The sequence below is a fragment of the Benincasa hispida genome, chromosome 5 (assembly GCF_009727055.1).
Source record: "Benincasa hispida cultivar B227 chromosome 5, ASM972705v1, whole genome shotgun sequence".
NCBI classification, from domain to species: Eukaryota; Viridiplantae; Streptophyta; class Magnoliopsida; order Cucurbitales; family Cucurbitaceae; genus Benincasa; species Benincasa hispida.
In genome coordinates, this window is record NC_052353.1 from 43,183,847 (window position 1) to 43,255,935 (window position 72,089).

The window sequence follows — 72,089 nt, forward strand, 5'->3', positions numbered from 1 at the left end:
TGTTTCCCTACTTCAACATGCATCATTTCAAATCATTAGATATTGATGTTTAAGTTTGATCTCCTTTATTCTCTCAGAACAGTTTTTTTCAAATAATCTTTTATATTATTTACTTGTTAACTTTTTTGTAACATTCATTTGTGGGGAATTTTTGGAAATGACTTTTGCATTTAGGCCCATAGAAAGTTAAGGAGAGTGAGAATTTTTGTCCCACATGGATAGATTTAGATTTGCCTAGAGGGTATAAATATCTAGATGAGAATACATATGCATGCCTATGCCTCAGTCGTTCGATTGGATGGACAGGTGAGTTTGTGTAACTACGCTTGCTAAAAAAAAAACTAAATTTTTATTACTTATCTTTTTAATTATTTTTAATAAAATTATTGTTAAATCTATTTATTAATGTTTTGTTAACTATTAATTTTTTTTTACCATTAGCGGGTTGTTCTTTTATGACCATTTGGTTTATAACTGTTGAATTTGTGACTATTCATTTCAGATCGTTCAAGTCTGTTGGGTTTGTGACCGTTTGTTTCAGACCGGACGAGTCTGTTGGTGTCCTCCTCTCCTCTGCTATTTAACACAGATCAGATATGAGAGAGGGGACACAATAACTTGATTTCCATCTTTATTTCCTTCTAAATTCTTCTTCTGTTCTAAGCAATCTTCTCATCGATTCTAGTCCATTATCCGACGAGTGCACGTCTGAATTTGGAGGCTACATTAACCTTGAGGAGCAATCGGCATAGCGATTAGTAACAAGATCACGCCACAATTGTTTTCAGGACAATAGTTTCTCCATGACGCAACAACCCCTCATAACATCTGTTCTAACAAAGTTCAACTAAGATTTATCATCTTTATTTAAGTCATCATAACTTCATAATCTTAACCTCTCCTAAACCAAATTTTGATGTGGCTATGGATTCACTTTGAGTAAAATACTAAGAAGATAACCAAACATGCATGATAAAGACAAGTAAACTAATAATTGAATGGAAAATGTTAGTTTAGCCAATTCATCTCATCCTACAAAGAATTAAACTCTAGGCTTTATTGGGACCAAGAACTTGTCTACTGCAAAGATCAAACTTATCCAAAACAGTCACAAATAAAATACCACATCTTTAAAAAAATTTCCAAGCTTATTATAGTAGGGACTACCTGTTTTACAAAGGAGCCAAATGGAGTTGTTGTACTACCCATGAAAAACTATATTACCATTTTTTCTATTTTTTATGGAATTACTATAAGAACGTTCGAAAACTATCCCTAAATTCTTAAGCTTAACTTCGAGTTTAGGGATTTAGTAAAAAGATTCTCAATTCTTTATCTTCTTTCTTCTCTATATAGATGAGGCAGGTGTACATCATTCACATAAAAATGTACAATAAGTATTTCTCCGCAAATAAAGAAACTAAAACACATTAAATCTAAAAAAATAAACTCATGTTCTTGAGTTCAGAAATTAGCTTGTTAAGTTCCTAAATTAAGTTGTTCAAAAATCAATTAACTTGTTAAGTTTCTCGAAAATTGATGGAAAATTGAGTGGCTAAAGATATTAACAACATTTGTACTAGTTGAAAATTCATAGAAAAGTCACCTGAAAATGAATAGATTCTCTAAATACAAATCGCTTGTGGTTTACCAAAGGTAGAATCGTCGAAGAGCTACATGAGTTTGGAAATCATGGTTAAATATGCAATCATCAGCATGAGTTTGGTTCGCATGCAGTAGTCGGTGTTCGTCGACCTTCATTCTATTCGCTGATCGATTCGCGTTCAACCTTCATTCTATTCGTCGATTTTCGATATCGCAGTAGTCGTCATCGTTAGTGTGCACACTTAAATTGTTCATTGCCACAGTAGTCGTCGTCGTTAGTGTGCATACTTAATTTGTTCGTCGTCGGCAGTTGAGGGTTCATGTGAAGTAAACAGTTGTTGGTTTCACCATACCCTAAATGCACACAAAGGGAGAGAGGAAAGAGTGAAGGAAGATGGAAACCAATGGGGAAAGATGGAAGATGGAAAACAAATTGGAGGAAAGAGGGAGGGAAAACGAAATGGCTAAAATTTTTTCTATCTTTTTAGAATATATTATATATTTAGTCACACCTCAATACATTGTTAAAAGTATTTAATGTTTAGTGGCGCTAGTTGATAAATTATTTATTCTTTTAGTGATTTAATTTAAAGATTCATTGCTAATAATGATATTTTGTGATATATTTTTAAAATATTGCTATAAATTAACTTTTAGTGACAAAAATTGTCCATGTTAATTCTTGTAATGCATACTCCAGTAACAATAAATAAATAAATATATATATATATATATAATAAAGGTAATAAAAAAATGATCATAATTTATTATAGAATTAAACATAAAAAATCATTTCTAACCATTGTAATTATTTCTATTTTCATTTTTAGTTTTCTATATATTTTTTAATTTATACTTGTTTTTTACTAATTTTTACTTTCTTAAAATCTTTAGTCAAATTCTAAAAATAATTTGGATATATATGTATATACATTCGACAAAAGTTTATTGAGGATAGTATTTATATACTTAATTAATTTTAAAAAATCAAAAATCAAAAATTCAAGATTATCAAGGGAGATTAAAAAATTGGAACTAAATGTATGTTGTAAAGTTAATAATATATCTCGATTCTTATCATGTTAGTTTGGAATTTTGTAGGGTAAGAGCTCCATTATATAGGCCAAAAGAAAAAGGGAATGTAAGCGTATTAACCAGTCATTTGAGATGATATGTCAGTTCATTTGTATATGATATTATATAGATGTTGAAAATTTTATTTCATAAGAACATGAAGAAACAAAAATCTCTATTTTAAAAATTCAACCTTACATATAAATGATGGTATTAAACAAGCACAAATATATCTTAGTTTATGTTTAGTTAAGATTCCATCTTCAAAATTTCTATTCATATGGTCTCTTACAAATGACTTTTTAAGTATTTGAAAACTTGCTTTCAGTACTTAAAAATCTTTTTTAAGCAAGCACTTCAAAGGATAACTTTAATGTTACTACAAAATATATATATACTTAAAAAAATTTTATCTTTATTTATAGTAGTCATCTTCAATTTTATAATCCTCTACAAGAAAACGGAAATCTCCCGACGTCTAAAACGATTGTCGAGATTGTTGAAAAACTCTCGACACCATAAGTGATGTGTTGGGAGTTGGTAAGAATATGTGTCAAGTCTATCAAATATATAATCTCAAATCAATATAAATATAGCTTAGAGATATTGACATGCATTATTCCTTTTAAAGTCGAAGATTTAAATCCGTTCTTATACCCTAACCCTAATACACTATTTGTACTGAAAAATCTAATCTCAAATGTTGAGATATTCTTGGCCAATGGCCATTTAAAATTTAAGGAAAAATTAATCACCAAAATTAAATTAAAGTATTTAACATCCCAAAAGAGAAGTAGTATAGGTAAAAGGTTGCGATACAAAAAATATTTAAACCATTATTGGAAAGACACGAGCACTTTGTCGCATTGAATTTTCCACATACTTGGCCTTTTAATTCTGTGTATCAAGATTATAGCTTGTTTGCGATATGTCAACATTATCACACTTTTAGTTTCTCTCTCCAATATCTAACCTAAAGAAATCATCCATAGATACTAAGAATATTCATTTACATCCTTAAATTTTAAATTATGTCGATTTAAATCTTAAATTAAATGCTACAAGTAAATGTTATTAGTCGATATGATTATAAATTTATTTTTTCATCAATAAATCAAAGGTTCAAAACTCTCATCTCTTTTTATATTCGAAAAGAAAAAAGGAAATTAATGCTATAATTTTGAGCACAGTAGAAGAAATTCACATAGTAACTTTTAACAAGTCAATAGAGAAATACAAGATTTATCAAATTTTTAAAATTTTAATGAAGTATATAAAAAATAAACTTCAAACGTCAAGTGAATCATTATCTCCTTATTCATGTATTTTATCCACCTCCAAATATAAATTACAAACTGTACTCATTAGAAGAGACTTGCAGTATCATATTACTTCTTATTAATTTAGACCCTCCATTTGGCCAAATTATTAGATAATTTATTTAATATAAATCAAAAGAATCCAACAAAAATATTTATAAACAATTGTCGAAATTGTTATATGAATTGATATCATTATTAATTTGCAATTTCAATTTGATATTAAACTCTTGAAGTATAAGCCAACATAAGAATTAATACTATCAACCTCAATACTAGAGGTTGGATTTCATATCCACATATTAATATAAATAAAATTAGAACTTGGAATATAAATTATTTTTTTCCCTAAAAATAAATATTTAGTCAAATTTTTTTAGTGGACGTCTTTATCTCAATGGAAATAATTACTCGGTGAGTGCTCTTCTTTCCCCAAGCATCTCCTTCGTCTTCACTCTGACACAGCAACCCTTACACCGCCGCCGCACTGGTTCCGACTAGCCGCCGAAGATGAATGAACAAAAGGATGAAAGTTCCGATCAAACCAGGCCGTCGGATTTTGGTCCTGTGCCGAAGCCGAAATCCAAAACGAACAAATTCGCTTTTCTCTGCGCAATTTTGGCTTCCATGTCTTCAATCTTACTAGGTTACGGTAAGAAAAAAATCTGATTTGAAAAATTAAGTTCATCCTCTATGTGTTTCAATCGATTTTGGTAAAATTTCTTCCATCTGAAAAAACAGATACCGGCGTAATGAGCGGAGCGGCGATTTACATAAAAGAGGATTTCAAGCTATCGGATGTGGAGGTTGAAATTCTGGTCGGAATAATCAACCTCTACTCGTTGATTGGCGCCGCCGCCGCCGGAAGAACTTCGGATTTGATTGGGCGTCGTTACACCATGGTTTTGGCTGGAGTTATCTTCTTCGTCGCCGCCGTACTGATGGGATTAGCCACTAACTACGCGTTTCTTATGTTCGGAAGATTCGTGGCCGGAATCGGTGTCGGATATGCTCTGATGATAGCTCCGGTGTATACGACGGAGGTTGCTCCCACTTCTTCTCGGGGATTTCTCACCTCATTTCCGGAGGTTCGTTTTGCATTTGCTGCCTTCAATTATACATATTTCAAATCATTGCCATTCAAGTTAAAATAGCATTTTAGTCCTCTATTTTTAAATATTTAATTTTTGTCTCTTTATTCACCATAAATCTCAAACATAATTTTTTTTTAAGTGATTTATTCTTTATCGTGGATTTTTTAAATAACATTTTAGTTTATGAAGTTTGTTCAACTTCAATTTCTATACTTTCAATTTTATAATTTTAATTTATGTACTTTCAATAAATCTTAATTTAGTTTTTAATGTAAAATTAATATTGATTTTTTTATAAAAAGTATATATTCACATGTTATATTTTTTTAATAAAAATTATCATTACTATTATTTAATCGACTTGGTAAAACTAACTTTCAGAGATTAAATTTAAGATTTATTAAAAGTGTGGAAGTTAAAATTGGACAATTGAAAAATTATGGACAAAATAAAATGAAATCCAAACCCAAAATACATTAATCAAAATGATATTTTAACCTAATTATTATTATTTTAAATAAATTTGATTTTATGGTGCCAATCTAACGTAGTCCACCAAACTCTTTTATAAAAAAGTGAGATTCACGTCCTCCGCCTCTGGCTATATAAGTGAGAATTCTAATTATTCTTCATTTTTGTTTTTTAAAATCTCAATTTAAATCCTTTGAAAAAAAGCTCTATTAAATCAATCTTGAAGAAAATTTTCAATTATATCCTGAAGCTTTACAAGAATCTCTATTTAAATACTTAGGCTCATCGATAGAGAATCTTGATTTTATTTGATACTTTCCGACTTACTATGCCCAACAAATATGTAGTTAGTAGATAAGTTAGATTTTGTTTCTAAAAAATGTTTTCAAATTTTGTAATTAGTACAAATTTTGAAAACAATATTTTTGTATTTTCATTGTATCTGAATTTTGAATTTTAAATTTTAAAATGCAAAGTTATATTAAATAAAGTTTAAAACATTTAGAAATATAATACATCATGTCATAGAGTCAAATCACAATTTAAAAAATATAATATGTATTATATAATATATTATAAGTTATATAATAATTATATAATTTATTTTACATAAATCGTATTCATTAATAAATTAATAGTAGTTCATTCATCCGATAACTGCAATTAGATTTATGATTTATAGATATATGGTATCAAACACTTTTTGTTTATATTAAAATTCAATTTTTGAATCTGTTAATAAAAATATATTTGAAACCATAAAATACAACTCTATTTTCATTAAATTCTTTGTTTTTCAAATTTATGTTTTCATATTCTCTACTAAATAAATCCTTATTTTTTTTATTCAAAAATTCTTTATAATAAATAAATTTAAATGTTGAACCATATAATTTAAACCTATCAAATTATTTAAATTATTGAGTTATAAAACCTTAAACCTTTTTTTTAAGGGGTAAAACCTTAAACTTAAAAGAGCTTTGGTTAATAATCACCTATTGTCTAAGGGCATGTTTAAATTGACATGAGAAAAATTATTTTTAAAAAAACTCGTTTTTATTTACATATTTTTTGACAAAAAATACAAAGTATTTTTAAAAAATTCATTTTTATTTAAACATTTTTTGACAAAAAATACTAAAAATACACTTCAAGTTCTCATTACTCTAATTATAAGTTAAAAATCACTTTTGGTCTCTAAATTTTCGTGGAAATAACAATTTAATATCTCAAATTTAATTTGTTATGATTTAGTTCATATACTTCTGGATTTATAAAAATTTATGTTGGTTTGGATTGATTAATGAAAAAATATTTTTAAAAAAGTCATTTTTACTTAAACTCTTTTGATAAAAAAAATGTTTAAAAATATGGTTGTCAAACATTTCAATTTTTTCCAAAATGACTTATTTTCAAAATTAAACACTTGAAAAATTAAATCAAATGCACCCTTAGTCATCAAACTTTAATAATTATCAATTTAGTTTTTTTATTTTATAATTTGTAACAAGTCTCTGTCGTGAAAAATACTATTAAGATTCTACGAAATTTTTTACAAACGTAGATAGATAAGCGGATTAATACCCAAGTTTGTTTATAAGTAATAAAGTCTAAATCATTACGACTCTATTTGATAATCATTTCGTATTTTGTTTTTTATTTTTGAAAATTAAGCCTATTTTTCCACATTTTCTTACGATGATTTGCATCTTTGTTAAATACAAAATAGTTTAATTGTTACCCAAATTTCAAAAAAAAAAAAAAAGTTTTTAAAAACTGCTTGCTTGTTTTTTGAAAACATTGGTAAAAAGTAGAACCCAAAGAAAGAATTCTATAGGTAGAGTTGTTTGTAGTCTTATTTCCAAAAACTAAAAATAAAAAGTCAAATGGTTAACCATGCGCCTTATATAATGAAAATTGACAATTATGTTGGATGAGATTTTCCATGATGGAAACTAAATTATTAGAAATTTAAAAATACAAAAACTAAGGCCCCTTTTGATTTTTTTTAAAATTAAATCTAGAAATATTACTTTCACCTCCAAATTTCTTTTATCTACTTTTTACCAATGATTTAAAAAATTAAGCTAAATTTTGAAGAAAAAAATTCGTTTGTTAATCATTTCGTTTTTCGTTTTTGATTTTTTGTTTTTGAAAATTGAGCCTATAGACACTAGTTTCTTATCCAAATTTCTTCCTTTGTTATCTATTTTTTACCAATAATTTAAAAAACCAAACCAAAGTTTGAAAACTAAAAAAAAAAAAAAAGTAGTTTTTAAAATTTAGCTAATAATTCAAGCATTGTACTTAAAAGAAATATGCAAATCATAGTAAGATATTTTGAGAAAATAGACTTACTTTTCAAAAATAAAAAAGTAAAAACAAAATGATTACCATACATGGTCGTAGTTCTTAAGAACTTTTTTGTTTTTGAAATTTGATTAAGAATTCAAATACAAATCAAGAAAGAAATAGACTTAGTTTTCAATATCTAAAAACAAAAAACAAAAAACAAAATAATTATCAAACGGTGATTTTTAAATTAACATTATTACATTTCTAGATTTAAAAACTAACTTGTTATTTCTGAAGAGATTAGGGGCTAAAGAATAATTAATATTTGAAAATACTTGAATGATCATTGATCAGGTGTTCATAAATTCTGGAGTACTGCTAGGCTACGTTTCAAATTACGCCTTCTTCAAACTCCCAACTCACTTAGGATGGCGTTTCATGCTCGGAATCGGAATCTTCCCCTCCGTCTTCTTAATTCTCATCGTCCTAATCATGCCAGAATCTCCCCGTTGGCTCGTCCTCCAAGGTCGTCTCGCCGATGCCACCGTCGTCCTCCACCGCACCTCCGATTCCCTCCACGACGCCCAACTCCGCCTCATCGACATCAAACAAGCCGCCGGAATCCCATCCGACTGCACAGACCCCATCATCCATCTCCCCAAACGCCGTCGCGGCGGCCAAGACGTCTGGAAATACCTTTTCCTCCACCCGACGCCGGCCGTCCGTCACATTCTGATCTCCGTCATCGGCATCCATTTCTTCCAACAAGCCTCCGGCATCGACGCTGTCGTCCTCTACAGTCCAAGAATCTTCGAACAAGTCGGAATCACTTCCTCAAATCACAAGCTTCTAGCAACCATGGCCGTCGGATTCTCCAAAACGATTTTCATATTAATTGCGACGTTCCTCCTCGATAAGATCGGACGGCGGAGATTGCTTCTCACTAGCGTGAGCGGCAAGATCCTGTCGTTGATTAGCTTAGGGTTTGGGCTTTTGTTTGTGAATCGTAGCCAGTGGGCCGTTGGATTTTGTATTGCGATGGTGTTATCTGACGTGGCATTTTTCTCAATGGGAATGGGTCCCATCGCGTGGGTCTATAGTTCGGAGATATTTCCGTTGAAGTTACGCGCTCAAGGGGCGAGTATCGGAGTGATAGTGAATAGAGTTACGAGTGGAGTTGTGGGAATGACGTTTATATCCCTATACAAGGCAATTACTATTAGTGGGGCTTTTTTTCTTTTTGGTGGCGTCGCCGTCGTGTCGTGGTTGTTCTTTTACTTTGTTTTGCCGGAGACACGAGGTCGGACTCTTGAGGAAATAGAGGGGCTTTTCGGTAATTTTCTTTGGAAGTTTGAGAAAAATAATAATGTGGAGAAAGATGACGGTGGGAATGGGATTCAGTTGAGATCTTCTAATCTGAATTCGACGGTCTAGATTTGATAATTGTTGTTGGGGGAGGGGAGGAAAGGGTAAAAGCAAAGGAAGGTTTCAATTATGATTTGTTTTTTTTTTTTAGGGTTAAAATGTCTTTTTATTTAGTACCGGGATTGAATCTCCAACCTTTTAGATTGAAGTTGCATGTCAATTCCATTAAGTTAAGTTCACCTTGACTGATTAAAATATCATTTTAGTATTTGTAATTTTGACATTTGTTTTATTTTAAGTCGGTGTACTATGTATAATGTTGGATTTTAGTACTTATTGTTTTAATAAATCTTAAATTCAGTCTTTAAAAAATAATGAGGATAGAAAACGGTTAAATAATAATAATTTTCATGCGAGAAATATAATATGTGAATATGTTTTCAAAATTTATAGACAAAATGCTAATTGATAATAAAATATTGGTTAAAATATTATTTTGGTCCCTAATCTTTGAAGTTTGTTCAATTTTAGTCGAAAATCTTTAATTGTCTAAATTTAGTTAACACTTCTAATAAATCTTAAATTTAGTTCCAATGCTACTTTTATTGTTGATTGTTTAAAAACTTTTTATTATATATTAATATTTTTACTATAAAGTTTGAAAATATATTAACATGTTATATTACTTTGCATGAAACTATTATTATTATTATTATTTAATCAATTTCGATAAAAATTAACTTTAAGAGGCTGTGTTAAAATTTATTGAAAGTATAGAGATTAAAATTAAACAATTGTAAGTATATGGATTAAAATTGAACAAACTTCAAAATATCGAGACCAAATTGGTATTTTAACCTAAACAGTTTTTGAAAAAAAAATCAACAATAAAAGACCAAAATGGTATTTTAATAACTCTCAAAATATATTGACCAAATTGATAATTTGACTTTTTTTATTGTATAACAAATGTAAAGATGAAGATTCAAACTCAAGACGTTAAGAGGAATTAATGCTAATATATAATAAAAAGTTATGCTCATATTGGTAGTTTAAACTTCTAATTTGCAAATAAATTAGTGTTCATGGGGTGGATGCTCCTATAGAATCTTTCAATGAGGTACAAAGAATGACTTGATCTGTTATTTTAATGCATACAATCGTCTAAGGCAAAAGATTTAGAGAATAATTTGATGTGCATTATTATTTACTATATTGTGCTATCTTGCTTACTCCAGGAGTGATTTATCAAGCTATTTGATTTGTTGTATTTCTTTGTTGCTCTAAGTGGTGTGGCTTTCCATTATGGGGATTCATCCATGACTTCCTTGGGATCTGTTTCCTTGAGGTGTGTTACTGAGATCCTTTAGGTGAGTTTATTATATTCTCTTTGTCTTCTATTATAACTCTTGAAGTATCTATATTGGCTACTATACCTACAAGATAGCCATATAACAATGTAACAAGTTTCTAAATCCACTAAAACATACATATTCAAAGAGTTAACATAAATCTACACATATATAACGTAATATACGTACATATGCATCTTTGGCGGCTTTGCTTACCCACCCATCATTCTCTAAGAAATGACTTTCGTGAAACAATTACATTAGACCAACATCTTCACCATTTTTTGTTGTCTATAGTTCAATACAAAATTATTAATCAGATATAATGAGATAATGAACAAAAAAATAATGTGGCATCATACTAAAAATTTCCTAAGTTTCACTTTCACTCTCCAACCCAAACTAAAAAGCTCATAAGTGACACTTTGACTCACGAAAAACTTAAAAAGTTTATAAAAGTCACTTTGACTCTCGAAACCAATTAAAAACACTTTTAAAGAGTGTTTAAGTGACACTTTCCTGAAGTGTCTAAGTGATAACTTTCACTCTCAAAATACCTAAAAAGTGTCTAAGTGATATTTTGACTCTTAAAACAACTTAAAATGTTCCAAAATGTAACTTTCACTCTCAAACTCAAAGTAAAAAGCTCAAGTCTAAGTGATACTTTGACTCTCAAAACAACCTAAAAAGTTTCTAAGTGTCACTTTTACTCTTCAACCCAAACTAAAAAGTTCCTAAAACGTGTTTAAAAGTCACTTTAACTCTCAAAAGTTCAAACCAACTAAAAAGCTTCCAAGGAGTGTCTAAGAGGCACTTTCACTCTCAAAACAATCTAAAAATGGCTAAATGTCACTTTGATTCTCAAACCCAAATTAAAAAGTTCCCAAGTGTCACTTTCACTCTCCAACTCAAACTAAAAAAGTCCTAAAAATTGTTTAAGTGACACTTTGACTCTAAAAAAAAGTTCTTGTTAAGTCACTTTGACCCTCAAAACTAACTTAAAAGCTTCTAAATAGTATTTAAGAGGCACTTTCACTCTCAAAGGCAAACTAAAAAACTCTTAAAAAGTGTTCAAATGACACTTCGACTCTTCAAGCAACCTAAAAAGTTCCTAAAAAATATGAATAACAAACATATTATCCAAAGAAACTAGATAACAATTGAAACTTATCTTGTACCTCCATGTCCACTAAAATAGTTTTTGACATGCTTTCTATACACAACATTTTTTATAAGTTTTTTAAACTCTAGGAAATGCTCGTGAAATCCCTCTAGCCACATTCTATAAACAAATTAAGTTCCAACACACCCTTTTACATTTAGTTAAATAAGTAATTAAGTTTCTCTCTCTAACTTTCTAAATTTTACTTTTTATTTTTCCATCAACATAAATCACATACTAATGGAATGTCAAAATTCTAATCATCATCCATATAGTTCAAATCTTTTCACCCCATTTTTTTCAACTATTTGTAAAAGAAAAAACAATAATGAAAAAATAAGTATTTAAAATTGATGCTACAAATACAAGATAGAGAAAAAAGAGTATATTCAACTACAAGTTACAACCTTTAGTTAAACACACTAATATAATGTAAAAAGTGTATTCTTTTTTTCATTTCTTTTCTAATGCATTCATTTTAATAATATGAGGAGAAAAAAGTTGTTGGAAATGAGCTAATGTACCATTTAGAAGTTTCAATTAGGTCTTTATTTTAGTCAATGACACTCTAATGCCCCACCATTGAACTTGTTTTTTTTAAAGAAAAATCAATGTTAATCAACAAAAAAATATATATATTAACACAATTGGTAAACTTATAAAAAAAGTGAATGAGGAAGATGGAAGAAAAAAACGGGGGGAAATGGGGGGAAAGAAAAATAGATTTTTTTAAAAAAAACTTTGGCCGACACGTTGTGCATCGGAATAAGTGTCTAGTTGTGCCGACATAAATATATAAAAAAAAAAAAAAAAAAACATAGATGTTGCTTCATTTTAACCGACGAATTAAAATTATGTCTGGAGAAACCAATCTATGCCGATGAAAAATGATGCTTTAGGAAAAAAACGTCGGAACAGGTAAAAATTCTTGTAGTGAAAGTTGATGTGTTTAACAAGTTAAGAACTTTGCTTGGAATTTTCAGAAAACATGTTTAAGAGGGAAGTTGAAAATTAAACATGTTTTAATTAGATAAGTTATAGATGAATTAATTTATATGAGAGTTGGAAAAATTAAAAGATGAGAGTTAATTAAGTATGCTAACATAAGAGTTAATTTAGTAGAGTTTCACATGAATTAAGTGTAGGATTTTAATTGTTCAATGTATATTTAATTAAGGTGTGAGTTATGTATTTAAATTTACCCATGACAATCCTATAAATAGGATTGACATTAACATTGTCGATACAACCAAATGTGTAGAGAAGAATACACAAAGAGAGTTCAATTAGAAGTGTGAACCAAGTTTGAAAAGTCTTTTCAATTAAAAATGTTTTTGTTTCCTCTCAAATAATCTTTTGTTGGTTATTTATTTGTGAGTGTCCTATCACATGCTTCCAAAAATCGAGCATAGTTCATTGATATTCGAGTGTGTTATAGGTACCACGAGATTCGTGGTTTGAATTTTCCTACCCCTAATTGTACTAAAAAACCATAATCAAAATAAAATTATACAATATTGCCATCTGTGTAACCTAATCTATCTCATTCTTTACATTCTTGGTGGTGTCAATTTGAGTAACATTAGTTTTTAGCTAAGTTATAGAATGAATAACTCCAAAGTAAAGAGCATATTGTTAAACAAAATTCATAGTGTCCAAACATGGATTTGGAATTGCAAAGAGAAAGAATATAACTAACAAAGCAAAGACCTAAACAAATATTACAAATAAAAGCAATGGTTTACATAAAATAGATTCTAACTTGTAATTTAATCTAAATTAAAAATAAAATAAAATATTATTAGGGACCAATGTTATAACTTACCCTAGAAATTTATGTTTATAATTTTTTTGGACATATCCATCCATGTCGATATTTTGTCCATGTTTTTATGGATATTTCCATAAAATTGAGAAATTGATATTTCTATCGACATCGACATCAATACTTAAAATTAATAAAGAAAATAAGATGAAAAGTAATATTTTTCCAAACTAGATGGATGGTAGGATAGCCATAATTTTCTCTTTTGTAATATATGTATATGTCTTTGTTTCTCAATATACATAATTTGAACTATTGAAGTACTAATATGAAGAAAAAGAGCTAATGCGTTTCTTTACTTTCATTATCTGTAATTATAGCGATGAATGGCAATTTCAACATGCAATTTTGCAAGTGTGTCTTTTATGTTTTGGATTTTGCAGATATAGCAAAATCATGAATTTTGACATTTCCATTATTTCCCATTCCAAAACTACCTTGCTAACCAACAACCTTCTAGTACCATTTTTTATCTCTTTTACTGAGTTATGAAAAGGCCGTCAACGAGGCATTCATCGGCACAACCTTGGTCATCGGCGAGATAGACGGTCAAGTTGGTAGGCTGTGGAGAGGAGGCGTAGGAAGGAAAAGAGAGACATAAGATGTTGAAACGTTGGTGGAGGGTAAATGATGGCAGGGGCTGCCGGAGAGTGACTCATCAATGAGGCCAGTGGCACTTGAATGGAAACCCCACGATGGCGGTAGTGGGGCAAAGGTGGAAATGCAGTGGGCAATATCAGTGGCGGTGGTGATTTTCGAAAATGTGGGTTTGAAGGGTGTTTGGTTTTTTTTAAAAAAATTTTAATGCTTTGATGTTTAAATAATATTTATAGTGATAAATATACTTGTTGACAAAGTATATTAAGTGCAAAAGGTTATGATGCTGGATGTTTGGATTGCCAAAATATACCATGCTAGAATAGTTGTAAGTTTTAATGCCCATAAAATGTTTGATAAAAGTTCTACCAAGTATACTCGTTGTACTTCACTCACCTACATAATTTTAGGTTTATCAATGTATTCAGCTACTTAGTATCAAATACAAATTAAACACCAATCAAATAAAAATCATATAACAATCAAATAGCAATTATAAACTACTTAGTATATCGAATAACAAATTAGAAGACAGAAACTACTTAATTTCAAATGAGAATCAAATAACAATTGGTATTAATAGCAATCAAATAACAATCAATATCTTTAGTAATCATCAACAAATACTAATTAGATAATAATCGGTATCATTGACAATCAATATCATATGGTAATTAGACAACGATAAAATAATTGACAACCAGTATCGATTTTCTCTTTTTATATTATATTTATTTTCTATTAATATTGAAATTTCTTATATTTATTTTATATTTATATAATATAATGGGTTATAGAATAATTGGTTAATGGCTATTCTATTAATATTATAATTCTATACTATATTAAATAATTTTTCTATACTATATTAAATAATTTATCGAATAATAAAGTGATTTTTAGTTATGTTATAGAGGATCTGCCCTAAGGGTAGGGTAAGAATTACTAATTGAGGTTACTAAAAATCGGAGCCAGAACGGATATATTTTGCTTTCAGACGAAAAATTAGATCAAAGTTGACTATGTAAAATTGATTTTGTATCGTCCAAATTCCTTTTGTGTATGTGCTTCCCGGAAATGTATAGTACTCTATTTCATTAGAAAAATCGGGTGTAATCAACTAGACCCAGTACAGTATTCCTTCGAATCCTGACTATGATGCTACCAATAATTGTGGTAATTCACATATGGCACATATGTCTTTCTCCCATCAATTAGTACTCGTTGAAGAAATAAAAATTCCCATAACTTTTTTTATTGGATTTGGATCCCGACAATACAATAATAGCAATTGACAATGAATATCATAGAGTAATCAAACAATAATACAATAGCAATTGAGAGGTATTGTTATCCATCTTTATGAATAAATTAGTAGTGTGCTTTTGAGAAGTTTATTTTAAGTGAAAAACTTTCTTTGGAGATGCTCTTTCGTTAGAAAACATAAAGAAATAAAAAAAAATTAAGATGAGATTTCAGTTTGAATAAGAAAAGAAATAAAAGAATTTGGATGAGATTTCTTTTTGAATGAGAAAATAAAAACAAAATAAAAGAATTAAGATGAAATTTAAGTTTGAAGGGGAAACAAATTGGATATACTGTTTCACTGTCTCATGAGTCACATGGTTACCATTTTTCTATCCTCACTTCAGCCAACACTCACAAGATAAATAAATAAGAAAGACAAAAGGAAGAGTAACATGCAAATACTAAAGAAAAGAGAGTATTAAATTAACCTATGATTGGTGCAAAACCGATAATCGAAACTTTAGAATAAATTTGATTTTGATCGAACAACAACTTCATTGCAATTCGTTTATTCTTTCTTACTTAGAAAAAAAAAATAGCGTAATATTATGACTGTTTTGTTTTAGCCACGTTACAGAGGTTAGGAGCATAGAGAGAGGAGTTAAAAAAAATTAGGAAATCTTTTGTAGAAAATAATTTAATCTTTTTTTAATTTTATTCTCAATTTGAAATTCCAACCATTTACTCTTTTTCCTTCATTTTCCATAATCTCATTATATGTATGCTTAATTTATAATATTCTTTTGGTGAATGATATATTTGTTTGTTTTTTTAATTAAATACTTATTTAATTCTTTACTAAAATTTCAATATATGTACTTTTTTATATAAAACACTTATTCATTTATTTTTTTCCTTCATAAATCCACCCATTCAAAAAATCACACAATTACTCATGAGATAAATAATATATTTTATTATGTCAAATAATGATAATTTAAGCTTAATGAAATGTATATTTATTCATATTTATATTTCACTATACAATTTATGTTACAAAGATTTTCAACTACGTCAATGCATTTTATGTTTGTATTTTTAATACTACGTCAACACATTTTATATTTGTGATTTAATCACTTGTGAGGTAGAAGAATTGATCCTCCAACCTCGAGGCAAATAATACAACTTATTCTACATTTATATTAAAATTGTATTTATTACACTGAACAGACACACAGACGTATATGTTGTAATCATTTATAGTAAAATGGTACTGATTTATAACCATTTATGCTATGATTATTTTGGTCATTTTTTATATATGTTGTAAATTAACCTAGAAGAACACATATATATTATATATAGTTTTATCCACTATTTCTTTCATTATTTTGTAAAATCATGTTAAATGTTTACTATTTAAAATAAATGAAAAATATTCTATTGAATATTCAAATTTCATCCTCAATTTATGTTTAAAATTTTTTTACCACATGCATCGCACGTATTTTTAACAAACATAAATGGAAGGTGAAAGATTCGAAGTTGATAAGCACATACTATATGTAGCCCACTTTAGCCTTAGAAGAAGATATTGAACAAATTTTGCCCGTTGAGATAAAAAGGTTATGAGGAGCGAAAATAAAGGCCATGTCAATGGAAAATTATTGAACATGAAGATAAACACTCATATTAGGGACCAACAACTATCTCGAGAAAGTAGAATCATTAGAAAAGGCCTTCTATAGATAATTCATTCACGTTCAATTCGATAAACAATGAAGAATTTACAAAATGATCACTCACCCCAATTGAAACCGCCTCCACTTAATTTATAATTTAGCCGTTTATACAGTCGCGAAGAATCACTCAATAAATAGGAAGAAGAAACTATACATTTGAAAGTCTCGAGTTCCGAAAAAAATTACCTTACTTCTCAATGCCTTGCTGCAAGTACTGTATCAAATCATAGCCTGCAGTTGTCCATTTGTTATATGCATCGGTGCAGACACGGATCATGAAATTCGCTGCTTCCCGGTCGTTCATTTCCGGATGAAATCTCTTCCGAAGATTTCCAATTGGATCGCCACGACTGAAGCATGGTAATCCACTGTCTAGCATTAGTAATACGGTGTTGATGATCCCGTCCATATGGCGGCGAGCAGCGAGGTATCCCTTCACACACAAGCTGTGGACAGACACACGAATTAATGCAATTGATCTCTGAGCACAAAGACTTTTAATTTTGAATAATCTGAAACTGAGAGAGTATAAATATACGGCAGAGGAAGAAACTTTTCTACCTTACAAATAAGTTCCAGGTCTCACTCTTCATAACCCCAGAGGGATCAAGAAGTTGAGTCATCTCATGGCTTAGCTTGAAGTGTGCACTTTCAAAGCGCATATTTCCCCCAGGTGATGTCTCCAGTATGAAACCAAAATCAATATGGACAAGCCTCCCAACACTGCATTCACATGCACGTGTTAACACTCGGAACATACTATCCCGCCACGGTATTTTGACTCCCATGGTGCATAGGACAGACATATTTGAATAACAAGCTAATAATTTATTTTACCGAAGAGATGAAACAATTTTATGTCGTGTAGAGATGAAAATAAAATCAGCCCTCTTAAATATAAGCAGATTGTTTGAGGTGTTTTTTCTTTTCTTTTAAGATTTTAAAGACCCATTGATCTTGAGGTCTCATTTCCCTCTCACAAGGGCGTTTTAAGAGTTTTTCTGGTCTTTTGCGATGCAATCTTGTCAGTTTCTTGGTTCGAATTTTCTCTGTCTGGCTTGATTTGTTTTGGTTCAGTGTCTCTTTAGTTTCTTACGGGACTCTCTCTAAGTTTTCTGTACTTCTGAAGTTCGAAGGTTTTCTTCTTTTTGGCCCACACATCATTAGTTGTGTTCGTCTTTTCTTTGTCTTCTATTTGGAGATCTTGTATTTAGGGCAGTAATCTCTTTTCATTATATCAATGAAATCTTTGTAGTTGAAAGTAATATTTGGGTGAAGAATAGGAAAGGATAACATACTTGTCAAATAGAAGATTGCCATTGTGTCTGTCCTTTGGTTGAAGTAACAAGCTGGCGACGGCATAACCAGCACTACTAATGATGAAGTTCTCACGTGCTGCTTCAAAACTAGGAGAGCCTACCGGCCCATAGTCCTGTTGGAAGATCTCATACAAACCCCCATCAGTGGTTTCACCCATCTGACTTCTGCTTCGTGTATTAGGAACGACCTGAGAATGGTCAATCATCAGATGAGCAATAATTTAACAAGATCTCAACGCAAGAAGCATTCATGAATCGGCTATACAAGTATAGCTCTGATTAATAAACAAAAACAGAATGTGAAGTATAGGTGATGGTGTTTAATCCAATCACGCAACTAATTTCATTATGCCAGTTTGTCTCAAGTGCAAACAAATAAACATGGAAAATAAATAGTGAAAGTGCAGGATATGAAATTAATAACTTGGCTTAATGAAGTAAAAACTAAATCCAACTTCGTTCTTTGTAAGCTCGCACTTTCGGGTCATTATTTTAACAGGAAATAACAAGTAAAGAACAATATCGTGGGATTATACCTAGTAGTTGCAACTAGTACTTTGAAATTGATCTTTATCCTATATACTTAAAAATGCTTTCAACCAAAAAGTTGAATGATATTTTTCTCACTGATGTGAAGTCATCCATAACTTCACTATCCTTTTTAGAAGGCTTCGAAATTTTTCATTAAAATAATGAAAAGAGATTAATGCTCAAAATACAAAGAAATAAAAGTAGTAAACACAAATACATAGAGCAAAAGAACTAGGCTGTAAAGACAAACGTCTTTCTAAAAGAACATAAATCTTGGAAGAAAAGGCCAACAAAGAACCTTATAGAGAGAACACCAAATGGAGGCACTAGTGAACATAAAATTCTATTATACATTGCAAACATAAAATTCTATGAAAAAGAAATTTACTGTCAGCACAGATGCTAGCGGATAGCAAGCGCCGAGAAAAGCATGCCTAATCATACAGTTGCCAAAAGTTACCTCGATTATGCCTCTACCGGGGCCAGTAGGGAGGACACCATATGGAAACAAATAGAGATTAAGCCCAACTGCTTGAAAGATGTCCCTAAGAAGTGATATCACTTGCAGAGCAAGAACATCTTGTCGGCAGTCATCTCCAACCTAAAACAAAGAAAAGATGAAGCAATCCACAGGCGGAAACAATTCAGTTCTCCAGAATATGATTAAGTTATTTCTCTAAAATCAGGATGTAGATGTCATATAATTCAACTCAGGCTTAAGTACCACAATTTTTTCTCTGAAGGTCAACATAATAAAAACAAAAAGGTACCTTGTTAATATCCATGCATATAAGAGTTTTTCCTTAACATCTATATGCATAATCAGTTAATTACTTTCCAATATAGAAATCCTCCAAAGTCAGCAAATGTAAAACTCTCGAAAAACTTAGGGTATGCTCTTTTGTAAATGTAACGAGATTCATATAAGTCCCCTCAGAGGCTAATAAAGCACTCAGACATTTTAATCCAAATTTGAAAAATTGTCGGGGTATTATTATATGATGGTTATCAGCATGCTAACGTAGAAAATAATAAAAAGGTTGCTATAAATTGATGATTGACAAGTAAAATTATATTGGAATGATGTCAACTTCGTTGTTAACTCACCTTGAAAATGCAAGCTTGGGGTTTTATATTATTTGGGTCCCCATCCCGATCAACCACATTGAATGTAACCATGATAGGAACTTTTGCAGCTGACTGCAAGGGTATTCCACTATCTACTTGAATACCACGGACAAGCTTGTTTGTGGCAGTTGGTAGATATAGGTCTTCACCCTCCATTTCAATTTTCTCCAACTCCCTGGGAAAATGGTTTTAATATCTTTTCAGTTAACAAGCAATGTAGGAAATGTTAACCAAGCAATTGAGTCGAAAACACACCTCCTGATGCCAGCTCGCCGTTCATCCTTGGGAAGCGGGAAGAGAACACCAGATATAGACGTAACTTTGTCAAAGAAATCAAACTCTCTTTTAAATAAGTCAAGAGCCTTTGGAGTGAAACCATCAATAATATGCTGCCTTACAACTGGCAATAGCGCCAGAAATGAACCATTCTGAAAATAGCACAATACAGGATTGTTGAGCATTAAATCAGAAACAATCAAACTATCAATATAAATTAAGACAGAATGCAAAGAGCAGCTCGAGGTTATATTATACCCAACCAGGTGGAAAATAAAATATAATCACTGTGCTTGGGAAACATAGTGTACACTAAGCAAAATGAATTTGTTATGAAATTTTGAGATCGAATGGATTATGACAATCAGTATATTTCTCCAAATATACCTAAAAAATCTATTAGATTTAATATCTGTGTGAGCCTCTATTTCTTAATTGTTTTGTTATTACAAATCAGGTTTTAGTCTCTGACGCTCTTATTATGGTTGGTGGGACTACTTCTGTTGGGCTATTTTTTTTTTTTTTTTGTATGCCCTTTTTTTTTTTTTTTTTTTTTTGTATGCCCTTGAATATTCTTTTATTTCCTCAAAGAAAGCTCGGTTTCTCACAAAAACCAATCTCACAAAGTAAGCATTATTGAGGAAAAAGGCATTCATCACTAACGTTTAACAAAGATAATAGACATTCTTCCAGGTTTTATGCTCATTGGAGAAATTTCATATTTGGCATCTATAACTTTCCTACATAAAGCCCTTTTTTTCCCTTGACGGCGTCAAATCCATTTGGCAAAAAGAACCTTGTTTTTTCTCTTTCAAGCTGTGTATGATGAGGCCACCTTGATCAATAGGGAGGACTTTTTCCCCTTTGACAAGGTGAATACATGTGTTGTCTTTGTTTTTTCCCCTTCTTTTTGACAAGGTGAATATACATGTTGTCAATGCTGCCTTTCCACAGAGTTTCTATTAAGTTTTTCTATACAGCGCACCACCTTGATGTGTATTTTGAGGGACATGTTTGGTCAACGTGGTTTGTATGAGAGTGAGCCTCCCCTTTCAAGGATGTGTAAATTTTTCCAATGGAGCCTCCATTAAATCTTCTCGACAATTGGAGTCCAAAAAGCCATGGTGCTTTGATTACCATTCAAAAGAAGAACAAGGACTTGCACAAACGTATTAGAAATGGATTCAATCAATTAGGACTCCATATTGAGGCCAATAATTTTAGATTTGTGGTGATTGATATTGAGCCCCCCTACTTCTTAAAATGTTTTTACAAACTGAACATAATATGTAAGTTCCAATCCTCATAAAAAGAGAAAAGAATAGTATCATTTGCGAATTGTAGTCAACTAAAACAATCAACCACAATGATTAAAGGAAAGAGTTAAAGACGGTTTCGACGCCCTCTTTAAGTAAAATTAATGTTAACTCTAGGGCAACTATTGATGATAATAGAGAAGTTGGTATATGAAATACACCCTCTAATCCTCCCCCATTTTAAGATCTCCTTAAAGAAGTTCCAATCCACTTTGTCGAAAGTCTTTTCAATGTCGAGCTTTTAGAGAAAGAACCTTTTTCATACAGATCACCGTCCATAGTTACAGAAGGGTTATTTGGCTTCACATTTTCTTACTAATCCCTTATTGTGTCAGTACCCCACATGTTTGTCTTTCTTTAGGACAATCCATAATATTTTTATATAATTATGTAGCGTATCCTTAAGAACCAGGAGACTTGTCAGTACCTTAAGTCATTTACAATGAGCCAAACTTTCGCTTCCATAAATGGAGATTCAAGTTGTATTCTTTATTGAGCATTGATGTGATCCCATTGAATAGATGCCTAGATGGTAGCAATGAGAGTAAGTGAAGGTCCCTAAAGTTAGAGCCATCTGATCAGTGAAGGAATTGAATTTGTGCATACTGCGTGTGGAAGGGCCACCATTAGATTTCTCATGTGAACATCAAGACCTGTTGGAATCAACCCATATCCAACCTCCCGAGCAAAGATATTATAAATTTGTTAATTGAACTCTTGCCAAAAATGTGGTCTATCTAGATGGGGACGAGCCTTAAATCTTTGTCAACCAAAAACTGAGACCATCAAGAAAAGAGATGAGCAAAGAGGAGAAAGGCACTTTTAGTGATTTTTGGTATGATAAGGCAGATCATTCCACATTATGAGGATCCTTCCTGAGGTGTCGATAGCCTCAAATGTAGGATGAGGATCCCTCCCAATGTCCTAATAGCCTCCAATGTAGTCCAGAACCAAAGTTGTGTTTAGCCCAAGGAATTGTGAAGGAGGAGTTGTGAACTCCACTCCTTGTTTGGCCCAAGGAGTTAGTGGGTCCCACTACTAAAAAACATCAAATTTTATATCTTATCAATTCCTTACACTATGGGCTCCAGGAGTTCACAACTGTCCAGAGTTCATAATGAACTCCTTAATCCTCACTATTCCACTTCTTACCGTAAACACCCCTAGAAGAATGATGACAATGGGATTTTGTTCAACAATTGTGCTCGATGAGGGCAATTTCATCAAAGAATGTTTTGTTTACTATCACCTTAGAGGGTAAATAAAAAAGTGGGTCAGGTTGTGGATTGCCCATAGCATCAGCTGAAACCAGTTTGTTGGGAAGCAATGAAGGGTTAGACCACCTTTCGATAAGAAGGGATGGGATTGGTGAAGGAAGAACGGTGTTTGACGAAGGGATGTTTAATGATGAGCTAGGAAAGTCAATGGGAGGACCAAGACATTGGACACAAAGCAATAAAAGGCAGACAATGGGGCCCATCGATTGGAAGACAAGCGATGCCAGGTTCAGAACAAAAAGCAGCAGGTGAAGGACGGTGCGGTGTGGGGTTATGTATTATCTCTTCTTCTTATGACTATTTTTTAAAGTAATAAAACAATATTTTGTTCGTATTTCAGAGTGTACTTAAACAAAAAAACACTAACATACTTCATTTCAGAAACACCGATAGAGACATACCTTCCCAGAGTTCACATCTTTCCCAGAGTCTGGTAAAGAAGTCTCACCCTGCAAGTCATTAATTCAACTTATTATATGTAGAGCAGAACATATCATCGCCGAATCCCTAATGCAGTCACACCCGATATGCATCATGAAAATAAAAAATTAAAAGAAAATATAACTTCAAAACCATAAAATATGTAAAGAAAACTCCCAAGAAAACTCAAACCACGTGTGAAATTTCACAAACCTGCAGGTGCCAGATCAGAATATGTGCAAATATATCGCTTCTCTGAGCTGCTCTAAGTAAATATCCTTCAACCAACCTCTGAAAGCAAGTAATCAGATAACATGTAAGAAGCTAAGAAATTTAGTATGCAAAAGAGTTAATACGTCAATCAGCGTTGATAAGGTTCAAGTCATCAAATTTTGAAGCTTGCTTAAATCCAGTAAAAGTGAAATTGTGTGCTTGGCGTAATAGCATCAGTTGATTAACTTCACTTGATTTCTCAATAATTAAAAGAAGTAGCAAGATGAGAGATCATCTCATGATTTGCCAAGAACCAAATTTGAACTGGTGTCACGAGGAATGAAATAATAATAATTATAATTATAATAATTGCAAGTAAAGTGATATTGAGGCAAGAGTGAACCAAAATCCAAAGGATTATATATTTAGTCATATCAATTAGTGCAAACAAATCTGAACCTATCCTTATAGAAAAAGCTATACCTCAATAAGAAGTGCCACTAAATTAGGCTAGGCATAAAAATATCACCCAAGATTTAGTAGTGATTGAATTGAATGATTTATTGACAGAAACCGAAATCAACAAAATGAATGGAAAGAGTGCTTCATCCAAGTCCTAATAACTAACTGAAAAAAATCTAAAAGGATCTGAGAAAGAATAATAGCAAGAGAGTTCATTAAGAACATGTACCCCTTCATCATATCGCAAAGCTTGCACCAGTTGTGGCATGAAAAATGTAACCTTTTCGGGAGGATAAGATTCCAATACCCTAAGAACATATGCCATAACACGTGGATGCCCCTTGTAAGCAGGAGTGAGGAACTCAAGAGCTTGTGTAATTGAACAAGCAGCCCAATGTGGCAACTGTCGCAGAAGTTCAGAATTTTCATCAACAGCTTTTGGTGTGACGAAATACGGCAATGCTTCAGGAATAGTGCGAATATCCAATATGTGCAACTGCGATAAGAAACCACATCAGGAAGATGAAAAGTCAAGCAAAGGCTCATTAAGCAATAGTAGAAGATAAGACAAAAATTGCTCATGCAAGTGTTGATATAATTAAATTTATCATAACCCATCACAGCTTAAGCTTTTGAGTCAATCGGTGATTCAACAAGGTATTAGAGCAGGAAGTCTTGTGTTAAAACCTCTATAATGTCATTTACTCTCTAATTAATATTGATTTCCACTTCTTGGGTTTTCTACAAATTTTCAAACCCACAAGTGAGGAAGAGTGTTAAAGTGTTAAACTTTTGAGTCAATCGATCCTTTAACATTAACAAAGATTTTCTTTTAGAAGAGAAATAGATTCCATTGATGAATGAAATAAAAGAAGTTATAAACTCCAAACATGGTGGGATACATGAAAATTTTCCAATTGGAAATCAAATAAGAACTATAATCAGAGAAAGGTGTTGATCCAATTCAAAACATGAAAAAGAATAAACTCCTTAAACATAAGGAATCTCTGAAAAATCTTCCATTCCTCTCCCCCAAGAAACCAAAGGAAGACTCTGTTGAGAGCAAGCCAAAAAATCTCCTCTCCATGAAAAAGATTAACAGAGATTTTTGTCCATGGGTCAATTTTAGAAACAAAAGAATAAGCAAAAAAATTCTAAATGAAAGTTGGTTATCGATTAAGTCTGTTGTCTCTAAAATTCTTGAAATGGATATTCTGCCCACAAAATGCTAGTCCAAGAAAGTCAGTCTAGTAATACCCTACCATGGCTATTTATCATAGTGAAGAATATAATAAAAGATAACAGAAAAAAGGCATTGCATGTCCTGGTCTCATTTAGCTATTTGGAAGTGAGGTGTACACAAGTTTGAAAGAAGCCCTGCTGAGGCTCGGTGCATTCCTAATTATCTACTACGTTAAATTGTCTCTGGATGTCAGAGTGACTGTAGAGAAAATAAAAACCTCCTACTAAGTGCATTGATCAAAATAAAAATAAAATCAAGTAAAGGTTCTCTCGAAGTTCAAGATTCTCGACAAATTTCACTCGTCGTGTTAGTATATCGAATCCCAACTTTGCCAACAAACAGGTGTTGAATAAATAAATACTTGGAAAACCAACATGCTGGCCATTGAAGGGCACATATTAAAGAGCTTGACAGGCAGTAGACGACAAAATGGTAAGTGCAGATTCTGCAGAATAATAGATGATCATGGTTTTTCACATCTTCATAACGAAGACAACACCATATTTCACAATTTCATCAAGCTATAGCCTATAGTATTAAGACAGAAAGAATCAAAACCATATTTCACAATTTCCATACCCAAAATCATTTCACCTCTTCCAGAATCAACCGTCTCAAAAAATAAATTATAAGCACTAAAATGTGCTGTACACTTCTTGTTCTCACCTTACATAATTAACCATGAGGACAAGGACGCTTATATGCTTATACAACAGCTTCATAATATTTAACCAAAACAATAGTGTCTAATGCACAGGAAGCTCAAGTTCATGAATTTTAGCTTAGAGAAAAAATTAGGAAACAAAAACCTGTACTAGTTGATTCATTTCAACTCTAAGGGATGCATTTGTTGGAAACCTTGAAACCATAGAAAAGGCAATTCGCGGATCCACAGAAAAGGCAGTCCGAGCATGTTCAATCCATTTTTCAGCACTTAGCTTGGGTCGAGAAGGTGTACTCTCCCTATGTATAGAAGAGGCGAAACAATTGATATATTCCATGAAAGATTTTTAGTTTATGTAAATTCTGTATATGAGAAGAATGAATATATTCAATGGCAAGTATGTTACTTAATATTTGGCTGTGCCCAGACTTCAAGTCTATCGGCCTCATGTTGGCATAACATCAAAAGTAGTTGCCTCCTTTTTTCTCTTCCCACAGCATAATTTTCCAAATGGCCCCAGACAGGGTGATATTGATCATTCTGTTAAAATTTCAATCACTCGATTAAAAAGTTGAAGAACTCATACAATACCAGAAACTCGGCAATATGTAAAAAGAAGCACACTAGACACTATTCTCTTTTGCAGGACATATCTTCATAGAGGCTCGTTTATTAAGACAGGATCAGGGGCGGAAGATACAATCATCTTACCGAGTCAACCAAAGAAATACTATTTTCACGCCCACGTATTTTTGCATCAGACTGCAGACTATTTCCACGTTCACTTGAAAGGTAATGAAGAAATATGGAAACAGATTGAGCCTGACTTTGGGCAAAGTTCACATGTTTTACATCGTACCACTCTGGCTCATGTGCAAACCATCCTAGGGATGCTCTGAAAGAAGTAGCAAACACATATTTCAATTTCAAATAAAGATTGGGATGGTTTCACAAAACAAGACTGCAACTACAACCGGTGGGAAGAATAAATTATAACAAAATATGTGGCACTGTATTATGGTTATGGAAAAAAAAAAACAGAAAAGCGGAACACCAAAACTTTACTAATAAATCTTACCAATATGATTATATCAACCACTGTCAACTAGAAATTTTGAAATTCAGACATTACAAAGGATGTGAGTAAATAATCGTTACTAAATCAAACTTTAGATAAATTGGTGGACTAGGATAACAAAAACTAAGTAAACAAGATCACTTTGGCCGAAGAATGAGGCAACCAAGAGAAATAACAAAGACGAAATGTGTTTGTGCAGTGATCTACTGTAAATTACCAAGTAAAAGATACCTAATTGATGGATTTGGTGATTTCTCTATATCATAAAAGCTGAAGACTAACAAAAAAATTGTCCTAAATAGTTATAAATAATGTTACTTATGCAAAAAACTTGGGAAAAATAGAAGGAAGATAGTGCTTAGCTAATTGATTATAAATCAATTTTTTACTTTTTAAAGTGCATGTATTATTATATACATATCACAGAGCATCAGTAGTCCCACGGAGATATCAAGATCAAGTCTCATATAAATTAAAACAGATCGTTGAATCAAAGCATCTTAGACATATTATAGTATACTATCACCAATGCTAATGAATACTTAATCTGGTTGTAAAGAAAATATGACGAATATAATAATGAGAACCTATATAATCGGTCCTCCAGCAGCTCCAGTCCAGTTTTAAAATTTTGTAGGTTGCCTTGAGATTGGCATGAACAAAACTTAAGCCCTAGAAGCATAAGAGTGAAAAAGGAACCAGTTGCTGCAGGATGACGTGAAAAGTTCCATGGGGGCTTAGTGGACCCCTGTAGCAAACGACCAAAGAGCAAGAGTTGCTCAACACTGTTGTGTCGAACTACCTAGCGAACCAACAAAAACTTGAATAGTCTAGTTATATACTAAAAACAAAATCAAGGATCAATTTATCAGACAAGCCAATAAGATGAAAGATTTTAAAATATATCTCAATCTCAAGTAGTGGCATAATCTTAGAATCTATAAGAGCTTAAAACAAAGTTTAAACCACTCAAGCAGATCCAAGATGATATATCATTTAGTGTAATCAAATTTTTCTTCAGGAAAGCGATTCAGTGAAAACGTGTGTGCAGAAGACAAACATTTCATTGCTGATATGAAAGAATAAATAAACGGGAGGAGAAAGTGAGCTCAGAAAGGAAGGATGCTAAATCCTGAAGAGCTTTAGTTCCCATATCCCAATGAGGAATCAAGGAGCAAGATACCCAAAAAACATGATGGCAGCAGGACTCAACAAGTGAACTACCCAAAATTATGCACAGCGCCCAAGATGCATCCATAATAACCAAAAAAAATGATAAAGGACATGAAAATGAAAGATATTGTACCTACCAAAAGAAATAAAATATTAGTCACACCAAAGAAACACATAAAAAAGTCCTTCTAGCAGTTGTCTCCCAAAGGAAATCCTAGTAGCAGATAGGATAATAATATTGATTCCTATCATAACTTTCCTTTTAAATATGTTTTGCCTTTTGGTAACAGACAATATGTTAAAACTCACGGGTAAACACTGACTTTTGGTACCAGACAATAAGCTAAAACCCATATGGGTAGAGACAGTATGTACCCTCAATTTATGTTCGACTTTTACTCATATCATGCCATTCTATGATCAATGCAAAACTGCAAATATTTAGGATGCCTAGATAAATTTTAACCTCAAAGCGGTCAATAAAGAATCCAAGCCATATTCTATGAGCAATTATCTGTTCAACAGGATCTATCTCAGGCTGCACTTCTGGCTCCCCCGGAGATAAGTGAGGCCTCAACTTGGCAGCAGGTCCTGAATACTTGACCTCTGATGCGAAGAGACCCCGCTTTGTATCAATTGTCCATAACCATGCATCAACAAGCTCAGCAAGGACAAACGACCCAAGCTCAGGTGCAGCAGAAACCAACCAGGTCCAAATAAACACACCAGTTTCAATTGCATCAGGAGTGGAAATGTATGCTGGACACCAACAAAGAAGGCGTATAAGTTGTGCAAAGCCCTCTATATTTGTTTTTGATTCAGAAGCCTGAAAAATTAGTAGGTATTATGAGATTAAAAAAAAAATGCATGAAGACAAGAGGATACTTCAACCACAGTCACCCATGAAAAGCAAGGAGCATACCAAGTTTGACAGAAGTAAAGCAGTTGCCTGAGAACAAGTTTCGCGAAATTTCAACTTGTCAAGGCCACAGCCTTTTTCTGCACCACTAACAAATTGCTGAAGTGACTGCACAAATTTCATAATCAAAATCCCATTAAATGAATCGTCCTCATTCTGCGGTTGTTGGGGAACTGCTCCAGTGATCAGCCTCTGAAGGCCCTGACCAAAACCAAGACCAGTTGGACCAGCAACACCGGTCTGAAATCCACCAATGCTGTTATACAACCTTCTCATACCAGCAATTTCTCCAGCATGGTTGCACTTAACTGTTGCACTGACCATACCAGTACTGAGCACCTCCAAATTAAAGGCTTCTGTCAATTTTAAGTCAGCCCCTGAAGCTGCAGCTGCAGCAGTAATGACAGCAGGAATATTTGCTGTCTGTATGCCAGTCCAATAGTCATTTTTGCTAGTGCCAATCCGTATCTCAGATAAAAGAGAAATCACATCAGGTGTATGCTGGCCTCTTTGCCATGTATTTGCTTTGCATAGTTTTTCCTGAAACATCCACATTAAAAATATTTTAAGAAAATAACTAATAAAAACTTGAAAGTATGCTCCAAAGAAAATGTGATAGAACTTTATTAAGATTCAATAGTTGGTTATAGTTTCTCAAAAAGGTAGAAATGTCCCAAAATGAGAACATTTGATATGTTCACCACTATTCTTCCTCTTTAACTTTCTGATCTAATAATCTCAACACAACAAACCCATTTACCTTAACCAAAAATCCCCCTATAGAACTTGATTTTAAGTACTGTGATACCCTACATAAGGCTTCAATATGTTTCTACAGAAGCAGGAATTCTAAACTGAAATATAATAAATGTTTTAAATTCTTCTTTCAAGAGAAAGGTCACAAGAGCACAGGCTCCACGAGGAAGCCATGAAAATTGTGCTCCCTCACCCCTGTAGCTTGTTGAGTTTGAGTATGTGTCACATCTTACGGTCTTTCCAATTTATAATATGCACCAGAAAAGGCAACACAAAACACACTAAAAAATTATTACCAGAAAAGCCTGCAGAACTAGAGCCAAAAAAGGAAAAAAAGAAACATAAACATAAACAACATAAAAACTACAGTAAAGGCACCATTTCATTAGACTGCCCTAATAACACTATTCGATAAAACCATTTCACTCCAACTTTCAAGCAACCACTTCAACCTAGGTTTATTGTTCCACCTTTTTGTAGGTCACATGCTAAGAAGCTGGCATTAAAGAGATTAAAACTTGCAGAGTTAAGAAATGGTTTTTTTTTCCTTTTTTTCTTGTTAATTGTATAAGAATCCAACCTTTTATGGGGAGAAATAAAAGAGCATACAGGTAAGAAAATGATGTTAAAAGACCAACTTATTTTTCTTTTATGAGAATGATAAAAGACCAACTTAACTGGCAAAACAGAAAAATGGACAAAAACGAATATTATTCCCACTGGTCAACCTGTAGGAGACCTTGGCAAGTGCAAGGAGCATATGACAGTGATTTGACAATCCACTCCCGAACTACCCTTTGGTACAAAGAACGAACTGTTACAACCCAAGCAGGATCACTAATGACAGTTGAAGGCGCATCATTATGCATGGAAAAGAGCAAGGAATCCAAACAAGACGAATTCCACATAACCTGAAAAAGCCATATTTTTAGATTTTTAAGAAAATGAAAAGGCATGAGAAAAGAACTTGTAATGGAAGACATGATTTCACCTGGGGAAACTTATCTCTGAGCTGTGTCAGCAAGTTAACAGCAATATCTCGAACATGTTCATCCCTTTGAGACATACTCTTTATAAGATAACAGGTATGAGCAAATAGAGTTGAATCTCTGACCTCAGCTTCATTACCAGTTTCAGATATTCGATCTTCCTGATAACCACCCAAACAGCAAAACAACGTTCACATACAAAGAAAGTGTGTAAAGGTTACGATAAAATTAAAAATGAAAAGAAATCCTTAACAAATATACAGGTTGCATTATTTAGGTTTAATTCGTCTATTCTTTTACTAATATTCTTCCTAATAGAACTCTGTAGGATGAGAAATTAATGTTTTAATTTTATTGAATCTTTTGAAACGTTATTATTATTCTTGTTATTTGGTTTAAGCAACCAAGCCATTATTTCAGGACATACAAAAATTAGGCCTACGAAAAGGAGTTCCAACACTAGCAACAAGAACCGACCTTAATTTAAAAGAATGTGAGTTAGGCGACCAAGCGGGTAATTATAAATAGCCCAGATTAACAAGTGCCCATAAAGAAGAATTAAACCTAGCCAATTCCTAAAGCTCCTCCCAAGATCTTTCAGACCACTCAAAAGATCCTACCATTCCTCTCACGCCAAATTCTCCACAAAATAGTCCAAAAAAAAAAAGTCAGCTACAAAACTCCCCTTTTATACTGTAAAGGAGGTTTAAGAAGGTCAAGTAATTTGAAAACAGTAGGAATTATATAAGCCCCTCACAGTTGGGATATATGAACTTGACGGTTTAACAAAAGTTGACATGTTTAACATTGATCCTTAAATATGCATTAGCTGGTACATCCAGAGAAAAAATCATCATTAGTTGGTATACTAATCAATAGCAGTAAAGTAAAAGAGTGAGCATAAGAAGAAATAGAAACAAAGAAGTTGAGTAAAGAATACAGAACATACCAGCCACAAAACTGCAGTTTCAAATGCCCTGTGTACTATTGCTGTCAAACATTGGGAGACAGCAGGCAAAAGATTTGGAGTTTTAAGATACTCAAAAACACAACAGAAGGCACTTCTAGAAGCATTTACATTTGAACCACCATTAAGAATGCCACCATTGCTACTGAAACGTATAATCTCTAGAAAAGATACTGCAAGGAGATACGTAGCCTTAACACCTACAAAATGAAACGATGTAATATGAGATGGGAAGAATGAAAATACCTCCTAAAAAAATATTTGAACAAGAAACTGCTTAACTAACTGATAAGAAACAGTAGAGGAGGGAAATCCTTATTCCTTATATCTCAGGGTGGTTGACTAACTCTAGATCGGCTAGTTCTCAATTGCTTGCTGATTACTATTTGTCAGCCTTCAAAGGCCCCCATCAATGTGACTACAAGTGAGGTCAAGCTTGTGAGAGTCTTTTTTCCTTTCTTTTTAGGAGGGAGCTAAAAGAATGGAACCTCACACCTCGGAGACTGCATCTTTGGAAGATTTGCTAAGAAAAACACAGCTCTCCTATCAAATGGCTTAGGAGATTTCACTCACAGGACCATGTGGCAGCAAATGGAAGAAAATCTTTTACTCATGGTAAACAAGAGCTCGAGTCCAAAAGCAACTTGCTTCCTGGAAAAGCGCATTCTTCTCTAGAGATGATAGGTTGACTCTTATTCAATCTGTTTTTTTTTACTGGGATCCTGGCATACTCTCTATCTTTATTTTTTATTTCTATTTTTATTAGTAGAAGTCTAGAGAAAATTATGAGATTTCAATGTGACTCGTTGGTCCTCGGTGATCAACCAGCAGTCTGCAGGCTTTTAACCGGATTGCTAATTATCAGTTGCTAGACATTTCCTCACAAAATGGTTGTTATACCATCAATATTGAAGCAATTTAAATCATGAGAAGTCAAGATTTTACCTGAAATTGTGCTCATTGCAGCAACATCAACTCGGCCTCCTAAAGCAGCAGAAAGAGCAGCCCTTTGGGCTACAGCAGCTTTCTCATTACCACTCCCACGCCGACTACCTGGATTGTGGAGAGCATTGAGTTCTAATTCGTCCTCAAGCCACTTAACTGAACTTACAACCTAAAAAAAAAAACAGAGATCCACTAAATAGCTTAAAAATGATTATTACAAGCAAGACTCTTCAAGCATTAAGCAACACCGGGGAAAGTTTCTTGAAGTAAAAATTCAAAATCTCCAAATGAGAATGTTGATAGAGGATCCATTTATCTCTTTCCCGCACTAAAAGTTTAAAACTTATCCCAAAATAAAGAGAAGAAGAGTACACTTACAAGTGGAGGAGTCCCCCGAGCAATAAATTGAACAGCAGATGACCACTGCGTATTCCACAGGTATGGTCCACTCACAGCTTGCAGAGCAATTGCAGTGCTTCCCACACTGTTTAACATAGTGGAAACTGATTTTGTCTGAAGTTGAGATTTTTGTATGGGAGGAGCTAAGCCAAAAAGCGCAATATAAAACCATAAGTTTCTAAATAACTTCAAAAGGGATGGCTCGATGTTCATTGTGGGGTCAAAATCAGAACATATTTCAGCAACTGCAGGCAGTAGAGGTCCCAGAAAATCTGCTCCACTTCTGTAAGACTTGGAGAGCATTAAATATGGAATTTTATATGCAAGAGAAAAATAAAAATCATAAACGATCAAAATATATACCATGTAACAAAAGTTTAAAAGCATCTATACCTGCCACTTTTAGACTCAGCAGCCAGGCCAACATCTGAGCATAGAGAGAGTAACCGATGACGATACTCCAGTCGTAGTTTAGCACTCTTAAGACTATTAGCAATAAGAAGAAATCCTGCAGGAAGTATCTAGAATGTAATTGAACCATGAGCATCCATTTCATTGGTGATTTGGAACAAAATAATCACATAACATTATTTAGAGATATGCATACCTCAACACGTTCTGTAGTTGCTTCTGGAGCCACTGTTCTGCTTTCAGATGACCCTATGCTAGAAAGTTTACTTAAGTAACTTCTTGTCATCAGAACTATTGTCTCCCGATAAGACTTCTCAAAACCCAGGCTTGCCATGCGGGATACAGCATCAAGAAGCTGTAGTAAAAATATAGGACGATAATAGAAAGCCATCAACTGAAGGTAGAAAAAACAAACAAGCAACAAGGTAATGTCGTACATCCACAACATAAATAATATTAGCAAGATAAAAGTTCCCGTACTTGAAGTCGCAATAAACCAGGAGTTGACGCATCGCCCTCTTCTAAACTCTCGATGAAAAGGGGTAATATCATGTCCACAATTTCAGATTTGTTAACAGCAACAGTCATCTTAGCTAACAAGCGAATAACATTAAGTTGCATAGGAACTGCCTGTTTCTCTTTGTCATCCTGAAATTGGCACACATCAAATCATCATGAGCTTGGTAATTGACTGTAAAATTAAACAAACAGAAACATTATATGTTTCATAGTAGGTAGAGGATTTATGACAAACTTTAACATCATAGATACCCATTAATCCTATTTAAAACCTCAATAAAAATCAAACAATTTAAACAAACAAGACCATCCACTACAAGAGTGAGAGAGAATCAATGACATTAAACTTAAAGATTGTATGCATAGGCATTAAAGATCTTATAGTTATCAGCTTAATTTTACAAGCAATCTACTTGTGAAAAAAGACGATGTGTAACCATTTATTGTTCACCCTGCAATCTCAAATAACAAACCTGCTCCTCAGAATCATTACGGTCACGGATGCTCGTGGCCAATCCCATTATAAATGTGTCAACAGGAGCTCGATCTTTGGTCCAGCAAGATTCAATTATCTCACAACATGTTGTCAAGACACTTTCAAACATTGCTCCCTGGTTGCCCCAAGTATCAGCCTGGAACAAATTTATTCAATACATTGCGAATTGTTAACCGTTTCCTCTGCGTGTTGAACAAAGATTTCACATAGTAATCTTGTTGCACTTTCTCTGCATCTATTAAAAACTAAACCAATCAAGAACACTTACCTGTGCACATACTGTTAAAACTAGAGGTTTAAGACGGATGAGCAACACTCGTAAGGGCTGACCTCCACGAGAAACAGCAATCTGTGACAGTCCAGTAAGCAAGGAACCAAAAAGTTCTTCACAGATTCTCAACTTTCTCCATACAGAGAGTAAACAAGCTTCGGCAGCATCCATCAATAATGCAAAAGTCTCGAATATTAACTTCTTAGCCGGCTTCCCATCAAAATCAAGAGAAACAACAGTCTTCATTTTTAACCTCGCAGCAGCTTGATAAACCAAGAGTTTAGTATTAATTCTTGCTTTTAAAACTGAACCCTGTTCGCTCCAGTCCCGCTTTTTAATCTGCACATGACAATCAGCAAGTTTAACAATTACTATTGAACTTTCTTCTATCTAAAACGTTGCCAATGTAAAACCCATTTTGGAAAGTGTAGTTTTGCCCGTCACAGTTTCTTGCAAGTTTAATCATGAAATGTTAACCTTTAGAAAAGTTGGCAATGTCTGGAGCTGCTTCTTTGCTAATGCTCTCATCTGTTCCCACAGCCTTGCATCAAAAGAAGAATTATCTAAAATGTGGGTCATTAACTTGAAGGCAATCTCCTGCTTCTCCAAATTCTCGATAGACTCGTCCTCAAACGAGGCAACTTGTTGCCTAACAAAAGCTACACCCCCGCCTTCACTGAATCCTTGATTCATACCCAATTGTTCTAAACCACTCTTCCAAAGAATGCTGTTTCCATTCATCATCCCCGACCCTCTTGAGGACGCACTAGTGGCATCGTCTGTGATACGTGAAGCACCGCTACTTAAGGAACCCGACACTTGACCGTTCTCGTTTCCAGGGCTTAAACCTCCATTTGACGGCTGATGGCTGACACTCAGTGGCGAACTCTGAGACGATGAGGCCTCAGAGTTCGCCTGATTATGTTCCCTTGGCGTTCCAGGGGCAGCTTCTGATATCAAAAAACGATCGAGAATGCAACTAACCAGTTTATCTGCATCGGAGGGGATAATTGGGAGAAAACTTTTCGACAAAGCCACAAGAAAAGCTCTAGAAATTGCTGAACCTTCGCAGCAATCATTAATTGCAGACAACACAACCTCACTCGAGAATCCCGAAATCTCCATGGCAAAATCTGTCGATAATTCGCAGGCTTTCGATGTGTAATTCAAAAATTCGTTAAAAAACGAAGCGATAGCATCATTTCCATACGACTGTGGCCAGAAAGATAAGCTAAAAGACAGAGGAATTGAACGAAGAAACTCGAGAACAACAGATTTGGGGCGCAGACCGACCGAGTCAGGACATTTAGAGAGAAGTCGAGCAACAGCAAGCACTGCATTGAGCTGAGAACGCGAAATGGCAGGAGATCCAGCAAGAATAGCCTCAGATGGAGGACATCGACTACAAATCCACGAGAGTTTTTCAGAGAACAAAGCTGGATTCTGCGCAATCAAGTCGCAGAGTTCGATCAACGCGTCCATTGCAACCAAATCTGAAAAACAAACGATACGATCATACAAGTTGTGAAATATTGAGGTAATGTCAAACAACGAAACTCCGAGCTTGATAAGATGCTTCCATGAGCGTAAACTAAGCAAAACAGAGAGAGAATTTCCCACCCCGTAAAGCCTATTCTTGACTTTGCTTTTGGGGTTTTACAATGGATAATTCTCGCAGCTCTCCGATCCCCTATCCTCCTCCAATGGTGGTCTTCTCTTCTATTCTCTCAATTTTTCCGCCACCGTGCCTGAAAATTTCATACTGTTCGTTGCAATTGAACCGATCTGTTTGGACAATCGGTTCGGCGGTTCCATCTTTCATTTCATCAATCTTTACCATGGCTGGCTCATTCCTTTGGAAATTTCTCTCAATTAATTAAGTCAAAATCAATATTTTTTTGGGGTTAAAATACCATTAGTTTCTTCGTTTAAAAATAGAAAAATAAAATAAATTATTTACACAGAAAAATTTAATCATTTTAAATTTTTATCGATTTTCATCATTAATAGACTTCTATCGATCTCTATCAATGATAGACTTCTATCAGCTTATCATATCATTGATAAACGTTGATAGAAATCTATCAGTGTTTATTAGTATATTTTTTCTATTTCTGTAAATAGTTTGACATTTTTCTATCCGTGAAAATTTATCTTTGTTTTCAATTTTAAAGTAGTCGTAGTCAATGTTTAAATTGTCAATGTCGATGGAAATATTAACGTCTTAATTTTTCGAAAATTTTGATAGAAATATAGATAAAATATTGATTTCGATAGATATTTTTGAAAAAAAATTGTGAAAACAAAAAAATCAAAAAATAAATTTAAATTAATAAATAAATATTTTACTATTTTAAAACTAATTAAAATGTCTATTATTTAGATTATGTTTACATTAATGACATTTTGTTAGGTTTAAATCCTATTTTGGTCCCTAAACTTTGAATCTTGTTCTATTTTGGTTCCTAAATTTTAAAAAACGTTTATTTTAGTCCTTGAACTTTTAAAAGGTGATTATTTTGATCCCTACTATTAAGATTATGTAACTCTTTTAAAGATGAAATCTGTTTAAGGATGAAATTGCATCTAGCATGGGTTAAGCAAGATAAAGATGCAATAAAATATCAACAACCAACATACCAAAATAGTAGACGATCAAAGTCTTGGATGTAAAAGGACTTGAGATCTCCTATAGAAATCGCATTACCGTCTAATTCAACATTGAAACCCTAGATTTTTTTTTAGCATAGTTAACTTATTTAGCAGCCTAGTTATCTAAACATACAAGACATCTCACCATTGCGTTTAAGAGTTAACAAAATTCTAATAGGCAGGACCAAAATAAATACTTTTTCAAAGTTCAAGGATTAAAATGGACGTTTTTTAAAATCTAGGGACTAGGGACCAAAATAGAACATGATTCAACATTAAGGGGCCAAAATAGGATTTAAACCCATTTTATTATTACTTCTTTTTTATGTTTTATGGATTTATTTTACGATACAATGGAAACATGATTCATCTCTCATATCGATATTGAACTCATGAAAACGTGGAAATATCGATGACAATATCGGCATATTGATGGAAATTTAAAACTATGGTCATAGCGGATTAAATTTAAAATTTATTAAAAGTTTAATGACTAAAATTAGACAATTAAAAGTATAAGAAATAAAGTTTAAACAAATTTCAAAGCATAGTGACCAAAATGGTATTTTTAATTTTTTTTTTTTTTTTAGAGTAATACAAATATGACTGAGAATTTGAATTTACAACTCAATTAGTGAACTAATACATACCAATTACAATCAACGTATACTCATATTAGCAAGATTGTATATTATAGTGTATAGATTTGTTGCAAATATTTAACCAAGAGGTCAAAAGTTTGAATTCCTCTTTCATTAGTTGAACTTGAAAAAAAAATCAAAATTTATAAGTTTGACAATGAGGTCTATAAAATTATAAAACATTTCAATAAAATGTCGGACACTTTTGAAATATAAAAAAAAAAAATACATAAAAAATATTTTAAACTAATGAGTAAAAAAAATAAGTTCAACCAAACATTTGTAACCAGAGATTAACCTCCAAGATTTTGGTCTAAAGTTTAATCAATTAAATTATGCTAACCAACCAATAAATAGTTTATTCGTTCTAAATAAGTGATAGTACTAGGTTCATACAATTAATATTTTTGTTATATTTCATAGTTTTCCTTAGATAAAGAATGAAAATGGTTATTCATGTCATGTAGATGTCGAAACATGTTGGGGTTGATGCCCTAAAGTCTTATATTCTGTAGTTTGTAAATAGTTTGTACGAACGCTTGTGTTGTATAATATATGATATTTACTTCACATCTTGTATTTTGCTCAGTTGCATGTTTTATTTGCTTTACCACAAACCAATAAACTTAAAATCTCTAGTTATCTGTATGTAACTCAAGCATGTGTGTGTGACATACAAGTAGATCATGTCTTGAGTGATAACCAAAAAGGTCCGTAGTATATGGATATAGGAGGGAAATCTTATCCTAGTAACACTATGGATGCGGCTCGTTTTGTGGAATGGTCACAAGTGTTGTGATTTGTCACAGATGGTCTGATCCTGATCATTCGTGTTGGAGACATGCAAGCAGAGGCATCCTATACAAAGAGTTTGTATAAGACCTGACCACGAAGTGTTAACGTCTCGTTATATAACACCATTCATGACAGAGACTTCACTTCAATAGGATGACCATAGGTAACATGACCTCAATCTTAAGTGAGTTGGGAACTCCTACCATTGAGGGCAGTCCTTTGATCTGTATGGGTACAAGTGGACAGGTCGCCGATTCAAACCTACCATTTTGGGGATTCGTCTGATTTTAGAGCTGGGAACTCAGATATACAAGATGGAATTCACTCCTTCCTCAAGGCAGGGATAAGTAGATAGATAACTCCCTAAAGGGCTGCTTTCGAGGCTTGAATGTTGTGGCGCCGCACACCTTCTCTTCACTTGAGAGGTTTTCACACATAGTTGGACTATGTTGTATTGTTCATTAGAGGAATCAGTGGTACTTAAGGAGTGAGATGTAACTACAGGGGCAAAACAGTAATTTGGCTCGATTGTACTTATGAACATCCGTGAAGGGTCATCGTAATCATGATTGGTTATATCTAATGGGCACAGAAATATATTTGTGGTAAGAAGAGTTTAGCTGTTGGTCTTTAGTGGAATGTCTGACAGTTAACTGATGGTGGATCTCGTGGCTAAAGAATTTAGTTAGCTATTTACAGACCATTGGAGCTTCGAGCCACGGGTCCATTAGGTCATCGGGTAGCTTGGATAAAGTCAAGAATCAATGTTTGGGTTAATTTGAGATGTTCAAATTAACAAAATGAAGTTTAATTGTATATGATTGGACTAGTTAATTATATATGATATAATTGGCTAAATATATAAGATACATTATTTTGGAGGAAATTAGATATAAATATGATTTATATCAAGTAGAGGAGAAACTACTATAGTAGATATGTGATATCAAACTATAGGGTAAAAATATAATATGATTATATTTATTAATAATTTAATTGGTTAATTATATGATAATTAACCTAAAAACTCTCTCATACGTGCGTTAGTGGGAAAAACCGCGTCGGTTATTGTAACCGAAGAATAAAAATGAAAATTTGTTTCATTTTGCGAATTTCAGAAAAAGAACGAAAAGGTTTTGCATTGGCGTGAAAACATAAACGATCGCATAAGTCGAGAGCCTATACGATAGTCACTCAGCGCCTAAACGATCACATACCTCGCGCCTAAACGATCACACACTAGTTCCTAAACGATCGTATAGTGTGTCGTGTTTGATAAACGATCATATACCTTTTCCTAAACGATAAACATATAGCTGTGCGATAGCTTCCTATTCTTTCCCACTTGCTTATCGTCTACACGATCAGTTCTTCCTCCTACCTCTACCAAACTCACCAAAGACCACACTTTGGGTTCTCACGCCGAGAATACCAAGGGCTCTTTCTGGGGGTGTCGTCCCCGCTGTGTTCATTTGTTTTTGGTTGTTCGTGCTACTGCAACCGACGCATTTGCTGGGCGTTTGTTGATCGGGTAGAGGTCTTCTACTGCGTTGAGTTCCAAAGCTTGAAGAGCGTCTTCAACTAGTATGAGAACTCTTTCCCTTACTTTTAGTATTCAAGCATGGTGTTAATTACTGTATATTTGCATAATTGTATGTTTGAATGTATTTAGTGTATTTCGGTCACGGTGAAATTGGAGAGATCCGATGGCGTTCATGGATGCTCTTCGTTAAGAGATCCTTCAGAACACATAAGCCTACAGAAACGTCGACATGATGGAAATTTTAAATCATAGTCAAAATATGTAATTTCTCTATTTAAATTTCAGAGGATGAATTTATATATGCCTATCAATGATGATATGGTCTATCAACAATGATTCACATGTTGGTAACAGACCACCAATAATATGGTCTATCACTGATAGACCATGAGAATCTATCAACAATAGAAGTCTATCAGGCTATATTTGCAATTTTTTTAAAAAAAATGTTGCTATATATGCTAATATTTTAAGTATGATTGCTATATTTGCAAATGTCCCACATAAAACATGTTTATAAATTGATCGACTAACATATAGAATATGTTATTGAACAAGAAGTATGTGGTTCTAATTTCTCTATCTCTATTGTTTCAAAAAAAATGCATATTTGTAAATTAATTAAATCTAATATTTATTGGGTAAATACAACTAGTTTAAATATTATAAATATATTATAAAACGTATCTTAAATACATATTTTAAAGCATGAAATATAATTTTGTTTTCATTGAATATTGTCTACCAAATAGTCTCATTTTTATAACAAATTAGTAAAGTTAATCTTAGGGTGTATTTGGGAGTGATAATTGAAGTAGTGATTTTAGAAATAGAGATTTTATTATGTTTAGGTACAATTGATTTTATAAAATTGATTTTGAAACGATCAAATTTATGTTTGTATCCAAACTTTTTGGAGTGATTTTCAAATATTTAAAAGTGATTTTGAATTATTATATTTGGTTGTGAATTGAAAGTTACCTAATTACTCAAAATTGTATTTCTATTTGAGAAATTATTATTTAACTAAATAATTATAATAAATATCTATTTCTATTTATTTTATTGTTAAATTATTATATGCATGTTTGATATTTTGAGTAAGGTGAATTTCTATAATAGATATTGCAAGAAAATTCAAAACATATATAATTGTTTGTTTTATTAACAATTTAATAACAAACAATGTTTGTCATATTTTGTTTCACTATACAAAATAAAAAAAATGATTTCACAAATAATTAACCAACAATATTTTAACAAAAACTGAATTAGATAGCCATTTTGGTACCGACTCATGGTCAATCAGCTAATAAAATCACCTATCAACTAATTTCTCTAAAATCAATTTGAAATGATTTTAGATTTTTCTAAATTTAATTTTATCTCATGCCCAACATCATCATTTTAAGGAAAAGTATTTTGAATTTGTTGATACGACCTTTTTGTTCCAATATGGTAAATCTAAACATTTAGGCCCCATTTGGTAATCATTTTGTTTTTTTTTTTTTTTCTTTTTTACAATTAAGCCATAGACACTACTTCTCCTCCAAATTTCTTCCTCTTTGTTATCTACTTTCCATCAATGGTTTTAAAAACCAAACCAAATTTTGAGAACTAAAAAAATAATTTTAAAAAAGTTGTTTTTGTTTTTAGAATTTAGTTAAAAAGTCAATCATTATACTTAATAAAAATGCAAATCATCGTCAGAAATGTGGTTGAAGTAAACTTAATTTTAAAAAACAAAAACTAAAAGTCAAATGATGGTCAAACAGAGTCTTAAATATTTAATAAATGATTAAATTTATTCCTTTAGCTATTTGTGCAAAGAAAAGTATGGTTGTATTATAAATATTAGAAAATAGATACCCAAATGCTTAGTATCCTTAAAGGACCAATGTCATTCTTCTATCAAAGAAGTCTCAATCTCCAATTATCCCATGTGTCTAATGTCAAAGCACCCTTAATGCCACATCCAAATTGTCCATTGCATATAAATGGTGGCTTAATATGGACATTGTAGATATACATATTTTGGTGAGAAAAATCAAAGTGGAGAACTCCATAATTTTATATTTTCAAATCTTTATTATTTTTATATTTTATTATATTATATTTATTATAATTTCTCAATATCTGTGTTTACCTTGTACTTCGTTTTGCTCCTCAATTTTACAACAGGTTGATATTTTTAAAAAACACCTTTTTTCCCTTTTTATTTTTTTTTCCTTTGAAGAATGCATGAATTCAAGCATAGTTTTGTCATTTCTGTAATTGTACTTTGCAATTGTTGAACTAAATCTTCAACCTTTAAAATAACAATTTATAAATTTTAATAGTACAACTATAATAGCTATATAAGAGTTCTGCCAAACCGAACATAACTCAATTGACATCCGAATATGCTAGAAATCACAAAGTTTATAGTTAGAATCTGCGAACTCTAAATGTAGTAAAAAAAATCAAGTAACAGTTCATGCTATATGTTCTAACCAAAATTTATTTTGTTCATTTTATTGAATTTCCCTTCCACATATTATACCGTTGGAAAAATTTATGCATATTTATTATTCATTTAATACAGGGACTGAAGTTTCCTATTTACATATATATATACACAAACATTTTAAATATCGATGTGATAGAAGTGCCAAATAATGAAATTTTATAAAAATATCGATAAAAGTCGATGTGGATGAATTTTGCTCAAAAAAAAGAAAAAGAAAAAGAAAAAGAAAAAGAAAAAGAAAAAGAAAAAGAAAAAGAAAAAGAAAAAGAAAAAGAAAAACTTCAAACATATATCTAAATTAATAAATATATACTATATATTATATACCTTTTAAATGACGTAAAATATTTATTATAATATTGTAGGCGATGTTGAGGTAATTACATTTTGTTGTATTTAAAAAATATTTTATCTCTTCAAAAAAAAAAATTTATTGATATCTATACGATTATTTTAAAAAATAATGTTATTTAATATTTATTGACAGAAATAAGGTGGTTTGAAACTATTGACAAAAATAGGATTGGAAAATCGTGGACGGGGTCCACAATTTACCTTTTACTGTGAAATTCAAATTTTCAAAGGACTATAGTAAAATAAAAATTGAATCAAATTTTTAGCTGAAATTCAAATTTTTAAAGGTCTACAGTAAAATAAAATTTGAATCAAATTTCTAGTCACGAATTAATTCTAAATCTTTTTTTTTCCACATTTTCCCCCAACTTCTATTTCTTCTTTTATTATTATTATTATTATTTTTGCATTTTCATGTGAAATTCAAATTCTGAAAGGTCTTAAAATAAAAATTGAACAAATTTTTAGTCACAAATTAAGACTAAATCTATTTTTTCCCCATTTTTCCCCAACTTCCGTGCTTTTATTTTTTAGTGTTTTTTTTGTATTTTTGGAGAATTTTTTACTGTAAAATTCAAATTTTTAAAGATTTATGGTAAAATAAAAATTGAATCAAATTTCTAATCATGAATGAAGGCTAAATCTATTTTTTTCACATAGATTTGTTTTACCGTGAAATTCAAATAGATTTGTTCCCCTTTGTATATACTTAAATAAAAAAGTAATAAAAAAATAATAAAAGCAATAAAAAATAATAAAAATATGGAACTCGTGGACGTCCACGAGTTTGTTAGCCGATATCATGTACCGGGTACTGCTACTCTATTTTTGTCAATACTTTTTTCCTCCACCTTACTTTTGTAATTTCTTTCCTATATACTCTATTTTTGTTATTACTTTCAAAAAATACACTATTCTTGAACTTACCCCTATCTATACACATAGTATCAAGATAATGCAATAAGTAGCACTTTTAAAACTAATAATTATGTGTAAAGTACTATTTTTAAAGAATAAAATCTTTCAATAATAGACTTTTATGGCTGAGACTCTTATTAATGACCTATCACCGTTGAACATTGAGGGTTGAATGTAAATTTTGTTATATTTGCAAGTTCTTTTATATTGTATTATATCTGCTAATACTTTGGCCCAACTGTTATATTCACAACTATCCCTAGTATTAAATAGTTTACCACGTCGTTAACATATTTTTGTTGGTGAAATTTTGTGTATGATTTAAATTTGATCCTAATTTAATTTCCATAACTGGGTAAGGCTAAATCTCCCTAAAAAATCTCTATTATTTATACTTAGATGCAATAGCATGGGTTTTTTTTTTAAAAAATATAAAATAAAAATGAGGAGTTTGCAGGGCTGTTTCTACAATTGAAAAAAAAAAAAAAACAAAAGTTTAAAGTTGTAATGAAAGAAATTATTTCTTCAAGGATGTTCTGAGGGTGGGAATCCAAGATATTCTTGGAAGAACATTTAGATCACTTTGTTTATTTGACAATAATGTAACATGTCCCGACATCTTAAGACATACTCAGAACAACATCTTAAGATCGGTTTTAGATGTTCTTTTAGAAAATAGACTTTCGAGATCTTCCATGTTAAAAGTTTTCATTGTTATGTCGTTTCTTTTTTTTTTGTTATATATATATCTCTTCTTTATTTATATTTTATAATAAAAATAAATCAATATATTTGTTTAGTAATAAATAACTATATACAATTAATTAGATTTATTTCCATTTACATATAAATAAACTTTATTTTTAAAATGACATAATATATAATTCACAATATTTTCAATTGAAATTCAAAGTAATTATTTATTTATTTTACCTTTCTATTACTCATTATCCAATAAAAAAAACCATCATATAATATATCGTGTCTCAAGTTTTTTCTATTTGAAATTGTACAAACATAGTCAACTAAATACAACTACTATCATCATATAATTGTTTTCTTTTAAAATAATTTTTCAGTATTTTAAATAAAAAAAATTAATATTTAATGTCATATCTTTTATACAAAATTTAGAACAAGATAAACTATCTTGTTTTACAACAACAACAAAAAAAAAAAATGTTAACTTATTTTAAACCGAATTCATAACCATAACAACTAAATTATTAAAAACACTAAAACGATATATCAATTTAATATATAAATTATCTTAAAATAAAAGAATAGAAGAATACATTACGTCAAGACATTCTCATTCAAAAATTCTTAAAACAAGCATGACTATATAAATATTATCAAACATCCTTACAAATTGTTCTTCAAATAAACTTAGCTTGTTACAACAGTGTTAGGTTTGCTATAATAACTTTTTCAAGCAAAATGTTCTTTTGTAGGTCAAGCATCTTGTGTTTGGTTAAGAAGTTTTGATCTGGAAAATATATTTCCTTGTTTGGTGCAGATTTTTAGTGTCATTTTCATTTTTCGTCGTTCTCGGAAGTTTATTTTCTTTTAGAAACTTTTCTGAAAAGTATCTTGATATATGTGGAGTTGTGGGCTTGTATTTTAGGTCAAACAAGTATTAAGGTTATCGACGACAGTATTCTGGTGTGTAAAAATGATGTTTTTGTATTTACATGGCTGCACTCAATTTCGTGTATGATGAAATTCTTACTCTATAATTCGGATGTGAAGAGTTTGTTGTAGGCAACTATTTAAACCTTGCTTGTGTGAGTAAAAGGTGTTTTCAAGCAGAATATTGAAGTATTTTGTTGTATTTAAGGGAGACCTTAAGTTTTTTCTCATCTCTCTCATTCTCCTTGAATAGAAGTTAAGTAAGATTTTATTTAAGGGGAGTCTATGTGATTTCATTTGAAGGAATCTCAAACTTATGTTAATAGTATAACATTAGTGGAAGTGAACGAATCTTATACTCAGAGAAGTCTTAGTAAAAATTACGAGTTGGTTATTCATGAGTCAATGTTAGGCATGTCCAACAAATAACCATTGCGTTGTAATTGCTAAACTATTTCAATTAGTGAAGTTAAATTTCCACAGGGCAAAATACCCCTCAAATGTTGGTAATTTTGCACCGAACTAGGTTACCAACTCTCGTGTCTCATCTTCTTATTATTTCTTGTGCTACATGTTATTTGTTATGCTAAAACATTATGTTTGACATGTGTTAAGCAATTTGATATTCACCCATCTTTTTATAATTATCTAAATATACATCAGACACATATATTTCCGTACATCTACAAATTTTCAGGCATATGAAAATTTTATACCATTTTCTTGTGATGATCTCTTTTCAATCAAAAGGATAAAATCAAGATTTAATTGAATCAAAAGTCCAAAAATTTAAAATTGTAATGAAATAAAGGTATGTTTGAGAGTGATTTTAAGAGGGACAAAGTAACTTTTTTCGCTTGTCAAAATCACTAAATCAACCAAATCAAATCTACAAAACCTAAACCCTAACAAAATTATATCACATCAAAAGATAATTAACACATTTAAAACTGCATTTTTTATAGCAACATACCAACCTAAAGGAAAAAAAACATAGAAAAAGTTTGAAGCTTCATTTTTGTAAGTTGAATATGTTAAAAAACAATATGAAAATGATAATACATATAAAAAACGTAAATAACTATGTACAATATATGTAGATCACATACGCTGTATACATTAAAAATGTACCATTATTGAAAGATTAAAAGGAAACAAAATACACAATGTATAATGCAAGAGTACCATATGTTGAATACATTCAAAAAGATATGAAATTATTGTTTTTTTATTTTCCAAAGAAAAATGAGTGACACTATTGGTCGATAAATATAAAATTGCAAATAATATATCATATATAATACAAGGGCCCATCATGACTTTTTTACCAACTCTCAATCTCTCCATATCGAGTGTAATTTGTGAATTTATTCCTTCTTGTTTCCTCTATAACTTTTATTGATGTATCTTTAGATAAGACATATGAATCAATTGGTCAAACTTCAACTACTACACAAAAATATTCGTTAAAAATTAAATGTGAATCAATCAAATGCAATGCAATTAATATAATTGATGATTTAAGAATTAGATCATGAAAATCTTTTTAAAGAGTAATTTACTTTTCGGTATAATAATAAACACACGTAAAAAAAATCTTAGCAAATTTCAAATTCCATAAGACAACCAACATAAATTCTCAAATAAAAATCAAACTCATACCCAAACCGAAACAATAATTAAAATTACAACAATAATATAATATACATAATCCAAAAATTCCTAACCTCACGTAATTTTAAATTAAATAGATAGCCAAGTGAGATAATGTATTTAAAATTACTATAAAAAATAATATGATGGTTTAAATCCAGATTTTATTTTATTTTCATTATCTAAACATTTAATTTACAACTAGATTTATCATTTACAAACATTTAATTCTAATTATTTTAAAGTTCAATTACACTTTTAAATTTTAAAAACATAATTATATATTTAATTTTTTAAAAGAAAATTATAAAAATACGAAATAATCTTATAATAAGTCCATTATATAAAAGTTAACCCTATATCAATTAGCAGAGAAAAAAAAAACTTTTATCAATTTAGGTTGCAATTCCTTTTTACATGGTGATGAACCGTATATATTTATTTTTTTTCTTTAAAAAAAAAAACCTCATGAATCTTTTGCAATAAAGAAAAACTATCTGAAAATTGACAGTATCAATAGTTTATTTTCTCCTCAAATAATTTTTAAAACAATGAATAATCATATACTTAATTTCTTAACAATTTCAAGTAAATTGAAGAAATTAAAAAAAAACCAAATATTAACAAACAATTCACACCAATTCTTAACTAAAAATCAAATTCGTACTCTGTTTAAAATTTGAATCCCTTATCCTACATATTATCGAAAAATGACAAATATCGTCTATCTTATATATATATTTATATAAGAAAACTGCAAAGCATAATATTTCCTTATCAAAATTTAAGTTACAATTAGATCTATTTATAATTTTTTTACTTTAATTATTACTTAAATATTTTAAAGTTTAATTGTACATTTAAAATTTGATTCTCAAATATCATCTTAGGTCTAAAACGATAATTCTAAAACTAATTTTTGAAAAATAAAAATCTCTATATCAATTAAGCTCGCAATTCTTTTGTACATGATGATGAACAACATATAAAATATAAAACTTAATGTTTTTTTAAAAATCATGAAAAATATATGAAAACTGTTGGTATCAATAATTTATTTTCTATCAAATGATTCTTAAAATAATGAAAAATCATACATTGAATTTCTTAACAAAGTCAAGAGAATGATGAAATTGGAAGACACATTCAATAATTTTCTGTTTCAGTAAAATAACGAAGAAATGTAAAAGAAGCAAAAAAAAACAGACCATGAAATTAACACACATTCTCAAATAAAAACCAAACTCTCATATCCATAACAAAAATAGTCTGAACAACATAATAAAAAAAATTGAAATAAAAATCTTAAAATAGTCGAGGACATTCCCCGAACCAAAATCTGAATCCCCTACCCGTACATGTTGTTGACCCGACAAATATTGTCGATGATCCCCGTCTAAGAAAATAAAATAAAATTAAAAAAAGAAAAGAAACTGTAAAATATAATTTTTCTTCAACCAATCTTGAAGAGTTCATTGGAGGGTTGAAGTTGGTAACACAAAACAAGATAAGTGAGATAAAGAAGACGATTCTTGGCCCCGGTTCGATGAATATTTGTTTGAGCACAAAAATATTTGAGTTGTTTAAGCTTCAAACATCCAAGAAGTTTTCCCAAGAGCAAGAACCACCAATTGATTTTAGTATAATCTTCTTGAGATATGAGTGGCTCCACACATTTTTCTTTATTGCACAAATTGCAATTTGGCAAAATAGGGTTTGTCCAACGTTTTGGAGCTCTATCATGCATATTATCTTTTTCGTATTCGATAAATCTTGCTATTTCATTGAACTTTTGCATTAGGTCATATTCTATCTCATACTTTTGCTCGCATTTTTTGCATTTTACTCCCCCCTTGATTGTGATTATGTTGTTTGATTGAAGATACTTGAGTTCGTGGATTACTGCTTGTTGGTCTGTTGACCATGGATACGGTGGCTCGATTCTTGTCATGTCTGCTCTCGTTCTACGTCGTCTCGGTCTTGGTTGTGGTTCAATTATCTCCATTGGTTGTTGGGTGTGGTTTGAAATTTCATTGTTGTGTTGAGGGATCGCCTCGGATTCGTTTGGAGTTTTCGGTGTTGAAAGTGACATAGGTGTGAGTGGTAGTGGATATTTAAGTGACGGAGGAGAAGGATGAGATTCAAGTGGCGGAGGAGAAGGAAGTGATTTAAGTGGAGAAGGAGATGGCGGACGGAGAGAGAGTCCAATATTTGGTTGCCATTGGTAATTGCTTTGAATAGTACTTTTTTCAATATTCATTAGAAAGATTTAAAATTTGTCCAAATTACGCTGCAATTTTACAGAGAACTTTTAGTTACTTGGATGAATGAAAAATTTGTGACTGTAGGAGGTTTTAATAGAGATGAGGAAATTAAAAAAAAAAAAAAACCAAACAAACAGGAGAGATAAATCCTAAATCCGAATAAAATCTTTTTTGCAGAATCTTTGTTTTAAGTTTAAAACTAAAATTATGATAGCTATTGAAATTATATCTTTTTAATTCAAATAGTCTTTTTTAATAAATAAAAAATTAATTCAAGTGGTCTTAGGGACTCTAGTTTGACTTCCATATTTTAGTTTCATATTTATCTTTTTAAATTTTATCTTTCAATTTGTGATCAATTATCTTATTAAGTTATTAACAAAATTATTATCTATAATTATTTTTTTTAAAATAAAGAAGCATAGATACAGAAAAAAATAGGTCAGAACAATATATTTTAATTTAGCGAGATGAAATTTGGTTAGTTCGACTTTGATTGTATATACTAAGAAGCTAATTAAACTAAGACCATGTTTACTACTCTATAATCAAAATTATAGAAAAAAATAAAAATTAAAAATAAGCGTCCATACAATATTATTAACTAATTTTTTGGGAATGTACCTACTTTTTATATTACAATTGATTGATTACAAGAAAGTAAAGGTGAACTAAATGAAAACAATAATATATAAGCTGATTACATTAAAAACTTAACAATAATAATCTTTAAATGGCCAAGGATATTTTTTTACTGTGATTTGAATCTCTTATTCTAATGTTTTGAACCCTAACGTAACAACAAATCTAATAAATAAAATCATAAAAACTAAAAATGCAAAATCACTCGAAGTATCTATTGAAGGGTTGAAGTTACTTACACAAAGCAAGATAAGTGAGATAAACCAAACCATTCTTAGCCCCGTTCGATGAATATTAGTTTGAGCACAAAAATATTTGAGTTGTCTGAGCTTCCAAACATCCAAGAAATTGTCCCAAAAGCAAGAACAACCAATTCCTTTTATATAGTCTTCTTGAGATATCTGCGATCCTTCACGCTTCCCCTCTGGCTCAGGAGGTAGGCTCGGGGTTGGGTGTGACAATTGGGAATGTGCATAAATGGTACATTCAAGAAAAAATTCTTGTAATTAATGTGTTGGATCTAGAGTTCCCTAAGAAAAAGCATAAAGAGGTTGTGATACCAAATATTTACTCCTTTGTTGCACTTGCAAAATAAGAACACTCAATAGTTGAATAAATGGGAGAATTTTTTTTTTTAAAATATTGAAGAAGAGAAGCTTGGGTACCTAGATACGAACTACGAAGACGATAGAAAATTTTCAGCAGCATAACGATGCTACAACAACAAAACCAAAAATTTACCTTGAACCTGTTCAAAGAAACACACTCTTAATAATATTCCACAACCAATTGTTCTCAACAGAAGTATCAGAATTCCCAAAAAACGACTATTCAAGAACACATATATCAATAAGCAAATTTAGCTCACAATGTACTTCAAATCACAAAAGTTGTCACAAAAACAACAATGATTTACAAAAACTCTCCTTGTAGGTTTCTTCAGACATTCAAGCATAAACAACAATGATTTACAAAAACTCATAACTAATTACTCACTTGACTTCAAATCTCAAAAGTTGTCACATGGACATTCGATCTTATACCTCAAGATTCATGGTCAATGAAAAGAGAAACCGAAAACAAAGTTGAAAATATTACTCTATATGTGATTTCATGTACCTATAACCTAATTGTTGTTTGACTTAATTTTATATATAAGACAACTGAATAGCCGTAACTAGATTTTTTCTATATCAGTTGTAGTATTTAACCACTCTAGTTCTCAAGGTATGGTTATAAATTTTGAAATATTATCTCATTCTCTATGCATTTGTGACCTTATCGATGTGTTCTTCATTAACAGGACTATATAGAGTCGACTTTCTGATGCTGTCCTGAACAAACTCCTCGTCAATAATTGCCCACAAGCCCCATTTCAATGAAGCAAGTTCTTTTCCTTTTTTCACATTATGGTTTTCAATTCACCAGTTTCCTGATATATATAATTGATTCAGCATTTTGTTTTAGCCGCCCAATCTCCATCCGACTTGTTTTCTCATATGCAACTAATTGCTTCATCTAGTATGTATTCCAAAACCCCACAATTACGTTATATATCTTTTTTTATTGAACACAATTTTTTCTCATGTATTTTGGTTTTCTGTGTGTACTTATGATGTCTTATGTATGTTGAGTTGAAGAGAGTTGATATAAAAAAAATTGTTTGCATATATTTGTCTCCTAGTGCTTCTACTTTGGTAGTAAATGATAAACTGTATATAATCCATCAGATTGGAATACAATTAGATTTACAAACATTTAATTCTAATTATTTTAAAGTTCAATTATACTTTTAAATTTAGAAACATAATTATAAATTTAATTTTTTAAAATAAAATTATAAAAATATCAAATAACCTTAAAATAATTCCACTATATAAAAGTTCAACCCTATATCAATTAGGAGAGAAAAAAAAACCTTTTTCAATTAAGGCTGCAATTCCTTTCTACATGATGATGAATAGTATAAACTTAATTATTTTCCTTTGAAAAAATCTCATAAATCTTTTGCAATAATGAAAAACTATCTGAAAATTGACGGTATCAATAATTTACTTCCCAAATAATTTTTAAAATAATGAATAATCATATACCAAATTTCTTAACAATTTCAAGAGAATTGAAGAAATAAAAAATAAAAAAAAAAACAAAAATCTTAACAAATTTCATTTAACAAGACAATTAACACCAATTCTCAACTATTGTCCATCTCTTTCTAAGGCTGCAATTCCTTATATAGTGTTTTCCAATTAGTCTTTCAATTGTTCCTTCGTTATGTTCTCTCCACCATCCACCACAGATTTGATCCAAATCAAAAGCATGATATCCTGCAAGCAGAGAAAAATGGGCAAACAACATATAATAAGAACTTATAAAAACATATTAAAGAATGTTGCACATCAGGAAAATCTGTCATCTATTCTTCAATGTTGCACATCTTCACAAACTTAATATACAATTCCAACCTTTCAAAGTTTATATAAAATATATTGCTCACAACCCAAAATAAATACTAATTATTTTCCCTTTGCATTATGTTCATAGCCCACCCCAACTAATCCCAAAGTCCTTGAAGGGTATCTCCAAATGTCTCAAACTCTTTCCACTTTTGAACACTCTTGAGGTGCTTAAGATTATACCAAATCTAAGAAAGAACAAATTTTTTAAACATGGAATTTACAGCAATTGAGCTTTCTTACCTCAGGACACCTTCTACACATTCATCAATGAAAGTGAAAGATCTTGTTTGAAGACCATCTCCCCACATCTCAAACTTATCTACAGAAGTGAGGGCCTTTCTGCAGAATGTAGCATGAGCCTTTTCCCTTCTACCTATATGAATGAACTAATAGCATTAGATCTTACATTATGAATTTTCTAGAGATAACATAACCATTTCTTGCATTTGGATCTACCTTTCCATATTCCAAATGGACCATAAATGTTGTTGAACCTCCCAATTCGGCACTCATTACCGAAATCCTTAGTATAATGTTTGCACATCTCCTCTGTAGCAAGCTTCTCTAAACCATAAGCATCTTGGGGCTACGAGACAAACGTCAACACGGTTTTAATAAGCACATATCTAACAGTTGTTTTCTTTCTAAATCATTAACACAAAGTAAATATGAACCTCAGCAAGCCAAGCATCTAACTTTTTCAAGCTCACATTAGTTTCCAATTGCTTAAATTCAGGGTAGATGTAAACACTAGAAGCATAGAAAAACTTGCCCTCACATGATAGAAGATCAAATTATCTGTTGGGTACTTCCTTTCTCATTGGTAGGGACAAAACCAACAACAAAGGAGGGAATAATCTCAGATTAAAAAGATTTAGAATACAAGATATTCCCCTTTAAAAAATTTCTAGCTCATCCTGACCCCATCCCCCATCAATAAGGCATAACTCTAAAGCATAAAAACATTGAACAACCAACCTTGTACCATTAAAGATTCAAAGCATGCCTAAACACCATGAATCGAGAAAATTTTCCTTGAAAACTAGCTTCTTTAACTCCATTGATTCTTGCAGCTCCAAGCATATTGAAGCTGATCATGGTGTTATTATACATAATAATAGAGTGATTGGACTGGATGAAGCCCATACCACCCATATCAGCAGCCAAATTAAAGACATGGTCAACTTTCTCGGTCACTTTCATGCAAATATCCATAACTCTAAGATCAACAAGATGGAATTCATGGCAGAACATATCCTTTGTCATGTGTTCATTCTTCTTCCAGTTAGAAGCAATGATGTAATGCTCTTTGCTCTTCAAACGCCTAACAATGTGCAAAATCTTTACAACTTAATATGCAAAATATACACACAATCAGTACAAAGTCATAATGGCCAAAATCCAACACAGAACAAAAAAGAATTCCAAAGTTTATATCAGGATTAAATAAAATTGACCAATGGATCAAACAAGCAGAAACAAGCAAACAAGCTTTCAGAATCACAAAGTCACCACGAAACTATAAACATGTCACACCCATAAACTATACATCCGAGTGTCCAAGAAAGAAACCAAAACAAATAATATAGTCTCAAAACTTACAAATAACTAACATATCATATTTATCTTAACTACCTCATCATTGAAAGTAGCACAACTATAAATGTTACATTGTATAAACATGGGATAGGAACTCATACCATATCTTTTATCCAACCTTTCAAATTAAATAATGCTCTTTGACTTGTTTACATTGCCAAAGTGACTGAGGCTTAAAACATGTCATGTTTAATTCTTAAGTTGATAAAAAAAAGAAAAAACTTTCTTAATCACAAAGTTACCACAACAAAATAAACTTTTCACACCGACAAACCATATATCCAAGTGTCTACGTGACACTTCAACACCTAGGTTGTAGGGTAAAACTTCCATTCCAAACACTAACCTGAAGGATCTATTAACGAAGAGCATCCATGAGCGCATTCGGACCTTTCCGATTTTATTGTGACTGAAATACAACACATACATTCTAACATACAATTATGCAAATTCACACTAATTAAAGGCATGCTTTGAACAGTAAAATACAAGGGAAAGAGTTCCCATAGCAGTTGAAGACACTCTTCAAGTGATGAACTCTAATGCAGCGGAGGACCTCTAACGATCTCTATCGCCCAGCAAACAAGTCATCTGCAGTAGCACAATCTCTATACGAACGACAACAACACAAACTATCACGAACAAGTTAACAGCAACGGGGACGACACCACTAAAAAGGAGCCCTTGCTATTATTAGAGTGAGAATCCAAAGTGTGGTCTTTGGTGAGTTTGGTAGAGGTTGGAGAAATAATTAATCGTGTAGACGATAAGCAAGTGGGAGAGAAAAGGAGCTATCGTATAGCTAAATACTTATCATTTAGAAGAAGCTACACGATTGTGTAGGTTTTACTAAGCGATTGTATAGTAAATGGAAGATGATCGTTTAGAAAACACGGCACACTATGCGATTGTTTAGGAACTAGCGTGCGATCGTTTAGGTACTGGCGTGCGATCGTTTAGGCGATGAACGACTATTGTATAGGCTCTCAAACTATGCGACCGTTATATTTTCACACCGATGCCAATTTTTCCGAACTTTGCAAAATGAAACAAATTTTCATTTTATTCACCGGTTACCATAATTGAATGAGGTTGCTCCCACTAACGCACGTCTGAGAGAAGTTTTAGGCCAATTATCACATAACTAATCAATTTAATAATTAATGAATATAATCATATTATATTCTTACCTTATAGTTTGATATCACATGTCTACTATAGTAATTTCTCCTCTACTTGATATAAATCATATTTATATCTAATTTCCTCCAAAATAATGTATCTCATACATTTAGTCAATTATATCATATATAGTCAACCAGTTCAATTATATCGTATATAATCAAACTCTCTCTTGGCAATTTGAATATTTCAAATTAACCCAAGCACCGATTCTCGACTTTATCCAAGTTACCCAGGGGATCTAATGGACTTGTGGCTCGAAGCTCCAACGGTATGTGAATAGCTGACTAAACTCTTTAGCCACGAGATCCACCATCCGTTAACTGTCAGACATTCCACTAAAGATCAACTGCTGGAAGCTCTTTTAACACAAATATATTTCTGTGTCCATCGGATATAACCAATCATGAATAGGATGACCCTTCACAAATGCTCGTAAGTACAATTGGGCAATTTACTGTTTTGCCCTTATAATTACATCTCACTTCTTAAGTAATACTGATTCTTCTAATGAATAATACAACATAGTCCAACTATGTGTGAACACCTCTCAGGCTAAGATAAGGTATGTGGCACCACATCGTTTAATCCCTAGAACCAACCCATAAGGGAGCTATCTATCTATTTACCCCTGTTTCGGGGAAGGAGTGAATTCCATCTTGTGTAGTTGAGTTCCCAGCTCCCAAATCAGATGAATCCCCAAAATGGTAGGTTTTAATCGGCGACCTGGCCACTCGCATCCATATAAATCAAAGGACTGCCTTCAATGGTAGGAGTTCCGAACTCACTTAGGATTGAGGTCAGTTACCTTATGATCATCCTAGTGAATTGAAGTCTCTGTCATGAACGGTGTTATATAACAAGATGTTAATACTTCGTGATTAGGTCTTATACAAACTCTTTGTATAGGATGCCCCTGCTCGCATGTCCCCTACACGAATGATCAGGATTAGACCATCTGTGACAAGTCACCACACTTATGACCATTTCACAAAGCGAACCACATCCATAGCGTTACCAAGATAAGGTTTCCTCCTATATCCATATACTATAGACCATTTTGGTTATCACTCAAGACATGATCCACTTGTATGTCACCAATACATGCTTAAGTTACATACAGATAACCAGGGATTTTATATTTATTGGTTTGTGGTAAAGCAAATAAAACATACAACTGAGCAAAAACAAGATGTGAAGTAAATATCATATATTATACAACACAAGCGTTCGTACAAACTGTTTACAAACTACAAGACACGAGACTTTAGGGTATCAACCCGAACATAACCATCATAGGTCGAGTAGTACTTGCAAGCAATAAGAATCGATGCTAATGGGAACAAAAAACCTTCTACACATGGAAGAAGAATGATATCCGGTTTATGAACAAAAACTCTCAACTTTGAAACTTTCACACTTACATTTGTAAAATGCACGCAAGCAATATTTCATGATATCATCCAAATTCTTGAAGAGCTTCATTTACCATTTTATTACAAAATTGGACCAGCTACAAGAATTTTCTCAGCCAGTTTACTATTCCTTTCCACTTGGTAAGTATGAATCCCTCCATAATTCTTCTTGAACAGACCCCCCAGTTTCAGCAGTGTCTGGTTATAGGCATCTTTGTCTGACCATTGTTATTCAAAGGATTACAAACAAAAAAGGTTTAAGATAAAGGATTAAAAGTGAAAATGTGATCAGAATTCATATTCAACTAACCGTGATTATTAGAAATGTGCATAAATTGTACATTCAAGGCAAAATTCTTGTAGTAAATGTGTTGGATCTAGAGTTCCCCAAGAAAAAGCATAAAGAGGTTGCGATACCAAATATTTACTTCTTTGTTGCACCTGCAAAAAAAGAAAACTCAATCGTTGAATAAATGAGAGAATCTTCTTTTTCAAGATCTTGAAGAAGAGAAGCTTGGTTACCTAGATATGAGCTACGAAGACGATGAAAAATTTTCAACAGCATAACGATGCTACCACAACAAAACCAAAAATTTATCTTGAACCTGTTCAAACAAACACACTCCCAATAATATTCCATAACCACTTGTTCTCAACAAAACTATTAGAATTTCCAAAAAATGAATATTCAAGAACACATATATCAATAAGCAAATTTAGCTCACAATGTACTTCAAATCTCAAAAGTTGTCACAAAAACAATAATGATTTACAAAAACTTTCCTTGTAGGTTTCTTCAGACATTCAAACATAAATAACAATGATTTACAAAAAATCAGATCTAATTACTCACTTGACTTCAAATCTCAAAAGTTGTCACATGGACATTCGATCTTATACCTCCAAATTCATGGACTCAGTTCCTATCAATGAAAAGAAAAGCCAAAAAATAAAAACTCAGCAAAGTTCAAAATTTCGTCAATCGAAACAAATGTCACAATAAACCACCAAATCTACAGAAAAAAGTGATTTCAAAAGTCAACAAACACAAGTAGTTAGCATAAGAAAGGAGAACTCTTAATAACCATCTATCACATAAGAAATGAGAACTCTAAAGATTAATTTCGAGACCTGTGTCCTTAGAATTAGACTTTTCTATAATTACTTCAAGAAAAGCTAACAATGAATAAAATGCCTAACAGATGGAAACATATCACAAATCTAACATGTAGTTCTATGGAGCAATAACAAAATCTAAACATCCAACAATCAATCAATAGATCGGGATTTACACATAACTAAGTTAAGAAAATACCCCATTCTTCTTGTATTTCTCATAAACATCAAAATGATGTCTTTGACATTTTCTCTTCTCCGAGCGATGTTCTTCAAGATCTATAGTATTTCGAAAAAGAGATTTTCTCTAATACGAAATTAAATTTTGTTGCTTCTTCAAGTTCATAAATTGTTCTGAAACAATAATACAAGTCAAGTCTTTCTTAGAAAGCACTCGCTGAGTTACTTACGAAATCTCAAATCTCTCTCAATGCCGAGAATTTGTGATGTTTGCAAACAACTTCATTACATTTCTATTTCTAAAAAATCAAGAAATGACTCCACAAATCTCTACACTACCCTACGTGAAGAATGTCTGAAGAAATCTACAAGGAGAGTTTTGAAGTACTAAACTAGAACATTGAAGTAGACAAACTCAAATACCCATTTTGCCTCTTTCTTCTTCCACTTGTTCAAAGTGTCTACTATAGAAACAACTTGGAAACAACAACACAATAACAAAAGTATGAGTACAATCTTAAATCATACAACATTCCAGTTTTAGGTTTTGAAAATTACTCCCAAGTGAAATATCGTGTTTGGAATAACTTATGAAAAAAGGCCTTCAAACTAGATCATTTTTCTGCAAGTATCTATAAGAAAATCAATAGATACAACATTACCAATCTAATTGGATGACTCATATCAAAAGATTGGGAGCAGAGACCATGTAGAAAAATAGCGAAAAGCTAGCATGTCGAGTAAAAACTGATATCCTATATATAAAATATCGACAATGATTTGATTTACCATATTCTACATTTACATGGAGACAACCAAGTAGCATTCTAGTCATTTAGCGACTTTAATAATGATATAGAAAGCCAATGAAACTAGCGAGATTAACAATATATAACATTCAAGAAAAAATGATAATTCAAGAAACACATTCAAAATCTTGACTGAGTTCAAAGTGAAGAAAAAGAAACATAAAGTTTGATAACATTAATCTAATACTTCGAATAATGCCACAATCAATATCAAAACTAATTTGGAAACAAAATCATAAACTAAAAGTTACCCAATAACCTAAGCCAATTTTACCGAAGTAACCGGGATGGTATTTCATCTTTCATCCTTCTTCTTTTCTTTTTCTTTCCTTTTTCTTCTTCGCTGTTACCCTTTTTTTTTATGCAATAGACAAGATCCACCCACGAATGAAGGTAGCACGACAAGAAATATCAAAACGGAACAAGCAGCGAGTTGCACGATGGAACGAGCAGCAGATCTGGGCCAAGAACGGCTCATTCAAGAAATACGACATGGCCTCTGAGCATTTTGATTCGGGCTCGGATCCACAAGAAACCCGCTGCTCGACAAGAAATATCAGTATATCTGAACAAGTAGCAGAAATCTCATATCTCTTCAAAATCTTGGCGAAACGAGCAACAGATCCAGGCGACTGGGTGCGGCAGTGCGGGTTACTCGACGAACAGACCTGCATGGAGGCCAGATTTGCACCACGACAGATTCTTCACCCACGATCGACGGACGAATGACAAGGATTTGGAAGAGAGAAGTGAGAAAGAAGAGAGTCTGAAGAGGGAACTGTGAGCATGAGAGGAAAAAGAAAATAGGGGGAGAGTGAAGAGGGAAATAAAAAAATGGGGGAAAACAGAAAGTGAAATAAATTAAGCAGATCTTTAATGTCGCTTTAAAACCGACATTAAAGTTACCTCTACAATGTCGGTTTAAAATTGACATTAAAGATTTGTTTTTTTTTAAAAAATAAAACCGACATTATATATCTGATTTCACTTTTTCCAACCAACATTAAAACCCACAATTCTTATAGTGCATCTTCTGCAATGATTTGATTGTTTGAATGTTTGGTGATGAGATTGATTTTGAAGTGTTGAAAGGAGTTGAGTTGCTCAACAATAGGTTTGAGACTGATCTTGGCAAAGTTTTGGTAAGTTTTGAGGTTAGTATTAATAGTTCTTTATTACCCATTGAAGTATTAGTCTAATAATTGAGTTGATTTCAATTTTTGATGTTCAATTCAAAGATTTCAAGGGATTAGAGCCACTGTCTAGCAAAGTTAATGATGTTTGGACGTTTTGATAAGTATTAAGGCCTTGAAACTCTTTTGGGATTGTTACATAGTTGCTGAAATTTGCGTTTTGTAATCATTATTATTGAATGTTTCGTAATTTGGATTACCTTGTTGTAGTTTTGAAGTGACATTCGAATCAAACCACACTTTGGGTAATCTATCTGGAGTTTATCAGTTATTTTGGTGAATGAAATTTTGAAGAATTGGACTTCCAATATTTTGTAGTTTTGAATGAAATTTTGTAGATAAGATTGGATTACTTTCTCGTAGTTTTGAATGAAATTTTGTAGATGAGATTGAGCTTCCAATATTATCTATTTTTTTTATTGCTTGTAGATAAGATAAGTTGTGAAAGTTGGGTGAAAGGTATGTGCATTCTTCTATTTTAAATTTTAGCATATGTTTGATTTGTTGATAATCTTCTTCCTCTTTATTATATTTTCTCAAATCTCTTCCATCTTTTTTTTTTTTTTTTTTTTTTTTTTTTTTTTTTTTGTAGCGAAAGGTAATTGTTCCTCCTGAGGCTAGATATGGTCAAAAGAAAATGAATGAAATCCTAGTAAGTCCCTAACTTTAAGTTGTAGATATTTTTTAAGTCTGGAGTATGATATTTTTCCATTGCATAAAGTAAACCAATCATGTACATTTTTCCCTGTGCGCGACTTTTTGTCATTGTTGTATCTTAACACTTATTTCTATATTTTGAAATTTGATATTATCGCCCTTTATTCTATTTTGCAGGTTGATTTGCTTAAACATGGTTTGCCTAGCCCTTAGTTCTCGATCTTTAGACTTCAAAACTCAATGTATATAATAATGTACTTTGTTGAGAGGTTATTTATTAAACAATTTGTCACTTTTGTGTTTGTCAAAAGTTGAGTTTTGTATACAAAAACAATAGTTGGGATTTTATTTTGTGCATGTACATGTGAAAAAGAAATATTGTTGTAATTTGTGAAGAGTGTTCATATGAAAGGTCATAGTTGAACATATAGAATTTTTAGTGAATATATTAAGTTGATAGATCTTAAATGTATAATGTTTATTTAATTGATTAATTGTATTGTTGGAATGTTTATTTAGTTGATGGAGAAATGGTGGATATTCCGGTGGCGGAGGAGGAGATTGCGATGACGATGGTGGACGGAGAGAGAGTTAGAGAATGATTGGGGTACTATTGATAATGGCTTTGGTTAGTACTTTCTCTAGTCTTCGTTAGTAGGTTAAAAAAAAAAAAAAATAGGGAGAGATAAATCATAATTCAGAATAAAATCTTTAAAAGAAAATCTAAAACAATAGAATCTTTGTATCAAATAATCTTTTTCAAAATAATAATAATAATGATGATGATAAAATATTAAAATTAAATTCAAGTGGTCATCCTTACTTTTAAAATTTATCTTAAAATTTATCCTCTATTATCTTATTAAAAATGTATCTATTATTATCTTTTTAAATCTAAACATATAGATATAGAAAAAATAGGTTAAAATAATAATATTTTAGTTTAACTCCATTTTTTCTGAGACGAAATTAGTTGAGGTTTATTTTGAATATTCTATTCTTATAATTTTAAAAATATTCCATTCATTACTTGTTTGTAAATAAAACCTTGGTTCATTTTAGGTTTTATAATTCGAGATATTTTCAAAATATCTTAAAATAAAACAAAAAATAAAATTTGTAAAACGATAAAAATTCCCACTAATATATTCGCTGTTGGTTTAAGAGTCTACTAATTAATTTAAAATAATTGTGATGTAAATTTATTTTTAATTACTATAAGTAAAGGGGTCTAGAAAACTAGTTTTTGTTTTTTTTTTTTCCTTAGAATTCCAAAGGTTATTTATATTGTTCTTCCTCGTCTTTCTCGATTTTTTACTGATTACTCTCCTTTTTGTACAGTTCTTAAATTAATAATCTTTTTTTAAACTTATAATTATGTGCTGTACATAACCTCATTCAATAATTTTTCACTCTTGGAATGATTTTTTAGTACTTACTGAATGATTCTATGGAAATATTTTAACAATTAATTAGAATGAATCTATTTACACTTCCATTTTCAAAATCCAACAAGATACTTGAATTTCAGTTTTCCATTTACATTTTCATTTTAAAAATTAGGTTCACATCTTTAACACCTTGAGCATAGTACAAGAACACTATATAATATCCTCCCACCATATCGATTTACCACCATTTTGAAAAAAATCTATATTTACTAGGGAAGAAGATCATGAAAATCATGATAATAGAATTGTGGGAGAAAATAAACACAATTTTAAGAACACAAAAATAAAAAAAATCAAAGGCTTATCCAAGCAAAGTTGGGGTTTTGAGTTAGATTAGTTTCTTTAAATTGGGAGCATATATTAACTTAACATAATTATATATATATATAATATATATATATATATATATAATATATATATATTTATATATATATATATATAATTTACTAATGACTAACAAAAGAATTTTCCAAGGATAAGCGAGATGATACCATCACTTTGGTGGCCCTATGCTATAAAAAATTTCTTTTTTATAATTATGATGCTAATTTGTACTTAGTTAGCTCTAATTGAGCTTGACTGTAGTTCTCTGTTTATATATAATTCTATATATTTTTTTTAAAATCAATGTTCTCGACTATGATGAAGATGCTAAGAAAAAAATAATCATGATTTAAGTTAAAATTTACCCACTTTAAATTACTTACCCAAAATTACTAAGGATACATAATATCATAAAAACAAATAAATAAAATAACCAACATCGAAATAACAGATTTGTTAACATTAATAAGAAAGACATATACCAATTCAAAGCCAATCACTGAAACCAATTATTTTTATTATGTGTCCAGGCTAGCTTTCAATTGGTATATTTGAACTAAACCCAAATTAAACACACAATAATACTAAACACAGAGATTTCAAACACATTTGAAATCCAAAATTACAACACATAGCCCTAATTAATTAATTCCTAATCAAACCATAAACATAATTAAAGAAGCAACAATAATAATAATACTAATAATACTAAGAATCCAAATTCTTGGCTCAAACTCGACGGAATCGGCCGGAAGGATCAACTTGGTGGCATAAAGTGATATAAGTTAGATAAAGAAGACGATTTTTTGCACCTGTTCGATGATTGTTAGTGTAACTGCAAAAGTATTTCAGATGATTCAAATTCAAAACTCCAAGCATTTCTCCCAGAAGCAAGAACAACCAATTGATCTTTCTCCATTCCTCCGGAATCACAGGCCTCGCTCCGTTCTCGTGTCCACAAAATCGACACGTTGGGTAATTAGGGTTCATCCATGACCTTGGTGCTCGATCGCGAAACAAGTTCTTGTTCTCCTCCACAAAGTTTGCAATCTCCTCGAATTTCGAAACCATGTCATATTCGATTGTGTATTGTCTTTGGCATTGCCGGCAGCTGACTTCCCCAGAGATCGTGAGGATTTGATTTGACTTCAACTCGTTTAGGGTTTGAACCACGGCTCGTCGGTTCGTGGACCATGGATATGGTGGCTCGATTGCCTCGGTCGTCTTTGGTGATCGAGAATTGCAACGTCTCGATGATGATCGACGAGTTCCTAAATTGCGAGTGATTCTCATGTTTGTTATTGCATTTGCCCTAGCCCGACAAACGGCAACAGGCAGGGGCGATGGGGGCGAGAGATCCCCAGCTGGTGGCCGGAGTGAGAGTTGAAGGTCAAGGTTGCCGTGGGGCGCACTGGTTTGGTTTGTGATATTGTTTTTCATCTTTTAGGTCTTTTCTTCTTGTTCTTCCCTAATGAGAAAAGAAAATGGCCAGAGAATTGGTAAAGGGTTTGATATAAAGAGAAAAGAATGGAGTTTTAGAGGGAAGATTATATTCAATTAGGTTGTTAAGAAGTGGTTTTTCCTTTAATACCAATCGTTGGATTGCATGTTTGAAATCAATCTACTTTTTAACAACCGTAGGATCTGTTTATCTTTTTATATCAATTGTTGGATTGTAGGGTTTCCACATATGTCTCTAATTCTTAATAACCGTTGGATATATTACTGTTATGATATGGGGTTTCAAACAATCGTTGGATTACAAGTTAAAAAATGTGTAATTTGTTAGTTGTGTATTGTTCTAGTTTCTTCTAGAATAATTAATAATCAAAGAACTAAAAAATTGTTCAACCGCACAAGGTAATTGTCTTTTAATTATAGTTGGAGGCAAGTTTGAAAATTTGCAAGTCCTCTATCAAACACGGATAAAAATTCGAACTACTCGCAAAGTTTATCTCTTCTACATCCAACGGTACAAAATTACAAGAGAATTGTGAGAGAAATAAAATATTTTAAATTTTCATAGTTAGCCTTAATGTGTTGACAATTCTGTTGTTTACTAAAGTAAAACATTATTTTTTCCCCAAAAGTTATTGTAATAAAACATTATTAATTATTAATTTCTTGATATAACATTGCGAACAAAATTCAAATTATAGATTTAGGTTTAAAGGTTTCACATTTTCTAGTATTTTGTGTTCAATTAAATTTAAAATTGGTAGACAACTCTCTATTCACTCTTTCTTTGATGTATCGTCATTGAATCTAACTTCTGAGTCAATAGAACGTTAAGCTATTTGAAATGTGCTCGTTTTGACAATTTATCTTAAAAATTTTAATGCATATATGATGTTCATTTTGGAAATTATCTTGAAAATCTAGATGCATATAAGCACATGTATAGTTAACTACTAGTTCACACACATGTATATTAATGTATCTATAATATAATTGAAGCAGGCAATGTTGTGAAATTTGAAAATTAAACTTCTTTGTACCGCAAGTACCATATTTTGACCCATACAAAATAATATTTCTTTTTTTTTTTTTTTTTTTTTTACTTTTTTTTTTATTTATAATATTACGTTAGAAGTAAAGATAGAGGATTATTGGAATGCATTCACAAGTAGGACCGATGATCACAAAAAATTAATTAATGTTACATAGTTATACCATATTATTTGGATGAAGCAAACTTCAAACTACATAGGTTATTTTGATTATAAATTCCAAGCAAAAACCATTTCAGAGACTTCGTGTTTGGTATCAATCGCGAGGAGTGCAAACAAAATTATATTGGCTAGGGGAGGTGATCTTCAAAGATATGATTTATGAAAATTATCTCCATTGGTGTGAGATCTTTTAGATGAGTTTAAAAGCAAAGTTAGGAAAATTTATGTCCCAAGTAACTAATACTTTATGTCCCAAGTAACTAATACCTTACCATGTTGTGGAGATAATTGTTAGACGTTTAGTTGTCATTGTTAATTTGTATCAGAGTCATAATATAAACGTGATTGCTTGTTCGAGAAGTTTTATGATTATGAACAAATAGAATTTAGAGAGCTGCCTCATTTGTGCTTTATATGGATAGGCTTGTATCAGTCCTCAATCCTAGGGTGAACACTATGGCCAAGCCGAGTCGAATGAACAAATCGAACATAATCGAAATCTCAAATGCTTGTTAGATATAATGTGTTTAATTGTCTATTTTTGTAGGTTTCCGAGAAAATCATGCATTTTGAAGTGTTATGGGTCGTTCGGGGTTGATTTGGAGTGATATCGAGCACTTAGAACTTCAATGACGTGAAAAGACAATTTTTCCCCTAGAGAGGTCGCCAACAACATGGATGGTTGAAGAAGGAGAAACAGGGGTGCATTTAGTATTGGTGAATCTAATGTTTAAACAATAAAGAAGTCCGCCAACAACATGGATGGTTGAAGAAGGAGAGGGTAGTAGTTTAGATTTTAACCAAGTTGTTTCCTACGATTCCCATCAAAGACTTGGGGTTTTAGTAAAAAGTATTTGTACAGTTTAACGGATGGTTTTTTTAATATGTAGTATTTGTATTTGCACATGACTCAATTTGATAAATTACATTGGTTATTACATAATATGTGTGAGATTTAAGTTATGATATGTGACAAAATATGATAAAGACTAGTCATTACAAGATATTTACATGTTTAGATTAATAAAGATTTCAATTGTTTATGTGGAACGACATATGACTAGCGGTTAATTGTGGGGCTTTGTATGATACAAACTTCTATTTTGAATACAAGGTATTTACTTATTTCATGGTTAAATATTTTTAATACATGATATTTGTTGATTTCTAATTTTTAGCGGTTAATTTATAATTATGTTTGTTAGATTTTGTTTCTCCAAGTTACTTTTTAGTGATATTATTCTAGATATTGTTTTTTAAAACTAAATTAGATATGATTTGCTTCTTAAGTTAGATAGTATTATTTATTTATTTTCTTTGATCTAAATTTAAATTCATCCGACTATATTTTAGGTTGTTAGATTTCTCGTTTAAAATTCACCATAATAGTAGAGATTTGGCAGTAGGGTTATTTTGTTCATTCTTAAAATTTTAATAGTATTAGATTGAATCATTTGGCAATTTTTACAAAGAACATTTTGTTTCGCCATTTTTCTAAATTACAATTTCATTTTGGTCATTTGTCCAATTTTTCAAAAAAATTTAAATAACAAATTTATTGAAAATGACTTTTGGACTTAGGCCCATAGCAAAAGTTAAAAGAAAACGAGAGAATGTTGTCCCACATTTGAGCATTAAGCAATGCCTAAACGGTATAAATACCAAGGCATGCTAGAAGTGATTCTAAATTGTGGAGGTGGTGGAAGTATAATCCTTTCATCATGTTTGCGTTGTTGCTGCCACCCACCCGGTTAGATGGCAAGAAATAACTTTTTATTACTTATCCTACTTTGATTAAATTTTATTATTTATCTGTTTAATTTTTCAATAATCGATTGATCTGTATTTTGATATTCAATCTTCGCTTAGTCTGTTTTGAGCATTATTTTCTTGTTTCCAATCAATTTTCCGATGATGCTTGAAATTGGAAGATGTGTTAACCTTAGGGAGGAACTGGATGACACAAGGACGTGTCGAAATTGTTTTTAGGATAGTGACTATTCCACAAAGCAGCAACTTTTCGACATCTGCATCTAACAAAATTTAGTTCATGGAGTGTCAATTTATGTCTTGTGTATAGATAATTAAACTTAAAAGTGTCTAATAGGCCTCTAAACTTTTAATTTCATATATAATATGTTATTGATATAAATATTTTTCCAATTAACTGACCTATTACTATTTTTTTGGTTCATTATATTTTAATTTGTTGCACCATTACATGGTAATTCATATAATTTTTTATTTTATTTTCTATACATTTTAATGAATGTGTTTTCCTAGTCAATATAACATTAGAAAAAAAAAAAAAAAAACAACTTTGAAGGAATTGTGTGAAGAAAGATTTAAATTCCCAAACAAATTAAGGTAAAGAACTAGAAAATTTTATCTGTTGCGAAATCGACAATTAAAGAACACAAAAAAGAACGTAGAGTAGGGAAAAATCGACACACAGATGTACGTGGTTCACTAACAATGTGTTAGCTATGTTACATAAAAAACGACGCCTCTCTAATCTATAACATCTAAAATAACTTATTAATATAAGAAAACATCAAAGTGGGGGAGGGAAAGTTGGAACCCCGCCCCATATTAATACACAGACATAAACTATATATAAAATCAATGAAAATCAAAATTAACATAAAAGTTCATGCTTAAAATTAAAGAAATATTTTAAAAGGTTTTTTTCAAAAAGATACATAGTGTTTTAGGAAGAGCATCCAAATATCTCAATTAAATTTACACATTCTTAACACCTTCCTCATCCCTACGTCCCTTCGTAACATTCAACAATAACTGGGTCTAAAACGACATTACAAGGTAGGGGATCTCAGCAGATTTTGAAGTTTGTTCCAGAGATGGTTGGCAACATTGCAATGAATGAACAAATGGTCCATATTTTCTCCACTTTGTTTGCATAAAGGACACCAATTTAGATTTAGAGATATATTAGGAAGCCTCTTCTAATTTGTAAGATTTCCATGATATTGAAAAATCAAAATACAATAAACTAAAAAAGTTAGATCTATTCATACTAATATTACATTTATACATTGCATATAATCAAAGATATAAAAATTCAAAATTACACCCATACATATTACAAACATGCTAATACATGACAACATGAAGATACCCAACCATACTATTATTTTTCTTTACCTAGTTCAAAACAAGCCAAAGATGCGGGTATTCGAACTTTTGATCTTCACTTCCATCATCAGAAAGCTTCTATATATCTTACTATATATTATCATCAAGATGTATTTATTTTTGGAATTACTATATATTATCATCAAGGGGTATTTATTTATTTTTGGAATTAAAGAGAGATTAATATTACATAATCACTAGGGTTTCAAGCAACAGGAATCCAAACAAAATCATCAGCAGGGAAGAAATGGCAAATGGGCATGTCCCCTGGTTGAAGTTTGAGGACTTGAAAGGCAGGATGGGTAGAGCTCCATTGAGAAGTATCCATATGACAAATTGCCAAAGCTTCAACTCTATCTCCATTTTCACCTTCCAATTCAATTTTCAACACATTATTATCTCCTTCTTGGTAATGACAATAATAAATGGCGTAAGGATATGGCATGGTGTGACAAGCCACAAGCTTAGGAGCTGCAATTTCCATAGGGGTATCAAAGATTGTGTAATTTTGGAAATGGACATTGGATTTAGTAAGATGTGAAGTTTTGAGAAGCTTAAATGATGAGGATGATGAAGAATAAGATTTTGTTGGAAATATTAAGGATGTTTTTACAAAATCCATCATTGATTCCATGGAAGTTGCACAAAATTTGGTCTCTCCTTTGATGGGTTTGAGCTCACATTGTTGGAGGGTTTCTTTGATTGCTTGAGCTTGAGGGGAATTTGGAGGGAAGGAGAAATAAGAGAGGATATGAGCTGTCTCTTATACACATCTAGATGTGTATAAGAGACAGGAGGATATGAGGGAGTTGTTTGAAGGCAAAAGGGATTTGATCAGCTTTTTGTTTGGGTAAAAATGGAGGGGATTTTGAAGGGTCTCTTTTGGGGAAATAGATTGCTAGTTTTTTGCCAACCTTTAGGTCATTGATTGTGAAGAAAACTATGAGTAAAGGGTTTATATTGTGATTCATATGAGATGATGATGAAGAAGAATCATCATTATTATTATTCTTCTTCTTCGGAAATTTATCATCTTGGGAATTTTCAATATTATTTCCCATCTGTGTCACCATTTTTATGATGGGATTTTGTGTACTTGATGTTGCCTCAATAAAATCCTTCATTTCAATTTGCTTGCTCTTCTCATCGATTTCACCCATGGAAGCTTCAACTCTTCCTTCAGCAAACTGCACAATATGAAATAATTTGTGAGTTTTTTTTCCTCACGAAAAGTTGATACTTATAAATTTTCGTGTTAGTTTTCTAACTGCTTTGTAATCCATTTTGTATCCATAAATGTTTTTAAAAACTAAACCAAATTTTTTTAAAAAAAATTATTTTTGAGATTTTCCTATGAATTTAAACTTTATTTAAGAAATACGTTGATCAAAGTATATAAAGGAAATTGAGAGGGAAAAAGAACAAGCATAAATTTAAATAACATAAAACTAATAACTTTGGTAACAACACATAAAATTTTGAATTAAACACTTTTTCTTTTCTTAATTTTGTGAAGCTTCACCATAAGAAGAAATAGAAGAATTAGGAAGATGAACCAAGAAGCCTGTCTGCTGCCCTCCATCCTTTTTCCCTCAAGTGTTTTTTTTTTCAACTTCTCTACCTCAAGTGCAATAAAATGGGATGAGATATAAAACTGTGGTGTAGAATAATAAACTTGGAAGTAGTTTATTTTTATTTATTATTTTTTAATTATTAATTATTAATTATTTTTTTATGAATGATTAAATGGGAAGTAGTTGATGATATGAAGTATTGTCTTTTTTTAATTTATTTAGTCTATGATTTTATATAATGTCGGCCATTGCTCATTTTAGTTTATCCTCCATGTTGATTATATTGTGTAAGCTTCCAAAGAGTTATAAATTTATGGTTATTTAGGGAACCAAATCTAGAAAGAATCTTATCTATTCATTTATTTATTTATTTTTAAATAAAGCAGAAATAATCTGCTTTATTTAGATAGTGACAACCAATCCTGCATTGAGTTGTTTGGATGTGATAGAAGTGATTAAAAGTAAATCTTTAACCATTTTTTGTGTTTGATAAAATAGATTAGATATGTTAAAATCACTTTTAAAATACATTCATTTTACATCTATTTTTTTCTACCAATTTTTGGATTCTCCCAAAATCAGATACGGTTTTAAATTAATTTTATTCTTTAAAATTAAGATTAATTTCATTGGTTTATTTCTTTCTTAACCAATCAAAATCTGTCTTATGATTTTAAAATAATTACACCATATTGGATTTCTTTTAAATAAAACTATTTCTCCTGATATTTTAAAATTAATTTGGAGTGAATAAAAAATATCATTCTACACAATTATTTAAAATATATATTATAAAAAAATAAAAACTTTAGTGATAGATTTTAGGTATTATAACTAAAATGGAATAATTTAATATTTATTTACAAAACACTAATCCCTACTTTTTAAAGTTGCAAACTTAAATTTGCCCGACATTAATTTATTCCATTGATTTTTTAAAAGCACATATATCAACTATTATTTTAAAACCTACAACAATCCAAAATGAAGCTATAGAGATAATTAACTTATCGGTTTATTAGTGGATAATAGACTTCCTAATCTTTAAATATGATATATTAAACTATGAATTATGAATAAAAGTAGGTTTTCCTTATTGTTAAATAATATTCTGATTAAATTGGGGACTTATACACATGCTTATATTAAAAAGGTTAAATGATAAATTATTTGGTCTTAATAATTTGGAGAAAGTAAGAATACAGTCCTATAATTTTAAATATTAGTTATTCGTCCTTATAATTTGATAAAACTTCATAAATAATTTCTGTACTTTGATAAAATCCTCAAACATAAATAGTCTTGGAGAATTTTATCAAACTATAGGGACTTAATTCTAATTAAAAATCATAAAAATTAAATATTAACACCCTCCAAACCGTATGGACCATATTGGCCATTTAACATTCTTGAAATTTATAGTTGTGATATAGAGGTGGAGCCATATGTAAAAATTAACTTGGGAAAAATAACTATTTCGAGTTTAATTTTTATTTGATCTTTCAGATTTTACAATGTTACATTTTTATCTTTGAATTTTAAGTATATTGTTAAGTTTTAGACTTTTACTTCGACGTAACTAATGCTCGTAATGCTTGCTTTTAGGTACTTAGCATCAACTTTCAATTAGTTAATTTAAAATAATTATGATGTACCTCTTGAATTAATTCTATTAATGATAGAAAATTTATGAAACACTAATCTAATTATGATAATTATCTTAATTATTTTAGATTAACTAATACACATTAATTAATTATAAAGACAAAAAGTGA

General features: G+C 31.4%; 4 protein-coding genes across 4 annotated transcripts; 1 reads left to right on the forward strand and 3 right to left on the reverse strand.

The window, feature by feature from the left end:
• The first annotated feature begins 4,217 nt into the window (after positions 1-4,217).
• Positions 4,218-9,540, forward strand: LOC120077767 (putative polyol transporter 2). Its single transcript, XM_039031777.1, has 3 exons — positions 4,218-4,650; positions 4,740-5,086; positions 8,213-9,540. Exons 1-3 carry the CDS (start codon positions 4,509-4,511, stop codon positions 9,290-9,292), a joined length of 1,569 nt encoding a protein of 522 aa, XP_038887705.1. The 5' UTR covers positions 4,218-4,508; the 3' UTR covers positions 9,293-9,540.
• Positions 9,541-17,119: 7,579 nt separating this feature from the next.
• Positions 17,120-36,761, reverse strand: LOC120077766 (phosphatidylinositol 4-kinase alpha 1-like). Its single transcript, XM_039031775.1, has 26 exons — positions 35,402-36,761; positions 34,922-35,263; positions 34,631-34,789; positions 34,119-34,286; positions 33,835-33,993; positions 33,621-33,748; positions 33,207-33,510; positions 32,829-32,997; positions 31,866-32,083; positions 30,919-31,077; positions 30,656-30,838; positions 29,175-29,711; positions 28,719-29,078; positions 27,667-27,881; positions 26,713-26,896; positions 26,408-26,541; positions 26,147-26,300; positions 24,324-24,590; positions 23,633-23,710; positions 23,401-23,448; positions 20,386-20,558; positions 20,110-20,305; positions 19,463-19,603; positions 18,451-18,659; positions 17,714-17,875; positions 17,120-17,598 (listed from the first exon to the last, which is right to left on the reverse strand). Exons 1-26 carry the CDS (start codon positions 36,404-36,406, stop codon positions 17,340-17,342), a joined length of 6,111 nt encoding a protein of 2,036 aa, XP_038887703.1. The 5' UTR covers positions 36,407-36,761; the 3' UTR covers positions 17,120-17,339.
• A 16,461-nt stretch (positions 36,762-53,222) lies between these two features.
• LOC120078609 (GDP-mannose 3,5-epimerase 1-like) lies at positions 53,223-54,315 on the reverse strand. Its single transcript, XM_039032895.1, has 4 exons — positions 54,034-54,315; positions 53,661-53,753; positions 53,443-53,572; positions 53,223-53,359 (listed from the first exon to the last, which is right to left on the reverse strand). The coding sequence occupies exons 1-4, from the start codon at positions 54,250-54,252 to the stop codon at positions 53,223-53,225; spliced, it is 579 nt and encodes a 192-aa protein (XP_038888823.1). The 5' UTR covers positions 54,253-54,315.
• Positions 54,316-68,677: 14,362 nt separating this feature from the next.
• Positions 68,678-70,381, reverse strand: LOC120078223 (BURP domain-containing protein BNM2C-like). The gene is made up of 3 exons (XM_039032445.1): positions 70,263-70,381; positions 69,535-69,927; positions 68,678-69,485 (listed from the first exon to the last, which is right to left on the reverse strand). The coding sequence occupies exons 1-3, from the start codon at positions 70,320-70,322 to the stop codon at positions 68,946-68,948; spliced, it is 993 nt and encodes a 330-aa protein (XP_038888373.1). The 5' UTR covers positions 70,323-70,381; the 3' UTR covers positions 68,678-68,945.
• Between the last annotated feature and the right edge of the window lie 1,708 nt (positions 70,382-72,089).

What these genes read in the sequence shown, in the direction of transcription:
- LOC120078609 (XM_039032895.1), bottom strand. Translation starts at nt 54,252, where the DNA reads ATGACAAAGGATATGTTCTGCCATGAATTCCATCTTGTTGATCTTAGA. An exon ending in GAATCAATGGAGTTAAAGAA is followed by an intron (nt 53,754 to 54,033) that starts GCTAGTTTTCAA and finishes TGTGAGGGCAAG; the next exon opens with TTTTTCTATGCTTCTAGTGT. An exon ending in TCCATTTGGAATATGGAAAG is followed by an intron (nt 53,360 to 53,442) that starts GTAGATCCAAAT and finishes TCATTCATATAG; the next exon opens with GTAGAAGGGAAAAGGCTCAT.
- LOC120077767 (XM_039031777.1), top strand. Translation starts at nt 4,509, where the DNA reads ATGAATGAACAAAAGGATGAAAGTTCCGATCAAACCAGGCCGTCGGAT. An exon ending in TTCAATCTTACTAGGTTACG is followed by an intron (nt 4,651 to 4,739) that starts GTAAGAAAAAAA and finishes CTGAAAAAACAG; the next exon opens with ATACCGGCGTAATGAGCGGA. An exon ending in TTCTCACCTCATTTCCGGAG is followed by an intron (nt 5,087 to 8,212) that starts GTTCGTTTTGCA and finishes ATCATTGATCAG; the next exon opens with GTGTTCATAAATTCTGGAGT.
- LOC120077766 (XM_039031775.1), bottom strand. Translation starts at nt 36,406, where the DNA reads ATGGACGCGTTGATCGAACTCTGCGACTTGATTGCGCAGAATCCAGCT. An exon ending in TCTTTATTGACCGCTTTGAG is followed by an intron (nt 27,882 to 28,718) that starts GTTAAAATTTAT and finishes TTGGTTCGCTAG; the next exon opens with GTAGTTCGACACAACAGTGT. An exon ending in AAGATGTGAACTCTGGGAAG is followed by an intron (nt 20,559 to 23,400) that starts GTATGTCTCTAT and finishes TGCTATTTTCAG; the next exon opens with AATGGTTCATTTCTGGCGCT.
- LOC120078223 (XM_039032445.1), bottom strand. Translation starts at nt 70,322, where the DNA reads ATGGAGGGCAGCAGACAGGCTTCTTGGTTCATCTTCCTAATTCTTCTA. An exon ending in TTCTTCTATTTCTTCTTATG is followed by an intron (nt 69,928 to 70,262) that starts GTGAAGCTTCAC and finishes CATATTGTGCAG; the next exon opens with TTTGCTGAAGGAAGAGTTGA. An exon ending in AACAACTCCCTCATATCCTC is followed by an intron (nt 69,486 to 69,534) that starts CTGTCTCTTATA and finishes GCTCATATCCTC; the next exon opens with TCTTATTTCTCCTTCCCTCC.